A 60,948-nucleotide genomic window follows, 5' to 3' on the forward strand; every position below is an offset into this window, starting at 1 on the left:
TAGCTCCACTCCTGCAACTGACCTGGGCTCTGAGACTTGCACTGCAGTGGATTTTCTATGCAGCGTAGAGGTACCCGCTGACTCCATATTTACCATCCTCCTTCCCCGCTCCCTTCTCACTGTCTCCCCACAAGAGTGGCCTAAAAGACAGCACCCTCATGCCCACACCTGGGACCACAACCCCTGCCCACAAGCCAACTGTGGTCGCATCCTGGCAACAGAGCGACCCCCCTCGTCTCCAGTGACTGAGCTTAGCCACATGGCTGCTACCTTACTCATGTCCACCTCAGCTCCGGTAGGAGGAGAATGGGGGGCGAGGGGAATCCTGTAGGAAACGTCCCGCTAGACTTTCCTTTGAGCACTCAATACGACTGGCCTGGGGCTCCATGTTCCACGCTGTTGTGGAGGAGGGGGCAGCATGACTGATCAGTGAGCTTGTGCTTGACCCCAAGGGCCTGTCTTGACAGACCTCAGCAAGGGGAAGTAACAGATGGAGGAATCAGGGGTAAGGAAACATTGTCCAGGAAGTGTTCACAGGCCTCCGGAAAATACAGAACAAATGGCCTCTCCACAGGTCTCCAGCACATTGCACCCGACTCCTATTGTTCCCTTTAAAAGGCCCGCAGCTGGTGTTCTTTAAAGAGCCGCTGCTGTCTTACAGCAGGATTTCCAAGACGTGGGGTGCATGGGGGGCTAGCAGAGGCGGGGAGGGGCACAGATGGACCTCTTTACTGTTCCCCAGAGTCTCAGCTGGTACTTGAAATGCAAAGTCTCTAGCTGCTATGGTGGTGAAGACCACTCTTCCAACGGGAGCCAAGTGTAACCGCTGCAGTGATGTTTGCAGATAGCCCCACACACAGGCTCCCAGAGGTGTGAACTGCGCCCCATGCTAGTCATTTACATGTCAACATTGCTGACTATTTCACTGGTCATCAGGGCATGCGAGGAAGGGTGAGATGCTGAAGATCTACACCAATCCTTCCCGAAGTGGAGGAGTGTGGTGGCAGGGTTCGGGACTAAATGAATCCCTGTCTTAGAACGTGCCGTTCCAGTTTGGATCAAGCACCAGATTCGATAAACAGCAGACTAGATCTCTTTGCCATGGGTTCCAAACACGAGCATGTTGATTCTTCGCCAAGGTGAAGCAAAACATCCCCCATGGGATTATTGCTAAGTATGGCAGAATGCTTTTGAATATCAGCTGTCAGGTATCAGTGGCTCCTTTATTCACCCTCCCCTCTGGGAATTCATCCATCTCTTGACGTTTTTGTCTGTGATTTTGCTGTGACATGATCCACACAGCAAAGAAATCAAACTGAACAGATTAAACAGCTTGGGAAAACCAAGTATGCAGAGTCTATGCACAGAGTGGATCTAAGCAGATTCAGAAGAAGAGAGTTGACCCTTATATGGATATGGACAACAGCCGCAAGTTACATCAGGCAGAATGAAAAATTACAAGGCAGAGCTGACAGGTTTCAGAGCAGCAACCGTGTTAGTCTGTATCCGCAAAAAGAAAAGGAGGACTTGTGGCACCTTAGAGACTAACCAATTTATTTGAGCATAAGCTTTCGTGAGCTACAGCTCACTTCATCAGATGCATACTGTGGAAACATGGTCTCTGTGTATATAATGTCTTCTGCAGTTTCCACAGTATGCATCCGATGAAATGAGCTGTAGCTCACGAAAGCTTATGCTCAAATAAATTGGTTAGTCTCTAAGGTGCCACTAGTATTCCTTTTCCTTAAGGCAGAGCTATAAACCAGTTCCCTGCTTTACTCCAGATTCTTTTCCTCTCCCTGTGTCTCAGTACCCTACCTGAGAAATAGGTATAACAATTGCCCTACCTCACAGGGGGGCTGTGAAGCTAGGTGAAAAGCTAGATCCTGCAGCAATGGCGAGCTCAGTAAGTACCAAAGGTAGCCAGAATCCCACTGTGTTTATGCATGAGAAACAGGCAATGAAACTAACTGGAAATGAAATGTGAAACTGACCAGTTGGTAAACAGCAGCAATGGTGAAAAATAGGTTTTTAATAGATCTCCATTCTCATGATCCAAGGCGCTGTCAGCAACACAGATGAGGAAATTAGTTTGTAAACATAGCTGGGCTTTTGTTGATGGTGCCTCTTTAAGAGGAACCAGTGGTTTGAAGCAAGTTGAGCTGGCTTTCCCTGCGGTTGGAGGTACTTTGTCATTATCACCAGCCATGCACCCGGTCAGTGGCAGGGAAAGGAGGCTAAATGGGCATGCGTTTTGAGCAGAAGGCTAAAAGCGGTTCAGAGCAGATGCCACCCGCATGTAAACCCAGTCAAATATAACAAAGGCGTGAAAGGTGAAAATATGCTGGTGTTCCCCTAGTGCTTAAGATCCCTCGTCTTGCACTCAAGATCCTATTGTGACAGGCACTGTGCAGACCCAGAAGCATCCCTGCCCTCCATCACCAGGGCGGTGGGATAGGTCAGTCCATGCAACTCATTCAGTGCTTAGTCTCTCTACCAGCAAGGATGTTTAAATGACACCATAATTCCCGTTAGCTGCTGCCAAGGCAAGGAGGGCTCCCCACTGCTAAGCATGTTGACCCAACTGGCTTCCCCCTCCCAACCCTCCTACTTCATTTCAAACTCCCCGCTTTGGTTTGCAACTTTAACAAGAAGTGGAGAGCGGGGCTGATGTACGGGGAGTTTAGTGCCTGGGTGAGCCAGGGTGGCGGTTTCTTCACAGCATAATGGCGAGGCAAGATTTATCGACTCAGAGTCCCGGCTCTCTCAAAGCCACAGCAGGCTGTCTGTCCCCCCAAACGTGGCATATGAAAGAGAATCAGTCAGGATACAACAAAACCTGCCCTGAGCATTCCTTGGTACAGCAGGGAGGAATTTGGCCCGCTACATAAAAATCCACCCACGTTACTAGTAATACCTTAGATTTTTAAAGCGGAAAGGATATTGTACATTTTCCCCTGAGGGTTTCTTTTTAGTTTTCATATGCTAGCACAGGAACAAGGAGTTTGGACTGGAGGCCATTTGCTGGAATGTTTAATACTGATCATTAGCGCTTGGGCCCTTTTGGATCCAAATCCCAAGTTTCCCCAGAGATCAATGAAGGGGAGAAGTTTCAAATTCAGGTTTCTGGTTCCAGATCGCATCTGCTAATATACCAAACATACATAGCTGTTATCACAATGCACGTCAGAAACCTGGGGCCTTAAAACTCCACTCACATGCAGCTGCTTCTGGGGTGGAGAGCAGCAGCCAGACATCTTACAACAGGAGCATTTCTCTCAGGCAGCACATTTACATCCCAGGGATAGTACTTTGGAAGGGAGACTTCTCTGGATGCTGCAGGAAGCCGTGGTGACTATTTTCCCTTCTATGCGAGCGCTGAGGGGATGCTCTTGCAGGGCGGTGGGGGTCAGCACATTGTTGGAAGCTGCGTCTTTCCGATGAGAGACAAACCTGAGGTCCTAACCCCTTGTAATTGTTAAAGAGCTTCCACTAGAGTAAGGGGGTTGGAAATTGGCCAGTTCACGGCACCCAAAGTGGATCATTCACCCTCCCCCCTCTAAGCTCCCGCCGCCGGCTGTCTCCTAAGTCATCCAGCAGCTGAGCTGGGAGTCACTCGCCAGCTGTTTCCTTCCTGCCTTTTGCAGCGTTAGGGTTCTGTGCGCAGAACACAGCTGACGATGCGGGAGGTAGAACAGAGGCCAGCTGCCCCTTCCCAGAGGTAAGCAGGGCGAGAACATCTATCATCGACAGCGAAAAGAAGCGACTCAAAAAAGCAGCCGATACGTGGAAGGAGAAAGGTTATTCCCGCTAGCCCCCTTCTCTCTCCATCATGAGATTTCAAAGACGAGTCGGTCTTGACTGTTCTTTTGGGGAAGAAAAACCTGCGTACCAAGGTTTGGCTGGATAATAATATTTTGCTCTTCTGTGCCCTCTTGTCTTCGAGGATCTCAAAGCACTTTACACTCATGAGCCAAAAGTAGCCCCGGCCAAGCCCGCTATGCAGTAAGGGAATGTGACTACATCCACATTATAGCAGGGGAAACTGAGTTACAGGCCAGAGGAGAGACTTTTGCCTGAACAAGAAGCAAGTGGCAAAGCCGGCAACAGAGCCCACAAATCCTCTGCTTTAACATGAGCCACGGGTCGGAGTTGCAGGTGGGGAAACTGAGGCACGGAAAGAGCTGAAGTGACTTGTCCAAGAAATTCAGTGGACGAGCCAGGAAAGTAATCCAGCTCTCCTGAATCCCCGCCCTGTGGTTTAGCCACAAGACTTTGCTCCTTTCCGGAGGAGAAGTTTTGAAATGACAGGGAGAGCACTAATATATATCTAGAGGCCCCTTTAAAATTTTTTGCTTTTGCGGCCCCGCTCCCCAGTCAATTAAAGTGTTCAGTTACCAATGTACCGATCAAATCAAATGCCTCACAAGCCTTACGCAAAAGCAGGAGCTGGTGCTAGTGGACATGCAGGACCTCAGGGAGGGATAGCTCAGTGGTTTGAGCATTAGCCTGCTAAACCCATGGGTGTGAGTTCAATCCTTGAGGGGGCCATTTAGGGATTGGGCAAAAATTGGGGATTGGCTCTGCTTTAAGCAGGGGGGTGGACTAGATGATCTCCCTGAAATTCCAAGCTGCTGCTGTGTACTGATCCCCTTAGGAAAGGCAGCTCTTACCTGTGCTCTCATCATCAGTGGCTCAGCTAGTCACAGTAGTTGGTGTTTCCATCCAGAAACACCGGAAGGCACTAATCTAGCTTGGGAGGGGGAGCCTGATCCCGAGTGCCCGTAAGGCCAACGGAAAGTGAGCGCGCTGGTCATGTGTGAACAGCACAGGCTGGGTAACAACACCCGACCTCCTTCTGCCTCTCTGGGCCTGCAACTAAGCCAAGAGCTGAGAATTGCACCGGGGAGCTGGGAACTCCAGCCTGGGTCTGGCATCTCCTCGAACGTCCCCAGGCTCCGAGCTCAGAACCGGGTTATCTTCCACCCTAACCGACCTTCCCCCTGAGCCTCTAGGGTATAGAGAGGAGAAGGGCCTAAGCACCCTGGTGATGGGCACAGCAGAAGATCACACATACCCGTCAGGGGGCAGACAGTGGGATTATTGTCCCAAACGTCCCATGGGGCAGAGAAGAGGGGAGGATACTGCCCCAGAGGGCCAAGAGGCAGAAGGGGAGTGAGGGGGTTGTGGCCCCAGGGCGAAGAGGAGAGGAGATGGGGGGGGTAAAGGGAGCAGAATAAGGGGGAGGCCGTGACCCCAGGGGCAGAGCAGGGGGAAACAGGGTCTGTGGCCCCAGGGAGGGGGGGAGGGGCTGTGTCCCAAAGAGGAAGGGAAGAGAAGAGAAAAGGGGACACTGTAGCCCCAAGGGGCGGGGGGGGGGAGGGAGATGGGAAGGGACATTTAGACCCTGAGATGGGGGGGCTGTAGCCCCAGGAGGCAGGTGGTGGGGAATAGGGAGGGAGATTGGGTCCCCAGGGGATGGGGGACAGGTAGGGGGGAGGGGGATGGGAAGAGAGGTTGGCACCCCAGGGAGTGGGGAGAAGACATAGGGAGCAGGTGGGGGGGAGTTGGGGGCTGCCCCCCCCCCAGAGGTGGGGGGAAGACAGGGGGAAATGGGGAGGGAGATTGGGGTCCCAGGGGATGGGGGGGGGAGTTGGGGGCTGTGCCCCACCCCCGGAGGGGGGGGCAGGCCAGGCAGGACCGAGAAAGGGCCCGTCACACTCACCAGTTCCAGCTTCAGCGCCTTGATCTTCCCGGCCAGCCCCCGGCGCTGCCCCCGGGCCGGGCTCTCCCCGAGCAGCGCGGCGGCCGGGTCCTCCCGCAGCCAGCGCACCAGCCCCTCGGGGGCCCGCCGCCCCACCTTGCTCTCCAGCTCCTTCAGGTCGGGGGGCAGCGGCTCGCCGCAGCCCGGCCCCTCCATCCCGCAGGCGGCGGGGCCGGGCGAACCCCCCCGCGGGGAGCCCCCGGGCTCAGCAGGGGGGCAGCCCCCGCGACGCCGCCAGCTGCCCCCGGGCGCCCCGCATCGCGCCCCCGCCCCCGCCGCGGGGCTCCCCCCAGCTCCTGCCCCCTCCCCCGACGGCTGGGGCGTCCTTAATGCAGCATCAGCCCCACGCAGGATCCCCCCCCAACCAACCCACCCACCCACCCTGGGGGTGCAAAGGCAGGAGGGGGGCCCTGCAGCCGGGCTCCCCGCGACCCCCCCCTCCCCGCCCCGGCGGATCCAGCCCCGGCCTCGCCTCTTCCACCTGCCCGACTGCAACCCGCCCGGCCGCTGCGGAGACTCCGCTCGCCACCCGCCCGCGGCCGTAAGGCCCCGCGTGCAGGCGCAGCTGCCTTATTTCTCCGAGTGGAGAGCAAGCGAAAAGAGGGGGCGGGGCGGAGCCCGCTGCGGACCAATCCTTGGCGCCGCAGGCAACGGGGGGGAATGGGGGAGACGCTAAAGGAGGGGGGGGCACCTCAGAGCTGGCACCTCTTTTTTTGGCTCCCATCCCCGGGACTGGGAAGGCTTCGTAAAGATCAGGTCTGTTAGCCCCAGCGGGGGAGGGAAAGGTTAGCCGGCCCCTTGGGGGTATTTGCGTGCCTAGGGGCTGGAACTAGGGGGGCTGCCACGCCCCCTGGCTTGAAGTGGTTTCCATCATCGACAGAGGTTACAGTTGGGTTCAGTGGCCCGCGGCACCCCCACTATGCAAGTTGTCCCAGTTCCCCTGTTTGCCGGCCAGAGGAAGGCTGGGCCAATGGGCAGGGCATTAGCCTAGCGCTTGGCCGACCTGGGTTCAAGTCCCTGTTCTGTCACCAGTCTCCTGGGCGACCTAAGCAAGCTCTCTAGGCCCAGGTCCTCGCTGGTACTGGGCTGGCAGCTGTCAGTCTCAACAGGCAATGGTGTGAGCGCACCTGTAACTATCTCGTGCTGCAATGTCTCCAGTCGGACGGTCATTCCTGAACTTTCAGCACATACACCTAGGCGGGGGGCGGGGAAAGAGACAAAGAGGCTTGCCTTAGGACATAAGGCCCCCCCTTGGCAGTACCAAGGGTTCCAGTTGGAAGCCAGCACAACCTCAGGAGAGGGCAAAGCTTTCTCTGCAGCAGATCTGGGTCTGGGTTTTCTCCCCAGCCTTTGTTCAACCAAGAACTGGCTGGAGTTATGCCTTTGTGGGTGTTTGTTCATTCCAGTGGGGAGCTGGCGTGCCCCACACATGGGGAGCGGTGGGGTTTCTGGTTTAGTCACCCTGTGCCTGACCCATGGCAGATTGTGCTGGGTTACGTTTACCAGTAGCAGTCCTTACATGCCTGGCCTGACCTAAGGTCCAAGGTATGTAGGCTCCTAACTTCCATTGATTTGAAGAGCTGGGCCTTAGTCTTTCCTGGTTCCCCTGGTTCCCCCTGCACAGTGGGGATAATTGCACTTCCCTACGGCAGAGGGGTGTTGTAAGGATAAATCCATGGTGATTTAAGTGCCTTGCCCAAGGTTGCCCTGCAAAACAGTGTCGGAGCTGGGGTAGAGTGTAGAAATCCCTACCTTAGTGTTGGAACTCCAGGTTTGGAATGTCTCACCGTAGGCGATCAGATGGTGTCCAGATCCCACATTTTGGATGAGGCTTTTCCCAGACAATGTTGTTGCCGCTCACAGGATTCCAGGAGGAGACAGAAAATAAAACTCCAAACAGCATAGAAAAGACAAAAAATGGCCTGGCATGCATTGAACCCCCTGGGACATGCTTTGGTGCTAGGCAGTTGTGATAGATCCCTTCAAAAGGCAACATGGGGAAGAGATTTCTGAAAGGAGACACTCCCTCTATCTAGCAGAAAAAGGCATTAGACAATCCAATGGCTGGAAACTGAAGCTAGACAAATAATTGGCAATAATTATTAACAGGGAGGGTAATTAACCATTGGAACAACTCACCTAGAGGTGTACTGGATGCTTCATCCCTTCAGATCTTTAAATCAAGACCAGGTGTCTTGCTAAAATACATACTCTGGCTCAATCAAAAGTTTTGGTCTTGATGCTACAATCGCTGGATGAAGTTCTCTGGCCTGTTTTATACGGGAGGTCAAAGTAGATAGTCACAATGGTCCTTCTCGTCTTAAAGTCAATGAATGAATCTATGAAATAGTATAGACTGGACAGATAGAAGCTCTTTCCATCTGGCTGGTGATGCTTTTCCAAACAGTGAGGGGTGCTGGTAGCCTATGCCAAAGTCCAGACAGCTAATCCCATTCAAAAGCTCGAAGTGTATTTCTAAGGCACCCATCGCCATGCTACCTAAGCATCATATTGATTCTGCCCGGCTAATATTCCCCCTGCCATTTGTAGGTTCCTCACCTCTCCTGTCCTACACTGAGTTGGTACGCGCTGATAAGCATCCACAACAGAATAACACACTGAAATTCAGTGTCAAGGCGAACCCTGAGAAGCGTTGTCTATCTATTTGTAAAGGTGCTCTGGGATGCAGTAGTGAATATTTTAGCTGGGTTTTGAAGCTGTAAAGCTCTAGGGAAGTGCCAAGAATGGTTATTTGGACAAAAGGCCCCATACGGATGTAGGAAGGATTGTCTTGAGGTTACAGTACAGGACAGGGTGTGAAGAGATTGTGAGCTTTAGTCCTAAATCTGTTACAGATCTCCTGTGTGATGTTGGGCAAGTCATGCCCCTTTCTGTGACTCAGTTTCCCAATATGTCCAGTGGTGAGAACAGGACTGACCTCCCTCACAGATGTGTCATGAAAACTACCTACCTGCTATTTGCAAAGCCTGCTGAGATCCTCTGACAGACGGTGCTAAATAAGTGCCAAAACCATCAATGTGGTTTTAGTGTCAGGTGCAGGATTGGTCTCCAAGTGCATGAGATCAACTGATCCTTGGGCAAGAAGCCAGGAGGCCTTTATGGATATGCCGCTCGTCGATTCCTGTGACTAAATCCTTAGCCTTCTCTTGGTCTAAGGGGTTTAACAGTTTTCATTTTGAACCTCTCCTGCAATTTGTGTCTTGATTTATATGCATTAAAAAAACCCACTGGGTTGAGGAGGCATAGCTGCCTTTGTAATACTGCCCCTGCCCTCCATGTCAGCCTGGGACACTAACGAGTCTAAAATTAGCCTCCAAGAACACCATGTGTGCTTCAGAACTTGAAACAGCTCACTGAACCCAGAGGAGGCACACAGCAAGCGCTGCTGTGGAAGGATACGACAGAGCAGGGCTCTGTAATCCCCAGAAAATGATATTAAAATGAGGCTCTTTGGTAGGTAGGAATTGCCAGGCAGGAAGTGCACCAGGCCTCTGCACCATCTGGTACAGAAGCCCTGCCTGAGGCAGTGTGGGCTTGAACTTAGGAGACCTGAGGACTGCTCCCCATTCAGCCTCCAGACCCCTGTGTGACCTTGGGCACGTCTTTTCCCCACTCTGTGCCTCAGTTTCTCCTCCCACCTTCGTCTGTCTTATCTATTTGGAGCAGGGACTGCCTCCCGCTGTGTGTTTGTACAGCACCTAGCCCAACACCTTTATCTTGGTCAGAGCCTCCAGGTGCTACCTTAATACAAGTGATAAATAATAATAAACAATGCTGGGTACTTCAGGGGTAGGTGCAAAACCCCTACATGAGGTTGGAGTATGGACAGCCCTTTTTATTTTTATAGGAGCTAGTGTACCTGCAGATTCTATTTTTCTCCTTAATTTCCTCTGTAATATCATGTGGCAGTGAGTTCCACAGGTTAACTGTACGTTGTATATTAAAAAAGCATTCTTTATGCTTAGCAGAATGAAAAGCAAATCGGTCTGAGGCAGGTGACAAGTGATTAAAACTCTATACTACACAGGGCTGCAGTTGGAGTGAACTGCCAGGGCTTAGTGCTGGAAATTTGGCAGGGGGCTGCCGGTCGGTCAGTGAGGGGCCTGGCCTACAGGAGGAGGGAGCTTGCGTTGGCGCTCTGACGAGCCGCATGAAGGGTGACATCTGCTCTTGGCACAGGCAGTGCGAGGGGGTCCTGTGCTGCTGATCCTCAGGCTGGAGATGCCAAACGGCTTCCCCCCGAAGCGTTACAAAGCGCAGCCAGAGCAGCAAGTTGGCACGCATCACCCACTGCAGCACCGGACCGGCGTAGCACTAAAGTCCCCGGGGCCGGCCGCTTCCTGAAGCATTCAACTGCCGCCCTTGCCAAGGGTTCCCTTTCGATGCGGCAGAAGCTCTGATCAGCTCATTTGTCTCTAGTCTTCTTCGTTATTATTATTTTTATCACTCAGCCTTAGAAGAGCAAGGAGGCCAGCCTGGCAGGTGGTTGCTGATCTTGTGACTGTCTCCTTTCAAGAGGCAAAAATGCATTCCTACACAGGAACTGGCAGAGTAGATGCGCCCATGGTTCATCTGGCCCAGTATCTTGTCTCTTTGACAGCGACCAGCACTGGATGCTTCAGAGAAAGGTTTAAGAACCCTGCCATGGGTTCTCCCTCACCACACACATTAATTACCGTCCTAATCCCTTACAGTTAAAGATTGGATTAAACCCAGCCTGGGGCTTTATATCCCATCCAAAATTTTGTGAGCATTGACTGTTATAACTCTGGGTATTCTTGTTAGCCGTACAAATATCCAATCCCTTTTCCAGTCTTCCTAAATGTTTGGCCTCAACAACATCCTGTGGCAATGAGTTCCACAGTCTAATTCTACTTTGTGTAAGAATAATAACATTTGCATGATAATAATAATTCACTAATAATTTGCATTTGCACAGCACCTGGGGGATCTTAATATCTAACCCACTCTGGGCCTTCAGAGCATGAGCAGCTACTGCTTGAGCTAAAGGAAACTCTGGTAGCAGTGGTAGACTCTTATCCTTGTACATGGAACACTAGAGGGAGACTAATACCCACGCTCTCCAAGTGTGGGCTACATAAAGACTTTACAAGCATTAATTTTCACAAAAGTCCCGGGTGGCAGGGTCAGGATCATTATCCCCATTTTATGATGGGGAAACCGAGGCACGGATAGACTAAATGATTTAACCAAGACCACACTGCAGTTTAATGCCAGGACAGGGATTACGACGTAGGATTCCTGATTCCCAGTCCCTTCCTGTTAGCATTTCCTTCCTAGACGGAGGCCTCCACAAGGAAGGGGTGGGTCTCACTGATCTCTTGGTGTTATTGGTAATTCACAGGGAATGGCACTGGGTCATGGAGGGGGTGAACCTGAAGGACTGGAGTTCAACAACCACAGGAATGATGTGTGTTTGTCGGCTGGCAGCCAGGCGCTAGACAAGACGCCGATGTTTATTAGAACGCTGGTGGGTGGCTGCACGCCCTGTGTTTGTACATGTACGTGTGTTCTGTACCAAACACAGACCTCTTGTGTGGGCTCACGGGCGGCTGTCCTACAAGATAGCTCCCTTCCGCCCCCTCACTGAGCCGGCAGGAGCCCTGCCAAGCCTGTCTCAGCTGGGAGTCCTTCTTCACTGACTCATCTCTGGGCCTCCAGTGGAACAGCTTTGCCTCTAAACCTGGCCTCCCTCCCTGGCTGCACAGATGACCACAAGGACGTTAAGATGTCTCCGAGTTGTGAGGAATGCAGTACTTCTGATTATTCAGCTATCTTTCCCCTCTTGCTTAACACAGTTTAACTCCAGCCAAGGAGGAAGTTCTGGACAGCTACACAGCTTGCTTCCCATTAGCACTACCCCCCTTTTCTGGATCTGTCCAACAAAAGCAAGCTCTGCTTTCCCCAGCCGACCTACATAACCGCAACAGCTGATCAGTGTCAGGCAGGCCGGCCTGCTGTCACTTATGCCCCTGTAAAGAGATTCTGATCATCATATGTCGCACTTCTGTGGCTTCTGACATGCGCAGCTCTCCGAGTGCTGTACAACCTCACATGAATTTAGCCTTCCAACAGGGAGGGGAAATTCTGCCAGTCTTGCAGATGGGGAAACCGAGACATGGAGATTTGGGAGTGTTGAGCCTGATCCTCCAAGGCACAGAGCCGCTTCGATGCTCTTTGCTTCAGTGGAAGTTGAGGGGTCCACAGAATCAGCCTGTTTGGGAGCTGCCTGAGGTTGCGCTGAAAGTCACTGGCAGAGCTGTGAAGCAGGGTTTTCTGCAGGCCCTGAGCTTTAACCATTATCCCCTCCTTCCTCACTCCGTGTATGAAAGGCGGGTGGGAGGAAACGCAGAGATCTGACAGTAACACCGGCAAATGGGCTGCCCACCGATGACTGGTCTTTGCCCTGGTCTTTGCTCCTGCATGAGCTGTTGTATGACGACGCAATGTTCCTCTCTGCGTTCCCCAATACGAGGGGCCGGGCAGCCCACCACGGGGCACGGAGTAGACACCTTTGGGCGAGATCCACCGCTGGAGTGGCGCAGCACAGCTCCACTGACTTCAACGGGGAGCTTCAGACCAGCTCAGGATCTGGAAGGAGGGAAGTTGTCCTTAGAGGTGCCTCCATTTCTGAAACGACTCTACACTAACAAGCTCCCGCCAGGCAGGCAGAGATGTGTGTGGCCCAGGGATCTCTGGAGATGTTAACAGCAGTACCCACAGCAGTACCCATAATGCTAGTGCGGGTACCCCAGGGATTAGCCGGTCCGCCCCCTGCCAGGGTGTCGACCGCAGCTGGCAGCTCCAGGTCAAAAGAGAACCCTTCCTTCCTTTTCCCTTCCCCCAGAGCGCTGGAGATTTCACAGCCTGCCTGGCCACGAGCATCGTCTTTGGAGGTCAGGGACATACTTGTCCAACCTCGGGTCACTTTCTCAGCTGTTGATCTCCGAGGCACTGAGCACCCATGAAGCCAATGGGAGCTGGTGGTTGCTCTGCACTTTTGAAAACAGGGCCACTGATTTAGGAGCCTTGCTCCAACTCTGCATAGAATAAGCTAAACACTCTAGTAGGGGGTCCCGTCAGACTGCTGAGTCTGGGAAGAATCCGGAGATGCAGTTCTCAGGAGCTGTCTCTGTTTCAGTTACTCCAGAGTCCTGGTAAGGAATGTGGAGGGGACCGCTCCAAGGCATGACAGATATAACAAAGCCATCATAGTAGTTAATTAGGCCTAGCACTCATATAGCATGCTTTATATATCATTCTCGTTCCACGTCACTTTTTGGGAAACTGAGGCATGGGTACAACAGGAGTCAGATTTCTTGTTCAGTGACCGAAGTGCAGAGCTCTTCTGAATATCTGGTCACTTATTGTAGTGCCAACGTGGGAGCTGGGCTGTTTTGAAAATCTGGGCCTAAGTGACTCACCCAGGGCCACACAGTGAGTCAGTGGCAGAGGAAAGAATACTTTGCTGTTATGTGTATTATGGTAGCACCTGGAAGGCCCAGCCAAGGTTATTTATCCAAAGAGTTTACAAGTATCAGGGGGGTAGCCGTGTTAGTCTGTATCCACAAAACAACGAGGAGTCCGGTGGCACCTTAAAGACTAACAGATTTATTTGGGCATAAGCTTTTGTGGGTAAAAAACCCACTTCTTCAGATGCACGGAGTGAAAATTCAGTCAGGGTGGATGTGGTCCACTCCCAATAATTTATGAAGAGGTGTCAATACCAAGAGAGGGAAAATCCTCTGACATTATAATCAAAGGGGCTGACCAAGGAGGTGCTGTCGTCATCATGAACAGGTCGGATTACGAACAGGAGGCTGCCAGGCAGCTCTCCAACACCGCATTCTACAGGCCACTATCCTCCGATCCCACTGAGGAGTACCAAAAGAAACTACACCATCTGCTCAACAAAATCCCTGCTATAGCACGGGAACAAATCTACACGGACACATCCCTAGAGCCCCGAGCAGGGGTATTCTATCTGCTACCCAAGATCCATAAACCTGGAAATCCTGGATGCCCCATCATCTCAGGCATTGGCACCCTGACAGCAGGATTGTCTGGCTATTTGGACTCTCTCCTCAGACCCTACGCTACCAGCACTCCCAGCTATCTTTGAGACACCACCAACTTCCTGAGGAAACTACAATACACTGGTGATCTTCCAGAAAACACCATTCTGGCCACCATGGACGTAGAAACTCTTCACCCCAGTAGTCCACACGAGGATGGGCTACAAGCCGTCAGGAACAGTATCCCTGATGAGGCCACGGCACACCTGGTAGCTGAGCTTTGTGACTTTGTCCTCACCCACAACCGTTTCAGATTTGGGGACAACTTGCACCTTCAAGTCACGGGCCCTGCCTCTGGCTCCTAGACTGTATTTCATTCAGAGCACTTCACTCCAGCACAGGCTGGAGCCGCCGTTTGATCCCAGGTGCCTGCGAGAGCTCACAGCTGGACTTGCAGGGCTGAGTGGATAACGGCTGGGAACCCACAGCCGGCTTCCCCCTCGGTGTGACATTTACATCAATAGCCACGACACTTAATTAGCACAGCAGCCTAGACGCAGCAAGGCTCCCCCTGCGGCTGTTCGGTGGAGTCAGCCTGCTGCTAATCTAGCTAGAGTCCCCAACCGGCGCTGGTTCAGCTAGGCTGCTGAAGGGGGCCCAGCTTGACTTTGGGCCAGCTCTGAGCAGAGACGGGAATCGAAGGGGGACTCTGCCCTGCCACTCCTCTACTGCCTGACGCCGTGAAAAGGTGGGCTCAGCCGGACGGCTGCTGCCAAGGATCCTGTGTGTGGCCTATGTCTTGATATGGGTGAAGGCTGGGCTGCCCTGAGGGAAGGAGGATGAGAGATGGGGATGGGCAAAAAGAGAGGATGGGTCTCCCATTGACACCCACTCTCCAGCTCCTGGGGTGGCACACAAAGTGCTGTCGGTGTAACACTGGCTGAGCGTGCGCCCACTAGAGGATAACAGCCTACTACCACCAGCCGGGCTAATGGAGCTCTTCCTTTAGCTCAAGTGGGAGAAGCCCGTCCTGGGTGGAGGCCCTGCTGGTGGCTCTCTTAGAGAGGTTGTTATCAAGGCAGCTGTAAAAACCAAGGCAGGTGGTGTCCCAGGTGCTCCTGTCTCGCTATTTAATTGTGCAGAATCCTAGAAGTTATCAATGGGAGAAGGCCCCTTAGGGCCGATCTAATTCAGGCCCAGCTGGTGCAGGATCCTCCCTCGCTGCACGTTAGCTCCTGTAGCTTGCAGTGGCCCAACCGATGGGGTTGCCAGTGCAGTGGGCAGGGTGCTAGCATGGGACTGGGAGACTTTGATCCTGTTCCCTGCTCTGCCACAGACTTTCCTGGGTGACCCTGGGCAAGACCCTAAGTCTCTCTGTGCCTCAGTTTCCCCTCTCTAACATGGGGAGAACAGCTCCACCGTGCCTCGCTGGGGTGCTGTGTGAGAATAAATCTCTTATGAGCTGCTCAGATATGCAAGTTGGGTCGGGGGGGGTGTGTGACAGCTGAGTCCCTCAGGCAGACGGCTGTACCTGTACTGTTCACACAGGGCATAGAAGAGAAACAGGAGCCCACTGGGAACCCAAAGGTCACTCTGGGCCCATCCTGAAATCTTAGCATTGCTTTCGAACTCGCAGACCAGCCTATGCTGTCCCGAACTGAGCTCCCGCAAAGCCAAAATGCATTAGCCCCCTGCAGCGCGAAGGGCCCAGTGTCTCTCACTGAAATGGGAAAGCCTGTCCCCTCACCCCCACCCCAGCTCTGGGACAGGCAGAGCAAGCACCAGCCTCTCCAGGGGACAGCCCGTGAACGAGGGAGTAGTGGCTCCAGGACAAATGGGTTAGAGCAGAGACTGTCAGGATGGACGCGATGAAAGTCTAACGATGTCCTGTATTTAACTCCCCCATGTCCCAGGGCTGTGCCACTGTGATCCAAACCCCAGGCAAGCATGGGACCCAGGGCTGTGGGAAAGTCCTGGCAAACTTTAGAAGCCTGTAAACTGTGAGAAAGCCTGCACTGGCCCCTAGTGGTGCGGCGATACAATCAGTCTTTCCGGCCAAGCAGCCATCACTGCTGCTAGTGACAGGTCCCTGCTCTTCTTTCCCTGCAGTTCAGAGGTCTTGACCATCTTGATTCACCATGCAGCCTGGTGGAAGGGATCTGGGCCAGAGGAGAAAGACATCCCCCCTCCAGCAGCAGCCTTAGGCTCTCCAAGGTCCCAAGTAAGGGAAGCTGCTGGAAATGAGTGGCACTTCCCGTCTGGCCCCACTGGGGCAGGAGGAGATCAGGCAGAGCTTGGATGGCCCACGGGCAATGTTCCCTCTAATTTCTGACAGGCCGTGTGCACAAAAAATTTCTTCTGTGCAACTTTTTGACAGGCCATGTGCACAAAAAGTTTCTTCTGTGCAAATTGTCATCCCTCTGAGCACCGCAGGAGCTGAATGATTTAGAAACATCTGTGGGCCATAACTCTCCTGCTGCCAGATCTTCCAGCTGCTGCCACGTTGCGGATGCAAGGATCTGGCACACACAGCTGTGCTCTGCCTGGTCCATTCAGCAGCCCAGCGGGTCAGCTCTATGGGGGAGGTGCAAGCATACTCAGCAACCCTGCCTGTGCCAGGTTGTTCAGTAGCACTGGAGACATTTGATGGGCAATGGGGGATCATAAAAGTCTGTGGTCTAGATATTCGAGCCAATGGGCCGGTCGTGGGTTCAAGTCTCAACCCAGGCACTGAATGATTTGTGCCGATAAAGGGTTTAACATGCAGATTGTTGTCTAGATATACCATTCAGTGGCACCTCAGAGAGAATATCTAGCACTCTTCATCCACAGATCCCCAAGCACTTTGCAAACAAGGCCAGTATCATTATCCCCATTTTAAAGGTGGGGAAACTGAGGCACTGAAACGGGAAGTAGTCTGTGGTAGAATTCCACAGTCCCAGGGATAATCTACTAGGCTGCACTGCCTCCCTGGAACTATGCCATCCACCGTGACGTGGCTGCAGGGGATTGGAAACCAGTGATCTCCTGCCTTTTAGGCCAGGGTGATATCTCTGGTCAATGCCATTTCTATAGAGCCCTTCCATGGGAAGGATTTTCCTTGCTCCCTCCATAGCACACCCTCTCCTTTCAAGAAAAAAGAAAAGGAGGACTTGTGGCACCTTAGAGACTAACCAATTTATTTGAGCATAAGCTTTTGTGAGCTACAGCTCACTTCATCGGATGCATTTCAAGTATCTGCTACCTGGTGCTGATGAATAGCTGCAGCAATGTTGCAGTCATGATCAGGGCCCCAATCCTGCAAACTGCTCTCTGGGGGTCCACCGGGATCCCCCGTTCAGGAGCAGGGCTTGGGATGGCTGTGGCTTGGGAATAACAGCCCCTCACAAAGGCAGCGGGGTGGGGGGGATGTCAGCCCACAGAACGCTTTTGATGCCAGCAGAGCGAGTTTTCACGCACGTCTAATTTCATTTTCCTTCCTCCGCTCCTGTGCAAAGTTTGACACTTCAGAGTTCAGAGGAGAGCGAATTACCGGCAAGAAAAAAAAAGTGAGCCCGCAAGTTGTCCTGGGCGAGCGTGCCCACAGTAGGAGGATCTGGGCCTGAGTCAGTCCCTTGAATGGAAAAGAACATGGATCCCCTAATCCTCCCCGGCCCCAGTGCTGGTTTCATACATGCCAGTGCTACCCTCCCATTAAAGGGCTGAGGGCTGGGGGGAGGGGAGGCAGTCTTTATGTTGTGACCTTCACCTTCCCAACGTCTGGCTTCCCACATGAGACTGGATACCCCGTCCTGCAGTCGCCCAAAATAAAGGTAGCAATCACCCTCCTAAACATAGCAGCTGAGCGCACCACCCGATCTGGCATGGCTCACTGGTACAGACAGAGCACAGATCTCGGTGAGCTCCCAAAGCCTCCGAGCATCTGTTATTTAAAGTGCCTGCGTCCAGTTGGCAGCTCTCTCTTACCACCAGGTATCTGATGACAACATCGCTATGATCTATATCAAGGAGACATGGCCTCAGGGTATCTCTTAACCCCAGAGTAATCATCCACTCCTCAGGCAAGAACAGAGAAAGATCAGGCGTGTACCACTGCTAGCGAAGTACTCCTCCATAATCCAGCCTCTCTCTTAAACAGCCATTTTACCATAGCCACTTTGCTACGACAATTTTGTTTGACCTCTGGTTGCAGACTCTGCACTGTTCGGGGGGTAGTTCTTTTCCTGGTCTGTCAAGACTGGTTTAGCAAGGAAGGAAGGTTTGTGGTTAAGGATCCGATTTGGGATTCAGGGGATCTAGGTACAGTTCCTGGCTCTGCAACAGACTCCCTGTGTGACCGTCAGCAAATCACTGCATCGCTCTGTGCCTCAGTTTCCCCAGCTGTGCAATGGGGATAATAATTCTGTCTTATCCATTTAGACTGCAAGCTCTTTGGGGAAGAGACTGTCTCATAAGAACGGCCATACTGGGTCAGGCCAATGGTCCATCTAGCCCAGTGTCCTGTCTTCCGACAGCGGCCAGTGCCAGACACTTCAGAGGGAATGAACAGAACAGGGCAATTTTGGGTGAGCCATCCCATCATCCAGTCTCAGATTTTGGCAGTTGGAGGTTTAGGGACACCCAAAGTGTGGGGGTGGGGCCCTGACCATCTTGCTAATAGCTGTTGATGGACCTATCCTCCATGAACTTATCTAGTTCTTTTTTGAACCCAGTTAGACTTTTGGCCTTCACAACATCCCCTGGCGAGGAGTTCCACAGGTTGACTGTGCGTTGCGTGAAGAAGTACTGCCTTTTCTTTGCCTTTTAAACATGCTGCCTCATAATTTCATTGGATAACCCCTGGTTCTTGTGTTATGTGAAGGGGGTAAATAACGCTTCCCTATTTACTTTCGCCACACCACTCATCGTTTTACAGACCTCTGTCCTATCCCCCCCCAGTCATCTCTTTTCTAAAGGGAACAATCCCACTCTTTTTAATCTCTCCTCATATGGAAGCTGTTCCATACCCCTCATCTTTTTCATTGCTCTTCTCTGTACCTTTTCCAATATCTTTTTTGAGACGGGGTGACCAGAACAGCACACAGTATTCAAGGAGCGGGCGTGCCGTGGATTTGTATAGTGGTGTTATGATATTTTCTGTTTTATTCTCTATCCCTTTCCTCTTAGTTCCTAACCTATGTGAATATACAGCACCTAATGCAATGGGGCTCTGATCTCAGTTGGGGGCCTCTAGTGATACAAATAATTACTTGCAGTCAATCTCACTGTGCTTTGTTACCACATACGTGGGCACTGCAGAAAAATCTAAAATAGATTTGACTTTCCTGCTTGAGAGAGAAGACGGAAGAGGACGTGGGAACACTGCAAGCCGCAATCATTCAAAAATCGTGAGTCAAACCCTCCCCCCCCAAAAAAAATCCTAATATTTGCTTTAAAATCATGTTTATTTAAAAGGTTGGGTACTTTTTGCCTTGTGGTTTCCGAGCCCTTAGCATGCCCTCAGTTCACTTTTTCCAGCTTTATTCTGCAACCACAAGAGACAGAAACTTTATTTTCTTAAATGAAAACTGAGCTGGCTCACTAACTCACATGACTCCAGAGCTGGGGCTTGAAGAACCCCTCCTCCCAATATCTCCAGATTCATGGGGAAAAAAACCAACAACAACATCCCAAGACTTAGCAACACTGCTGAAGGCCTCCTCTGACTTGCTGGGTGAGCTTCGGGGGATCACTCGCTACCTCTGCCCTTCAGTTTGCCTCATCTGCTAATAAAACAATAAATAGGGTTATCATGCGACTTCCGTACCGGCAGGGCCTTGGACGATGGCTGTGGCCGGAACGCAAAGCATTCCCGACCTTCAGGGAAATCTCCGCGGGCAGTACAGGGCTCAGGACGCACCGCTCGATGAGGCCGACTGCCTCCCGGGGAGCAGCCCCAGCTGGCACCGTCCTTTTCCTCCTGGCTCGGGGGGGGGGGGTCCCGCTGGCCTCCGGGCTCAGCCACTGCGCAAGGAGAAAGAAAAGGAGTACTTGTGGCACCTTAGAGACTAACCAATTTATTTGAGCATGAGCTTTCGTGAGCTACAGCTCACTTCATCAGATGTTTACCGTGGAAACTGCAGCAGTACAAGTTTCTTCATGCAGTTGATAGATTTCCACTCCATACGGCTAAATGCAGTGCCTTGCATAATGACAGGTTTCAGAGGAACAGCCGTGTTAGTGAGCCGCCAGCCTCCTGGCCCCGCTCTGCGCCTCCTGGCCCCGCTCTGCGCCTCCTGGCCCCGCTCTGCGCCTCCTGGCCCGCCTGCCCTGCCCAGGGGCCCGAGCGGCGGCCTCCCAGCAGAGCACAGACCCCCCGTCCCCCCGGGGCGCTGCAAAGCCCTCCCCAGAGAGTGGGTGTGTGTGGACGGGGGGCACCTGACGCCACGTGGGAAGCTGCCGCCGGCTCCGGAGTGGACCCCCCGGCCCGGCTCCCCTCCCTTGTCCGCCAGCTTTTCCCCTTTAAGAGCAGGCTGCTGGCTGCGCGGCCCGCGCCGGAAGCAGGCGGGCGCGCCGAGTCCAGCCTCCCCCGAGCCGCCGCCGCTGCTGCTCCGCGACCGGGGGCGGCGGCTGCTGCTGCTGCTGCTCCGCGGAGCCCAGCGCCCGCCCCCGCCAGGAGGGGGCCCCGGCTGCAAGGGGCCGCCGGCGGGGCGCTTCCCCCGGGCGCTGCAGAGCCGGGAGAGCCCGTAACCCGCCGGCCCGGCCCCGGGGCCGCCCGGCCCGCCGGCAACACTGTTGCAAAGCCGGGTGCCGCTTCCGTCGGGACAGGTGCGCCGGCGGCTGAACCAAGGGGGCGGGGGAAGGCCCTCCCCAATTGCCCCCCCCGCCCCAGCCCTCCAGCATAGGGGGGCTCTGCTAGTGGATCCCCCCCCAGAGCTGGTCTCCTACCCCCCCCCACCCCCGGCCTAACTCGCTTAGCGTTTAAAACTCCCCTTCCCTCCACCTTCTCTGGGCCCAGGCCCCACAGAGATGCTTCAGCCTGCCTGCCAGGCGCCCTGCCCCGGGCCCCCCCTGCCCCCCCAATATTACAGCGCACGGCCGTGACCTTGCGGCTGGAGCACTCCCGTTGGGCGTGCGGGGCAAGTCGTGGGAAGGGGAGCTGGGATTTGGGGGTTTCTGTGCCCCCCTCCCCCCGATCCTGTCTAGTGTGCATGGCACCCCGGTGGGTTTACAGACTCCCCTGGCTTAGTGTGGCTGCTTCCCTGGCGTTCTCAGGGAGCCCCTGGAACAGCGCGGGGCGGGACGGCAGGAGAGTGCCCTCACCCCCTAGCTAATGAGCGGGGACCAGGGTCTGGGGCAGTGTGGGGTGAGAGCAGAGCTGGGTTTCCCGCTGCGCAGCATGCCAATGCTGCTGTCCCTGCTGCAGACACCTGTTCCATTAGGAACTGGACTGAAGCCACCAGCTCACTCCACGCAGGTCAGTAAATGGCTCTTGGTGGCTACCAGCCTCTGCCAGGTTGTAACCGGTGGCCCAGGGACAGAGCTCCTGGCAACCCCTTGAGCCAAGCGTCGCGGATCACGACACCTGCCTCTCAGCCCAGAAATAGTGGGTGGGGATGCTCACACTGCTAGCAAATTATCACTCCTGATTGTGCTAGGGGCTGATTTTTGCACTGACGTTGGCTCGGGGTGACATCTGTCTGCCCTGCAGCTAACTCCCTGCCCTAAGGGTCACTCTGATCCAGAGCACCTGCACGTCCTCTTCTTTTCCTTCCCTGCCCAGTGTCAGGCCGGGAGTGGGTGGAAGAGGTTATCCCTTCCTGGTTCAACCACAGGTCTTCTGCACCTGCTGATCCTGTCGCAGCAGGGACCCTCGAAGGAATGGGACCGGAGCCTACCAGATCCTGACAGCTGCCCCAGGCTGCTCCCCTCACCCATCCTCCTCGCCCCGTGATAATGGATGAGTGGAAACCCAACGCTCCAGCCAAACAGTTTGTCCCGCGGAAAAACCGGAGCTGGTACCTCGCCTGGAAGTACAAGCTGATGAATCAGAGAGCCATCAGGCGGCTATGCCAGGTGAGTTCTCTGGAGTAATGCGAATCCTGCCTATGGGATTAAAGAAGATAAACTTGCAAAGCCCATGGATTATGGAGTCTCTGTGTTGGTGGAAGCGGCTGCAGCCCCTGTGACCTAACATGGTGGAAGAGAATAACTTGTCCAGTCAGAAGCCACCTGAATTACATTGTACTCTTAAAATGCAGAATGGAATGAGTCTGACCCTCCTTTAGCTACAGCAAGTGCCTGCAGCCAGTTAAAGATTTTTCTTCCGCAGACAAAGGGTTTTTTTATGGACTTCACCAGTGGTTAGATGTTGTTTATTACTGGAACAAGCACAGCTCAACAACTGTTAAAGAGCATTTCCAGGAGAGGAGGGTGGGCTTGCTTGGGGCCTAGTTTTGAACTCTAGCTCTGGGTTTGGCATCCAGGGGGAAAGGGAAATCCTTGCGAGGCTTCGACTAATGGCTTCTCCACTGTGATCTTGGCCAGGGAAACTAGAGCCAGTCCATTTTTTGTTGTGTGATCCCTGTGCGCTACCAAGAGAGATGCTCTCGTTCTCCGTGCTGCAGGGGGAGTGGGTAGCTCTTTCTTCGCTCCTAGCGGAACATGGTTTTGATTTATTTGTCAGTCTATCTCAGGAGCTGCCCCATCGCCACAGTTTCTGAGCATCTTGCAATTACTGTATATGTCCTCACGACATCCTGGTAATGCACATTGCAGGGGGGAGGGGAATCCCAAGTGTACACACAAAATGATGGGATCTAAATTAGCTGCTACTGCTCAGGAAAGAGAGCTTGGAGTCACTGTGGATAGTGTCGGAAAACATCCACTCAATGTGCAGCGGCAGTCGAAAACGGTAACCATGTTAGGAACCATTAGGAAAGGGATCGGTAATAAAACAGTAAATATCATCATGCCGCTGTATAAATCCATGGTATGCCCACATCTTTAATACTGTGTGCAGTTCCAGATGGTCCCATGTCAAAAAAGATAAGTTAGAATTAGAAAAGGTACAGAGAGAGGCAACAAAAATGATTAAGGGATGGAACAACTTCCAGATGAGGAGAGATTAAAATGACTGGGACGTCTCAGCTTGGAAAAGAGACGACTATGCGGGAGGGGATATGATAGAGGTCTATAAAATCATGACTGGTGTGGGGAACGTGAATAGGGAAGTGTTACGTGAGGGAGTGAATAACACAAGAACCAGAGGTCAGCCAATGAAATTAATAGGCAGCAGGTTTACAACACACCAAAGGAAGTATTACTTCACATAACACATAAGCAACCTGTGGAACTCCTTGCCAGGGGATGTTGTGAAGGCCAAACCTCTAAATAAAAGAATTAGATACATTCATGGAGCATAGATCCATCAATGGCTATTAGTCAAGATGGTCAGAGATGCAACCCCATGATGTGGGTGCCCCCAGTCTATGACTGGCAGATGCTGGGAGTGGACCACAGAGGATGGATGACTTGATGACTGCCTGTTCTGTTCATTCCCTCTGAAGCACCTGGCATTGGCCACTGTCGGAAGACTGGATCCTGGGCTAGGTGGACCATTGCTCTGACCCAGTCTGGCCGTTCTCGCTTTCTAAGAAAGTGCTGTGACGCCGTCTGTACAATGGGGATGTTGAAAGGCTAAGCCCAGGGTCACACAGAGAATCTGTGGCAGAGCAGGGACTCCCAAGTCCTAGGCCAGGGCTGTAACCCCTAGACCGTCCTGCCTCTGCGTGTGCAGAAGCAAATAGTTTAGAGGCCCTGTAATAAAGCGCTGGCAAGTGCACGTGTGTGTGTGCACTCCAGAAAGCTGAAGGTCAGATTCTCAGCTGGTGTCAGCTGGTGTTGCTCTATTGAAGCCAGTTTGACCCCAGCTGAAGATCTGGTTGAGTCTCTTTGGAAGTGACCAGCTGATGGGGATGGACATGCCGGAGGCATTGGGCGGCTGCTTCAGAAGCAGCTGTGGAAAGCCGCACAGTTCCGCAGCTTGCTGGCCAGCCTGGTGTGCGTCCTACCGAGACTCGGGACCTAGCTGTGGGAGAGTGGTGGGCGAGGGGTGAAGGGAATGAGCCTGTGCCAGGGTGGGAAAATTTAAAGGGGGTATTAACCTGTTACTCAAGAATTAAGTCACTTGACTTGCCTGTCAGCTTCCATTTGAGGATCTCAAAGCAAAACTGTAACTCTGATGAACTAAAACTTGGTGAGAGGTGAAGAGAAGAATCTGTTATGATCTATGCTTTGTACATTGACGTGGCCTGATCGGGGCTTGAGTACTGCTGTGATGGGCGCTGCTGAAAAACCTCCATAGACAATTAAGCTTTGCCAGCCCTTAGTGCTGTTGGCGTGGCCCCATTTTTCAGATGGTGAAACAGGAAGAGAGAAAAGAAGTGACTTGTCTGAGATCACCCAGTGAGTCAGTGGTGGAGTGAGGGACAGAACCCAGATCTCCTGAGTCGATGCCTTAGCTGCTCCTACTGCCACCACCAGCTAAGGATATTTATAGCTTCTATTGATAAGCCCTGGCTAATAAACAACCCAAACAGGGGGCCTGGGAGTCTAATAGCTCCTCAGTATATGGGATGTGGCAAGCTTTACAGCTGCTTCAGTTTGTAGATAAAGCAAATGGCCAGGTGTGAACCAGTCGGGTTCTGATTTGTATTGGACAAGGGTGGGACCTTTTTAAGAAGCACTTTCGCAGTGGGGTGCGTGGAAACTGATGGTATTGCTCCCATGTCAGAGAGCCACGGAGCCTGTGCTGGCTGCTCGCTCTGCATCCCCTTCCCCATCCTGTTACCTGTGCATTGTTGACCTTGATTTGGTGGCACTGCTCTTCTGTTAAACAAGCCCTTTACCCCTGTGTCGGGCAGGATCTGCTCCTGTGTCTGTCCCTCCTGTCCAAAAGCAGCACACCTTTAGGCTGTCCTGATGAATGTAATCAGCAGCCCGTAGCCCTTGGGATTGATATTCTAGCTCGATGGGCATTGCAATGGAAATCCAGTCATTCAAACCCATGGATGCGCCTTCTATCTTGCTGCATGGCCGCTAGTCTAGGTAGCCTCGCAGCCGCTCCGCAGGAGAGTGGCATCCTCCCAGCCCATGTGGCCTATATCAGAGCCCGCTCTGTGCTCTGTGCTGTGTGTGCGTGTGAGCCTTCACAAGAAGGGAACGTGTTTCTGTGCAGAGCTGTATAAGACCCTGGTGCTATCTGAAGGCTCTTCAGTACCAATGTAACGACGCTGTTGGCGTCAGTAACAAAATCTGGGCTGGCACACTGTGCAGCGAGCTCCCTGGAACCAGCCTGCTCTTGCCTACTCTGGCTACCACCAGCGAGAGGAAAAACTCTGGGTGCTTCAATGACAAGCTGGAGCAGAAGGGGTAGCTGGGAGGGTGGCTTTCTCTTGCTGGATTGCTCCTCTCCAACAGGCTTAACCAACTAATCGGCTCTTGTTTTTTATCTGCTGTCTTTCCCCATAGCCTGGCTCCTAGACACAGCTCCACTGGTATAATGAGGCAGTTGCTAATAGAAGTCAAGTGGCGGTAGACAATAACAAAACTTCAGGCTGGTCTGAGGCCATGTGGCTCAGTGGACTTGCCCCCCCATCTGCTGAGTGTGTGATAGACGTATTCGGTGCCCAGTGAGCAAGTGGCATTCTCCATTGGTCAGTTTCCAACCTTGCAGTCATAAATAATCTGGTGCCGGCTGCTTTGGTGGAAGGCTCTCTGAGTATTAACTAGAGCTAAAGCCGGCAGGCCGGGCACCAGAGTATGTAGCAGAGTAAAGGAGCCTTGTCTCTTGTTTGTTGTTCTTTCCCATGGCTTTGAGGATGGGAGTATTGCTTCCAGTGGGAATGTGATCAGCTACTTTAGTGACTTCCAGCTTTTGTGACTCAAACTATGTGTATAGCCCCCCTGGCATCTAAACCCGTCCCTACCCCAAATGAGGGGTATCCGCCTCCTTTTACAGACGGGAGGGACACTAACATGGTGAGAGTCGTTCTACGACTTGTCCGAGGTCACGCAGGGAGCATGGCAACACCAGGATTTGAACTCGGATCGCCAGAGCCCCAGTCCCTGTGGTTAGGGGACTGGTCACCCTTTCTGTCTCAGTTTCAGCCCTGAAAGGTCATTTCTGTCTCCTGCTGTGTCCTCAGCCCAAAGGTCACTGGGGGAGGATTGCATTGGAGTAGGGAAGGCAATTGATACAGGAAGCTCACCCCTGAAGTTCCAGGAGAGACCTCTGTCTCCTCGTAGGTCTGCCTTACGATGGGCTCTTTCATTACGATAGCATCACAGGCAGCTGGGCCATGTGACGTTCTCTGCAGCGTTCAGTGTCATGGAGGTGACTGCATTGCTGTCTCCAGGCAGGCAGAGGAAATAAAATACTGCTCTTCTCTCTTTCCCCTAGACCTCTGACTGCGCTCATCTCTGCAGCGATTCATGCGCCCAGATCGTAATGCAGGGGGAGTTAAGGTTTCTGTCAGAGGTGTAATTCTGAATCTCCTGACGTTTGCACTATTCTAATGTGGTTGATTTTTCCCCTCCTCACGCACCCCTGTGAGGCAGGGGTGTTATCCCCATGGTACAGGTGGGGAAACTGAGACACGGCAAGGCTAAGTGACTAGCCCAAATCATACAGGAAGAGTGTGGCAGAACTGGGAATTGAACCTGGGTGTTTCAAGTTCTACACAAACACCCTAGCCACTGGACCACCCTTTCTTCTGTGTGCTAGGGAAAACTATGGCTATCTGAGATCCTCTGTGAGGATCATATTGTGGTTTATCCTAACACGTTGTTGTGCGGCGTGTAACTGACCCAGAACTTTTTGCCTTACAGATGGGTGCCATCCTCTTTCTGCTTGTGACTGTGATTGTGAATATTAAGCTGATCTTGGACACTAGAAGAGCTGCCAGCGAGGGGGAGGAGGAGTCTGCCCAAGACTATGGTGAGTCTGAGGGGCCTGGGTCAAGGCGGCAGCAGTTGACGCATTCCCATGCTACCTTGCCAATGCATGCGGCCGTACCGTAACCAGAGCTGGTTAGAAAACAGGCTTTGTCAAAACTTTCCATGGGGGGAAAAATGTCCACTTTGTTTGGCAAACAAAATCTAAACCAAAAATATTTTTAGTTGGAAATGCTGCCGTGGTGCCTTATGGGAGTTGTATTTCAGGTGCCATGTGCGCTTACTCTTCTACTGTATAGGCTAGGCTTCTTGTGGGACTACATCTCCCATGGTGCACCATGGTCGTACCTCATGGTGAAGGGCAGCGATTGCATCATGGGGAGTCCCCTGACCTGGTACATCCTGGGAGATGTAGTTTCATAGAATCAAAGAAGATTAGGGTTGGAAGAGACCTCAGAAGGTCATCTCGTCCAACCCCCTGCTCAAAGCAGGACCAATCCCCAACTAAATCATCCCAGCCAGGGCTTTGTCAGGCCAGGCCTTCAAAACCTCTAAGGATGGTGATTCCACCACCTCCCTAGGCAACCCATTCCAGTGCTTCACCACCCTCCTAGTGAAATAGTTTTTCCTAATATCCAACCTAGACCTCCCCCATTGCAACTTGAGACCCTTACTGCTTGATCTGGCATCTGCCACCACTGAGAACAGTCAAGCTCCATCCTCTTTGGAAACCCCCTCCAGGTAGTTGAAGGCTGCTATCAAATCCCCCCTCACTCTTCTCTTCTGCAGACTAAAGAATCTAGTTCCCTCAGCCTCTCCTCGTAAGTCCTGTGCCCCAGACCCCTAATTATTTTCAATGCCCTCTGCTGGACTCTCTCCAATTTGTCCACATCCTTTCTGTAGTAGGGGGCCCAGAACCGGATGCAACACTCCAGATGTGGCCTCACCAGTGCCGAATAGAGGGGAATAATCACTTCCCTCGATCTGATGGCACTGCTCCTACTAATGCAGCTAACTACTGTTAGCCTTATTGGGAACAAGGGCACACTGCTGACTCATATTCAGCTTCATCCATTGTAATCCCCAGGTCCTTTTCTGCAGAACTGCTGCCGAGCCATTCGGTCCCTAGTCTGTAGCGGTGCATGGGATTCTTCTGTCCTAAGTGCAGGACTCTGCACTTGTCTTTGTTGAACCTCATCAGATTTCTTTTGACCCAATCCGCCAGTTTGGGAATCCCTACCCTCCAGCCTATCTACCCCACCCACCCACCCCCTGCAGTTTAGTGTCATCCGTGAACTTGCTGAGGGTGTGATCCATCCCATCAGCCAGATCATTTAATGAAGATGCTGAACAAAACCAGCCCCAGGACTGACCCCTGGGGCACTCTGCTTGATACCGGCTGCCAACTAGACATCAAGTTTGTCTAGAGAGCCCAGCCCATAGAAGAGAATGGGGATGAGAGGAAACAGGACTACAACTCCCATGAGGTACTAGGGCAATATGTCAAAACTGAAATATTTCAGCTTTCAGGATTTTGGTGGTTTTGAGGGAAGCATTGAAATCTTTTCCAGAAAGCAACCCTTTTTGTGAGGGGAGGAGGAGGGAAATTGTGTAACCGAAACCCCCGTTTATCTGCTGGAAAGACAATTTTTGATGGAAAACTTTTGACCAGGCCCAGCCATGACGTTGAATGAACCCTCTGCATGCTGCTAGAGATAATAGGTCATTCTAGGTCTGCTCCATCCTTTGCTAGGCCGTTCATCCGGCTTTAGACCGGATAGCCCTCTCTTTTGGGTGGTTTGTCCCCCATCCAGTGTTGAAACTAAACCAGATAGAGGGTGGAGTGGCGTGCTGTTCCAAATTGCATTCTCTGTGCAGTGTGACATTGTACGCACCACGCAAGCAAGGTCATGCCAGCAGGGGTGGGCCCACGCTATTCCCAGAAGTACTGGAAAGTCTGGCATTCTGGGAATGCGTCCATGGCCACCTTATCCGGCCTTGACTGCTCTGTTCAGACTGCCAGCCACAGTGGTTCTGGAGACATGGACTTCTGTCCACCCAGGGCTGGACTGACACCCCAACTGGGAAAGGCCAGGTGGTAGGTGAGGCTGGCACTTCCTCCCCTTCTCCCTCATCAGGAGTAATTAAAGAGCTGGAGGTCCTCAAGCTTTGCCACCTGGTCCCTCAAGCACCAGGGGCCATGTCAGCTGGGCTTGGTGGAAGGATGTTTTGGAACATCCCACCAGATCTGTAAAGAGAGATGCTGCAGCCAGCTGGGAGTGGCAAGAAAGCACGTGTTGTGGTGATAGGTTGGGAATCTCCCCCATCCACTGAGGGGAACCCGCTGGTCCTCGTTGCACTGAGCCACAACTAGGCAGGTAGGACTGAGTCTTCGGGCACCCCTCTCTCCTTAGATGAAGGTGTGCAGCATCTGGAGAGCCTGCGCCGCCCCACCAGCACCAGGAAGGTCTTGGACATCGAGGTGTACTCCAGCCGGTCGAAGGTCTACGTGGCTGTGGACGGGACGACGGTGAGTGGCTGGTACAGGAGGCTGCAGGTTACCCACGTGAGCCGAGGGCGGGAGAACTGGCTTGGGTGGAACCAGAACAGACCTGATCTCCGTCACCCAGACCTTGAGCTCCAGGAAGAGCTTCAGTTCCTCGTCCGAGCAGAATGCAGCTCAGGCCTTTGCCATGCTCAACAATTGAATGGCTTGAGTGTAAGCCTACTTCTGCTGCCATTGAAGTCAACGGTAAAGCTCCTATTGACTCAATGAGCTAGGATCAGACTAAGGCTTAGCGTCTAATTCTCCACCCTCTCTTTCTTTCTTCTGAGGATGGCTTGTGCTGAGTACAGTGGTAGCAGGTGGCCCACTGCCGCGAATTGGAGAAACCAGCGAAGGGGCTAGAATTTGAAGTTTAGTGAATTCTCCCGCTGTAGGAGCAGCTGTGTGACAAACCCAGCTGCCACCACTGGGGTGGAGGAGTTCCTGGGAAAGAATTGGGGAGGCCTGGTGGATTGTAACAACGTTTCTCCCTCCCGCAGGTCTTGGAAGATGACGCTCGAGAGCAGGGCAGAGGGATCCACATCATTGTGTTAAATCAGGCTACGGTAAATCGCACCGATTGTCCCTGCATGTGTTCGGGCAGGGCTGTCTGGCATTCCTGCCCAGTGACACTGTTCCTCGATGAGGGCTAGCTACATGCGTAAGCCAGTCTTGCATTTCTCCAGGCCAAAGAGAAATCTCTGAACCCCTTCTCTTACAATGGTACAAAAGCACTGGGTGGGTTTCTCCCTTGCTAACCCAGCTCACAAAAGTGGAGCTGCCTTGGAATATCTGGCAACAGATGAACCCGTGTGTGAGCCGGATGCTTCAGCCCCGGGAGCTGGGTGCCTTGGCCTGGGGAAGTTGCAGCCTCAAAGGAAATGCCTTGGGAAAGCCCTGGTTGGAAGTAGTTGGAGGTGGGGCCACGGACTTCAGTGGGAGTCATTCCATTGGCGTTGATGGGCTTTGGCTCATGTAGTGCAGACTTAACTCTAATTTTGGCTTTCCAGAGTGCCAGGATGCAGGGGCAATGGAAGGTTCCTAAAAGGGGGGGGGGGGGCTACCTGCACCCAAACCATGGCCCCATCCCCCCTCTTCCCCTGAGGCTCCACCCCCAAACTCACTCCTCCCCCATCCCCTGTCGCTCACCCTTACAGCTGGTGAAAGGTTGGTGAATCGTAGGACAGAAAGGGACCTCGAGAGGTCATCTAGTCCGGTCCCCTGTGCTCAAAGCAGGACAAACATAATAACTAGCCCATCCCTGACAGGTGTTTGTCCAACCTGTTCTTAAAAATCTCCAATGATGGAGATTCCACAACCTCCCTAGGCAATTTGTTCTACTGCTTAACTACCCTGACAGGAAGTTTTTCCTAATGTCCAACCTGCACCGCCCTTGCTGCAATTTAAACCCACTGCTTCTTGTCCTAGCCTCAGAGGTTGATAAGAAATTTTTTTCTCTCCTCCTTGTAATAACCTTTTATGTACTTGAAAACTGTTATCATGTCCCCTCTCAGTCTTCTCTTCTCCAGACTAAACAAATCCAGTTTTATCAATCTTCCCTCATAGGTCGTTTTCTAGACCTTTTATCATTTTTGTTGCTCTTCTCTGGACGTTCTCCAGTTTGTCCACATCTTTCCTGAAATGTGGCCCCCAGAACTGGACACAATACTCCTGGTGAAGCCTAATCAGCATGGAGTAGAACGGAAGAATTACTTCTCTTGTCTTGCTTACAACAGTCCTGCTAATACATCCCAGAATGATGTTTGTGCTTTTTTTTTTTTTTTTTTTTGGCAATAGGGTTACACTGTTGACTCATATATTTAGCTTGTGATCCACTACAACCCCCAGATCCCTTTCTACAGTACTCTTTCCTAGGCAGTCATTTTCCCAGTTCGTACATGTGCAATTGATTGGGCCTTCCTAAGTGGAATACTTGGCATTTGTCCTTCCTGAATTTCCTCCAGTGAGGAGTTTTGGGTGGTGCTCGTGTCCGGGGGCCTGGTGTACGTGCATCATGCAGGGTGTGCCATGTGTTTGAACATCTGCAGGGTCACGTGATGGCCAAGAGGGTGTTTGACACCTACTCACCCCATGAAGACGAAGCCATGGTCCTCTTCCTCAACATGATCGCTCGTGGCCGCATCCTGATCTTCTCTATTAAGGTAGGTGGGTCTGACACCGAGGGAGACTGCAGATCACGTCACTGACGCGGATCAAGCTCTAGCAAGGCCCAGGCTGGTTCTGCTTCCCTGTTGTCTCATGAACGTTCTAACACACGTGTCAGACAGTGAGCCCCATTCTCCTCCAGCTCATTATTTATATGATGGGAATGCCAGGGAATCCGTACCTTATTTATTACAGTAACACCTAGGAGCCCCAATCACAGGCCAGGACCCCACTCTGCTGTGCGCGATACAAACGCAGAAAAAAATGAGTGCCTGCCCCCAAGGAGTTTACAATCTAAGTATAAGACGAGGCATCAAATGAATATAGACGGACAGGGAAGCCCAAGGAAACTGTGGCCGTATTGGTCAGCCTGACCGGCAGTGGTCTCAGCACACCAGCAGTCGAACCGTTGTCAAGTTTTTTTGTAGGCATCCTGGCAAAGGGGAATTTTGAAGGAGGATCGTGCACGAGTTTTCAGATAGCCCCGTCTTCCCCCCCCACACCCTTTGAAAAAGCAAAAGGGTGTTTGTTTGAAAACACTTAAATGTGACCGCAGGGTACCGCTGTTGAGCAGAATGGGGTTACTCCTGTCTCCCACCAGCATGAGTGGGAAGAGCATCTGGATGGGTGTCTTCCTCCCCCATTGTTTTCTGTCACTCTTGGGGGTTTGTGCATTTTCTGTCCTATAAAGCGTCCTTCAGCTACAGCTTCTCTGAAACGCTCTACGTCCAAAACTCCCTGTGCCTTTCTATTTAAACTGTTCCATTTCCTGATTTCTGACTGACACTTGCATGCGGCATTGCCTGTCTCTGGTGGGAAATAGCTTGGAAGATACGTTCCCCAGAGGAATTAAGATAAACTTTTTTTTAATCCTCATGCAACTTACTATCCGTTGTGACCAAGAGGCAACGTCTTTCTTTCTGTCTGATCTTTGCAAGGGCAGTGATCCTGAGTCGGAAACGCATGGCTGCTCTGACCTTCCCTGTGGGTCTGCTTAGCGCCCTCAATTCGCAGGGGGGTGAATCGCCCTGCAGCCGGTGCGCATCAGCGAGCTCTGCTGGGGGGAGTGAGTGGAAGAGGCCTTCCAACCGCCAGCTCCGAAACGTGGCTCTCTGGGGCTGAGCCTCCAGTGGGATTTAGAGGGGGGACGATGGGAAGACCACCCTGCTGGCTGCAGTGGGAGATGGATGCTGCCGATTCAGAGCAGGGGAAGATGCCACCTCACGATGTGTTTTGCTCCGTTCCAGGACGAAGGCTCCTTCCACCTTAAAGACTCGGCAAAGAGCCTCCTGAAGAGCTTGGGAAGCCAGGTCGCCTCGTCCCTCAGCTGGAGGGACACGTGGAGCTTTGTGGGGAAGAAAGGAGGTGAGAGCCCTGCTCCGGCCGGGGCCAGACGGGAGGGGAGACAGAAGGGATGGACTCTGGCTAACTGGATGGAAATGGCATCCCCTCAGTGAGTGGGGGCACGGGGGGTAATCCCACAAACCCCGTCCTTACCCTGCGGTGTCCGAGCAGAGTTGACGTCTTTTGGCCATGGGGGCCTGCGCCCTGGGTGCAGGTTGAGTGTTGGGGGGAGGGAGACACGTCTCCTTCTCAAGCACCTGTCATTGTTGGAGGGTAGGAGGTACCAGCTGGTCTCTCGGTGATGACGTGGGTTCTGGCTGGCTCTGTACAGCGGCCAGGGGGACGGGCATGGTTGGGTATCTGAGTGCCGTTCGGCAGCACCCTGGGTCTGACTGCACGTCCACCCCTCAGGCGAGGTGTATGGCGAGAAGCATTCCAAGTCTCCGGCGCTCTCCACATGGGGGGACCCCGTCTTGCTGAAGACCGAAGTCCAGCTGACCTCCGTGGAAGGTAGGTGAATTGGGGGGGGGGGGGGGGCTCCTCCAGACCGGGGCAGAGAGCCGCTGGGTGGGTGGGCGCCCCATCGCACGCCTCGCTTGGATAAGAGGTGAGGGCTGCAGGAGAGAGACGGACGCTGCGGGGAGACCCTGGCTCTGCCTCAGCACCTGCAGCTGGAGAACCCCTCTCAAGAAGAGATCAACCCCCATTCTCAGTGGGGGCGGGTGGGAGGGCGGGGTTGAGAGGGGTTGGCGGGGGGTGGGAAACCAGATTCTGCTGTAAATCTGGCCCCATGGAGATGAGAAATGATTGGGGAGGAGGGGCAGTGTGGCCTAGTGGATGGGGCTCTCGGCTCAGATCTCGATTCTGTTCCTGGCTCTGATACTGTGTACGTCCACTCGCCCTTCTGTGCCCCCCACTTTGTAAGCTCTGTGGGGCAGGTGCTGGCTCTCACGATGGCCGTACAGCGCCTAGCGCAATGGAGTTCTGAGCTCAGCTGTGGCCTGGAGGTGCTGCTGGCCTACAAGTAATCAGATGCCAGCACTGTGAGGCCTTGTGGAGGGCATGGGGAGGTTTGGGTTCTCTCTCTCAAACCTGTGCTGCCATATCTCAGGGATGGTATTCTTCTGGGAGGGTGAGGCAGAGCTGTGTGCAAGCCCCTCGGTGAGGAATTTGCACTGGGAGGTGATGGGAGCTGACTTCAGGCTGCATTGTTCTGACAGGGCCGTTTCTGGGGGCTAGGAAGTGGTGGTTTGTTTGGGGTTGGTTTTTTTTTTTCTTCCTTTTTAAAGCCGCCGACCTCATTAATACAGGACTGGGCGTTAAAACGGAATTGGTGCTTCTGTTGTAAATCCGTTGCTTGCTCTTTTATTTTCTTAGCAACCCTACAATAACAAACCAGCATGCTTCTGCCAGGAGGAGGGGAGGAGATAAAGGAGTGGGTTTCCTTTTCCTGCTTCCAAGGGATTGTTTGTGAATGCCTAGGGTGGGTCTTAAAATAGAAGTTGGAAGAAATCTCTCTGGACCATGCCGTTCAGAGCTCCCATTCCTTCTGCGCTCATCCAGCTGCCAGGGCTTTCTGTGCCCCTGTAGGGTTTGAGCCTGGGTGCCCACCCAGGGCAGCGGACAGAGGCTGGCTGCACTTCTGCGAAGGCATCCGCTCAGCCCAGGTGGCCACCAACGGCAGTAAGCCATGGCACGACAGCTGAGGCTGCAGGCGGGGGCAGTGATATGCCAGGGCAGCAGGGCTGTGCCCTGGCACAAAGGGGTGAGCTGCCGGCTTTCTCCCCTCCCGCCCCGAGCAGTGGTCTGAACTCGGCTAGTCTCCCGTTCCCCCGCAGATGCCGAGTGCCGCTGGCCCGACACGGAGCTGAACCGCCGCCGGTGGAGGTTCTGCACCAAGGTGGAAGGTTACGGCAGCGTCTGCAGCTGCAAAGACCCCACGCCCATCGAGTTCAACCCTGATCCCGTGAGTGCGCAACGGCCAGCGGTCGTCTTCCCCTCCAAGCGCGAGCGGAGGAAGGGGAGCGGGAAGCCCTTGCCGCCAGCTGAGCATGGAGCGGTGCGTGGCCCTCCCCTGGCATAACGTCTGCAGGAGGCTTCGGGATAGACGGAGCACAGAGGGCTCCCGCTGAAATCACGTCGGCCTGCTTCTGCGCGGCATGCCACCTCCAGCGGGCTCCCCGAATGCACCTGGCTGTGGGAAGGGAAGGGAAGGATGCTGCAGTGTCTCTCTGAAACGGCCAGGGACGACTGTGGTAGAGTAGCTAGGGCACGAGGGTTCGTACACACCAGGGTAGATCTCGCTACGTCCATTCCCTGCCGTGGCAGGGGCCTGGAGCATTCCTGACACTGCCGTCTCTTCTGTTCCCTGCCCGTGGCACACCTCAGTCCAGCCTCCTGAGGGCTGTAACTGTCGGGCTTGGTGTGGGGTGGCCAGGTGGTGGTCAGTGATGACCTCCTGGTCTGGCACTCCCTTCTGGACTAGGGCTCTGTTACGGTCTAGCAAAAAGTGCTCTTGGGTCCGAATGGCAGCAAGCGGGCAGGACCCCTGTGGCATCTCTTACCTGACAGCTGGCATCTCCAGTCACCTGGCATTCCTCTCAGGCCAGGCCGAGGCCTGGGATCAGTCCTGAAGAGAGAACCTTGCCGAAACAATCACCATGCGATTTTTTTTTTTTTCCTCCCCCCTGCAGCCCCAGGATTCTTTAGCTGTCCCGCAGCCAAGTACTGACCGGGCCCAGCCCTGCCCTGCCTGGATCCCAGCCTGCCGTGGTGGGGCAGGAGGGCATCTGAAGGTGTCTAAGATGGACTGAATGAGGCCATCATCCTTGCACCAGGGTTCTCCTTGTGGGCAAAGGGTCTCTGCTCTGTTTCAAGGCTGGATGAGAACAGTGCTGTCCCCTCTCTTGAAATAAAGCCCGGCCCCTAAGGGGAGGGAAGCTGGGTGGTGAATTGACTCCCATGAGATCCCCTCGCTGTGGGCAGGGCTCGTAAACCTTGCAGACGTCACTGGTTCCTCTCAGGGCTGTCGGGGCCCGGGGCTGGGCGGATGGCTCCTAGTGGCTTCCCAAAGCCCTTATCACAAACATTTTTCTCTTCCAGCTCAAGGACAATAAAGTCTTTAATGTGCCTGTGGCTGTCATTGCAGGGAACAGACCCAATTACCTGTACAGGTGAGTGCTTGGCGGGACGTTGCATGGGCTGTGGAGGGATGTCCCGGGGAAAGCATTGGATCTCTCTTGCAGGGTCCATAGAAAGCCAAGCTGGGGAAGCCCCATGAGATCACTCCATCTCCAGCCAGTGCAGATGGAGCACTGGGAACAGCCCTGCTTCTGTACCCAGTCCTGGCTCTGAATAACCCGGGCAATGCAGGCACTCCCGTTCTTCTTGGGGATCCCGCTCTCTGATGTCATTAGCCGGAGGAGTCGCCCGCTAGTCTCCTTTGCTTTCCCAGAATGCTTCAAGGGTGTCTTCCTAGAGGCCAACTCGTGAGTAGCCCAGCCACAAAATGCTGCGGGAGCAGGAATGCCCCACGGGTGGGTGGCTTTGCCCTGGGGGCAGGTTAGTGTGTTGTGTAGTCCTCAAGGGATTTTTCTCCATCCCTGCTGGCCAACTCTGAGTGATGATAGGCGTTACCCTCCCAGCTTCGCCATGGGAAGGGAGTATGGGGCAATGTCTGGGTTTGCAAGGACCTCACCACCCCCCACCCAAGGGATCTAGGCCTCACTTGAGTGTTGAACCGTCTCCTTCCTCTGTTGCACAAGTTTCAGCACTGGCTCAGCATGTCGCCAGGTGCCCGTCTCTCACCCGGTGCCCCTCTGCAGGAGGGCTGGACACTCCCAGGAAAGAGAGCAGGGGCCTGACCCTGGGGTCTGAGAGGGCCCGCTTCCCCCTCCATCTGAGCGAGAAGACACTTGTGCAAGGCTCTTGCATGGCACCCCCCCTCCCCGTTACCATGGCGTTCAGTCTGTTAAAGAGACTCCAGACTTTCAAGCAAACCCATTTTCACTCTCTCCTCTCCTGGCCCCCAGGATGCTGCGGTCCCTGCTGTCAGCTCAAGGGGTCAACCCCCAGATGATCACGGTCTTTATTGATGGATATTATGAGGTAAGATCTCCCCCTGCGGTGGGGAAGGGGGGCTTCTCACACCGTCTCTGAACATGCGGGAGGGGGCAGCTGCTGTTGTCCTTGTCCCCTCTCTGCCCACCCGCCAGGGCAGCTCCTGGGGCGGGCTCCTCACTAGGCTCTGAAATTCCCGCTCGGCTCACTGGGACAGAGCAATTTCGTTGGTCTGTTTCCCATTGGGAGTCTTCGTTTTGACGACGGTTAGGCTGCTGGCGTGTTGAGACGGCTGTGTGTCACGCTGGCCATCATCTCTTGTCTCAGGCTTAGATCAGAAGCTCTCTGGGGAATGGGCCACATATTTGTTCTGGGTTTTGTACAGCACCTAGCGCGGCAGGGTCCTAGTCAGTGATTGGGGCTCTTGATGCTCTTGAGTTATTTTCTGCATCTTTAAAATGCCCTGAGGCTGTGGGGCTAGACCAGAGGGGGCAAGAGGTGTCGGTACCCGCTGGAGTCCACATTCTGACCGACCCCTGTCTGCAGCCCCCCTCCCACTCCTGCTGAAATAAACCAACTGAATGGTGCTGTCTGGCGTCAAGTGTCCAGGGGGGAGAGGGGCTGTTCAGGGGTGGACTGATGTGGGGGCGCCCCATGATTGTCGCAGAGCTTCGGGGCGTGAAAGAGAACCCAGCGTGCCCTCTAACGTGCAGATCTTTCTCCCAGTTTCCGAGTTGGGAAAACAGCGAGAAATTCCACTAGGGACTTCACCATGGCCAGTCTGTTTTACGTGGACAGCGGCCATGAGATCTTGTCCTGGGGTAGAATTTCACAGTTCTCCCACTCTTAGACCAAGACCTGGGTACGACACCCCACCTTGTACGAAAGCAAAACCTTTTTGGATGAATCCTTTATTCACTGACGAACACAAGTGTCCTTGGATGTGGAACTGTTCGCGACTTTGGGTCGAATTTGACATGAACTCACTGAACAAGTTTCAGCCCCAAACCCTGGCTCACGGTAGATTTGCGAGGACCTTTCCGTGGAGAAGGAGGTGGCAGTGCGGCAGTCCTCCCCCAGTGGGTGGGCACTCGCCTGAGAAGTGGAAGCCTAGACTCAGGTCCTTGCTCCACTGTATAGTTTGATCAGAATTTAAGAGCCCCACCTCAGGGTAGCTGATGGCTTGGTGGTTTGAACGCTTACCTGGAAAAGGGAAGATCTGGATTCAAATCCCTGTTCCCGAGGGGGAATTTGTATCTGCTCACCTCCCCCATTAATCTAACCCTTTAAAAATGCCTGAAAACTGACTGTTTTGTTTGAATCAAATTTTTTGCCAACTCTTTTTGCTTCCCTGAAAACTCTGAAAAAGTTGAGACTCAGGTCGGCCCAAACTGCCTCTTTTTGTTTTGGGTTTTGACTGGTCAGTGACCCACAGAATCAGTTAGTCACCCAGCCCCACTGATTCCCAGGCCTGCCTGTTCCCTCGTGCTCCTTCCCTCTGAGATCCTGCGACCGGCGGTCACCTGCAGCCTTCTGAAATCAAGTGGGTTTATTTAGCAAATGGAGCGAAGCATTGGAGGCAGTGACTTTAAAACAGCAGTCAGCTGCCAGGCTCGTCTAGACCCATCTGACCTTAGGCTTCGCTACGAGTTCAGTTAGACAGGCTTCCCACCAGTTAGAGGAACCGAATGGACCCAGCATGTTCTCTTGGCAAGCCCAAAAGTTCTTGGGAGGCAGCCTGGTCTCCGTTTGCCTTCCAGAGAGTGATTCCCTCCCCAGGGAAACCCATTTCTCAAAATCCTCTCCTCCCTGCATAAGCCAGACCCCACTTACCATCTGTCCAGGTCCGTCTACGCTGCCCGCTGATCCTAGACTGACTCAGGTTTGAGCCCAAGCCCCACTTCTGTCCACGCACAGGACCCGGGGCCTAGCAACCTGCTGAGAGCGTGGGTCAGAGCCCCAGTCCCACAGAGACTTTGGTCCAAGCGCTGTCGTTTTGCAGCGTGATCACAGCTCCAGCCACTTACAGCTTGCAGCTTACACGGCCAGGGGTGCAATCTTCCATTTCTCTCCAACTGTTTTTTCCCACTTGACCGGCCAGGCCAGGTAAGGAGAAGCCCCCATGATGGCTGCTCCATTGTCTGGAAGTTAGACCTGTTTAGCCTTAATGGCTTTCAGTCACGGGCCTTGTGTTTGGAGTGCTGAAACTCTGCTCCCCCGGACCTCAGGATTCCTATACATAACCCATATTGTAGGATGCAGCTCCATGTTCCCCACCAAGCACCCCTATGTCCATCGGACCCCTTCCAGTCCAGGCTTGACCAGATGCGCCACAGCCAAAATAAACACCCCTGCCCCACAAATCTGTCTCAAGCTTGGAACCTGGGTTAAACTCTCTGACTTGCAGCTGGATGTGACTTTTGAAGCCGTCACACTGCATAGTCCTAGCATTAGTGGGGGGAGGAGGGGGGCAGTGGTCAGACCCCCCCCCCCCCCCCACAGCCGCTTAAAACAACCTGCCTTCGGTTGGCCTTTCCCTGTAAACCTCATCTTCTCCCCCTGTCTGTAAGCTGAGGCCTCGCTGTGGACAGAGCCAGATGACCCGAATGCTTGTGTGGAACTTTTCACCTCTTTCGGTCTCCAAGTGCTTTGCTGGTGACTCCGCTTTGCATTATATCCCCGTGGTTCAGCTGGGCGGGGGGTGCCCGAGGTGCAGAGGTTGCCCAAAGTCACACCATGACTGAGCCTGGAGCAGAACCCAGATCCCTCCCCCGCAATTCCCAGGCTGGCACCTGGCTAGTAGTCTAAGGGGCTTAGGACATGCTGTCTAGTGGGCGTTGATTGCAAGCACCGTTACTGGGTCTGGACTGTACTGCAGGGTAAGGGTGACTATCTTTTTTTTTTCCCCCCCTCCATCAGACCCAGCGTTTCTGTCTCTCCTGTCCATACAGCACCACTCCATTTAGTGTCGGCGTGAGGGAATGAGATGAGCAGAGCTCTTTCTTGGCGAGGAAGAACGTGAATTAAACCAGTTGTGGGGGGGGGGGGAGGAATCCTCTTCTTTTAGACACTTGCCACAGTGACTAATGCTCTGTAAGTGAGAGCAGATAATGCTGGATGCATCCCGTTGCCATGGCAACGGGAAGCCGGCTCCCTGGCCTATGAGGGCGCAGCATGAACGTTGGGCCTGTTTTCGTGAGTGGAACGGGAGATGCTGAGCCCCGTGCTGTCATTTTATTGGGGTGTCCGGGGGAGGATGAACCCTTGGTGCTTGATGCAATCCGAGTTCCCTTCCCCGGTTACAATAGGGAGCTGCGGGCGGGGGAGAGGGGGGGCCAGACTCTGGGTGCACAGAGCCTGGGATGACTAAGGGGCTCTCTAATGGGATTACTGGTCAGCTGGAGAGGTGACCTGGTTTCATGCCGGATCGTAAAGGAAGCCTCTCTCTGGTGTACGTGTATAAAACACAGCTGTTGCGTGTACCCATGGAACGTGCTACCCCCCCCCACCTCCCCATTCTTTACAGTATGCACATGAAGAAGGATTAGACACCTGCATGAGTGAGCATGGCTAATGTGCCACTTATCACAGAATATCAGGGTTGGAAGGGACCTCAGGAGGTCATCTAGTCCAACCCCCTGCTCAAAGCAGGACTTCAGTTAAACAAGCTGGGTTAACCATTACAGGGGTTATCTATGCTCATGCTTCAGGGCACAAGCTGATTATCCACTGAGGTCAGGCAGCCCTGCTGTTTCCTTAGGTCACCATGGCGCAGTACTGCACAGTTAAGCCCACTGTGGGGTGTTTCCCACACTTGCCTGAAGCATCAGATGCCATCAGAGACTTTGCCCCATCTCTAGGCTTGCCAACCCTGCACGCTAGAGAAGGGGCTGAGCGTAGAGGTGTAGACAGATCTGGGGCCTGTGCGGTGAGTGAGTTTCGTGTCTTTCTCTTCCAGGAGCCAATGGACGTGGTGGAGTTGTTTGGCCTGAAAGGGATCCAGCACACTCCGATCAGCATTAAAAATGCCCGAGTGTCCCAGGTGAGGGACCCTTCCTACTTTTCCCTCTGGCCCCACTTGGGGAAAGTCTCCCCCCTCTTCCTGGTGCACCGTGCCTCCCACACAGACCGGTAGTGGGGCTTGAATCTAGGAGCTAGGGCGGGGAGGGGGGGGGGCAAATTTACTGATCCTTTGAGCCGCATACGACAACCTTCAGAAGTTTGAGAGCCAGGACGCACCTGCCAGGGCTCGGGGCTTCAGCCCTGCTCCTGCTGAAGCACCGAGACCCCCCCCCCCCCCGCCCCACTGGGCAGAAGCCCCTACCCTACCACTCTGCTGCAAGACAGGGGTCCCAAGCTCCTCCCAAGTCTGGTAGGTGGAGAATGGGCGGGAGGGGGGAACGTGGGGGCTCCGCGAGCCACACTTCAATGGTAACCGTGGGTTTGTGAGCCACAGTTTGGCCACCCCTGACCTAGAGCAATAAAAGCAGGAGTTTCCACTGCTTGAATGAAAGGGTGGGTCATGGACCTGGCAGCAGTAGTAGACTCTTACATGGACTGGATCCATGCTTCCCCCAGGGGCGCCCTCCGATAGCGACCGTTAATCGATGTCTGGAGGGGATAGACGCCTCGGTGGTGGTGTTTGCTAACGCCCGTGTCTCTTCCCACAGCACTACAAGGCCAGTCTGACTGCAACCTTCAACCTGCACCCGGTGAGCAAGTCCCTGCTCCTCTTGACCGTCTCCGCTCTCAGTGCCGGGCACTTCCGCTCCCCATAATGAGCGCTGGGAACCCACTCGGGGACGAGCTGGGCACTTGCGCATCAGGAGAGCGACGCCCGCAGTGCCTGCTGACAGGAGCAGAAATTCTCGTCATGGCGCAGCATCCAGGAGCGTGGCGGGGGAGAAGGAGGGAAACCCACTCAGGGCAGCAGCTTGGGTGCCTTCCTGCTGGCGCTGGGAACGCCGCAGTTCCCTGGTGTCACTGAACCCACTTCCCTTATGCCCGTCTCACGGGAGCGATGGCTGCGAAATAAAGTCCTCTGAGAAGCAAAATGGCTGCCTGTGAGATAGCATCCATGGCCAAGCACCACCACTTTGGGTTTGAGTCGAGACGGGCCTGGTGCAAATCACGTCCGCGAGGCTTGTTGGGGCCGAGCGCGGAGAGTAGCGTAGACAAGGGGATGCTGTGAGATGTCTCTAGTCTGTCCTTAGTCCCCTTCATCCTGCTGATGTCTCTCGTTTCTCTCCCAGGATGCCAAGTTTGCTGTAGTGCTGGAAGAAGACTTGGACATCTCCATCGACTTCTTCAGGTGAGGCTTGTAACATGCTGACATCAGGCCCTCTGCTTGGCCCTGCAGCTCCCTTGTCGTCTCGGAGGCCCAACCACATCCGTCTGTCTTGCCAGACCAGAAACGAGTGGCTCTTCGCTCTACTGGTGCACCACGGTCTGCAGGATGGTCCCGGGAGACGTGGGAGCATCCTGCTGATGCTGGGATGGGGGTGACCCTATTATCCACAACCAAACTCTGATTACAAAGAGGGCATGTGTCAGAATCTCCATCCGTCCTAGGGTTTTAGCTGCTCGACAGCTTCCTCGATGGTGAGAGGTCAGTGCTGCTAGAACTCCTGGCTCTTCTGTTGACTTACTGGGAGTTCACGGGGGGACATCACTGGAATTTGTCATGCCTCTGTTTTGCCCGTCTGTAAAATGGGCTCGCTACTTGCAGTACCTACCTAACAGCGGGGCCCGGAAGCTTAATTAATATATGAGCATTTGAGGCTGGTTCTGGGAGCTGTCGAGGGCCGGTGCCGGCAGAGGAATTACTACAGGGACTAGAAACAACTTGGGCCAGATCCTCCGCTGATGTAAGCACGTGTAGTTCCATTGCAGTCAGCAAGGCTACACTGATTTTACAATCAGTGGAGGATCTGGCCCACTGTCGTTTTGATCTCCTTTGCTGAACCCTGATCGCTGGGTCAAAGGCTGCTTTAAGTGACTTCCCGCAGGTAGTAAAATGCTTTGAGCATCCTCTGGCCCCAGCTGACCCACATTTTGCCCTGCGCTGAGGCTGGCAACTGTCCCTCTCCTCTGGCCCCTGCCTTAACTTCTCCCCACCATCCTCTCTGGCTGTGAGGGTGGGAGCTGCCTGCCTAGTGGGTCTGAGCAAAGAGCCTCCATGACGGATGGGTGCACTGGGGGTTCCTAGGCGTCTGTTACCTCCTCTGCCCAGCTGGAGGACGGAGGGGCTTATTTAGGATCGAGGTGTTGTGTCTCATAGCAGTGGGTGGGAGAGAATCCTTTTCCAGGGTGAGCTGGGCACCCAGGAGTGCGGCCAGTCCTGTCTGTAATCTGTCTTGTTTCTAGCTTCCTGAGCCAGTCGATCTATTTACTGGAGGAGGACGACAGCCTGTACTGCATCTCGGCTTGGAACGATCAGGTAGGCTCATGGATACTCACTTCTCCTGCCTCTGTAACCCCACAGCAAGACCCGCTCCGATGCAGTCCAGCGTCTCTGTGCTCCGTCTCCTCCAGGCGCTGGTTCCTGCCGCCCGTCTGGCAGGGATTGTTGCCTCCGGCTCCGTTTGCAGCACGCTCTTCCCTCTGCAAAGGCAGCTGGGGGGGGCCCCAGAAATGCTTCACGCGGTACAGAGACGTACCATGTGAGCTGAGGAGATCCCAGATGGCCCCCGCTGCAGCTGCTGGCCCCAGCGCCGAGTCTGCGCCACGCTCCACCCCCGCTGGGTGGGAGAGCGAGACCGTCCTGTGCCCACCCTAGGCGTTACGACCTGGCCCCTGGGGGTTTGGTTCATCCGTCCCGCCACAGATGGAGACGGAAGAGCAGACGGGCCAAACTTGAGTGGGGCTGCGACATCCCCCTCCCCCCCGCCCCCTTCACCCAGGCACCAGGCCACAACGCCGCTCGGTTTGGGGGCCAATGTGCACTGGCTGCATGCACCGCTAGAGAAGACCCTCTCAGCTCGCCCAGTCGGCCCCCTGATATTGAGGGGCCCGGAACTGACCCTGGGGAGCTCAGGGCAGGGGTGGGAGATGTATGTGAAGGTGGGAGGGGAAGTGAAGGGCTTCAGGGCGGGTGGGGCAGGCAGGTGCTAATCCCTTCCAGAGGCTGGTGAGGAAACCCCCACCCAAAGGAAGGGGCGAGGCACTGGCCTTCCTGTGCTGGGAATAACGCCTCCTCCTGGCGTACCTGCTCTCCCGGGGTCCCCGTGGCCCCCTTTCGGCATCCTGGCGAGGGCGCGCTGAACGCTGCCCTCTGGCCCCGCAGGGCTACGAACACACAGCCGAGGACCCCTCGCTCCTGTACCGCGTCGAGACCATGCCCGGCCTGGGCTGGGTGCTGAGCAAAAGCCTCTACAAGGACGAACTAGAGCCGAAATGGCCAACCCCAGAGAAGGTCAGTGCCCTCCACTCTGCCTGGTAGGAGCCCTGGCACCCCTATTGCTGCGGGTATGGGGGGAGCAGGGGCTGTGAATCTTGGTGGGCAGCCAGCAGAGGAGCTGCCGTGAAGCATCCGGGCTGTGGGCACCCGCAAGCGACGCATGTTGCTCTTAGGTTTTTAGATACAGGGACGGCGTCCACGTTCCGAGCCCCCAGCTCCGAGGGGTTACCGACCCCGCTGTCTGCAGAGCCTGGGTAAAGCCAGTGCTCTGTCTAAAAACACGTCCATCTCTGCCAGAAATCTGTCTGAGAAGCCCTACAATAACCAACACCAGGGGGTGCCGTGTGGGCTCTGGCCATAACCAATGGCTGCCTGCGTACAGCATCCAGTGTCCACGAGCAACCTGCAATAACATGCCCGGAGGCATGGAGGTCCAGGGAGGGAGTCTTTGGCACAGAAGTATTTCCATCTCCAGGGGCTAAGGGGCTTTTTTAAGGAACAGCGTGATCAGCGACAAGCACCCAGTGCAGCAGCCAGATTCCCACTCTAAAGCAGCATCCTCTCCCCTCTCCAGCTGTGGGACTGGGACATGTGGATGCGGATGCCGGAGCAGCGGAAAGGCCGGGAATGCATCATCCCCGACGTCTCGCGCTCCTACCACTTCGGCATCGTGGGGCTCAACATGAACGGCTACTTCCACGTGAGTGATGCCGAGTGCTGTCTCCCGCGGGGGTGGGGAGGGGGCGGGCAGGTAGACAGGCTCCCCTCCCTGCTCCGAGATGCAGAGGCTGCCCGTTGGGCATTGCCTTGGGCTGTTATCTGACCTCTGCGCTGGGCTCGCGAGGCGCATCAGTCGGGGAAGGGGCGTGAGCCAGAGCGTTGCCTTGGCTCTGAAGGATGGAGCCGGGTGAGCTGGATGAGCGGTGATCCTCTGACGAGTCCCTTTTTGCGCTTGGTTCCCAGGAAGCCTATTTCAAGAAGCACAAATTCAACACCATCCCGAATGTGCAGCTCAAAAACGTGGAGAGGTGAGTGCCAGCCCACTGCGAAGGAACGACTGGAGGTCACCCAGAGCCTGCTGCACCATAAAGGGCTTGGTCTCTTGTACCTCTTAATTCTATCCCACCCCACCGCAGCTTCCCTATTCCAGCTCCGAGCTCCCCCTTCCCCACTGCGCGTAGCTCTGCCAGGGCCCTTCCGTTCTGAACGGACGTGCCCCACAGCTGCTCCAGTAGCTTTCCATCCTGCCGAGCAGAGAGTGACACAAGGTGCATTGGATCAGATGCCCACTGGCATATGTCACTTAAGCCAAAGCACCAGGGGGCTGAACGCTTGGTGCAGGAACCACGTCACCGGCACCCGCTGTTCTCCCCTGTTGCGACGCTGGGGACGTTGGACCTGGCTGGGAGAGGAAGTGTGTGGCCGTCCATCCGTGGCATGTGGCCCATCTCACAGAACCTCCCTCCTCATTCGCTGGCCCTTTACGCTCTGTCTTTCCCATGCAGCTTAAAGAAGGACGCCTACGAGATTGAAATTCACCGGCTCCTGGGGTAAGTGTGTTCTGCGTCCCATGCCCTGAAAGATCAGGGCTGTAACAGGGCCTGCCAGTGCTTTGGGATTCACAGGGATATATCTAATGCCTCCTATTGGAGGGACAGATGGGTCCTAATGTGGTCCTAGCCTTTCCTCTCCGGCATTGGCTGGGACCCTATGTGTATCGCATGCCAGGGGGTGGGTGGGCGCCCTTGGTTGCCCACTCACCAGCCCTGCGCCCCATTTCAGCGAGGCTGCGGTTCTGGATCACAGCAAGAACCCGTGCGAGGACTCCTTCCTGCCCGACACTGAGGGCAAGACCTACGTGATGTACATCAGGATGGAGCAGGAAGCCGACTTCACCACCTGGACTCAACTCGCCAAGGTGATTCCCTGCCTGGTCCCCGTGTGACTGCAGCCCCCTCCCCAACATTCTTAGCTGTGGCTTCCATGGCGGCGGAGATTCAAGCTACGATGCCCAACTTTTGTCTGGCGCTCAGCTGGCCCCTAGCACCAACTCCCATTGGCCGATTCACTTGCCCCCGAGCCTTAAACGGGGGCTCCAGCCTGCACGGTGACTCCGGGGTTGACTGTGCACCAAAGGTACCAGAGCACGTGTGGTCAGGTCCCCGGGAGAAGGAGGCAGCTTTCTGCTCCCCGGCCCTGCAGTCTCCCCTCGACCTGTGAATCGGGCTGGCTAGCGCATCAGGAGCCAAGAGCCTGCCCTGCCGTGGGGTTACTGGCTGGCTGCTGAGGCGAAGGGAAGGGAGCATAGGGCTCTCCCCAAGCAGCCGTGGGAGAAGGAGTGGGATTTGCAGCGCTTTGAGCCCAGGGCGTGGTCAGTGTTTCCATCGCTCCGCCGAGCAAATCTGCAGCCCAGACCGGCCCAGAGCCGCAGGCGGAGCGTGGCAGGGTGGGCCGTGGTACATGTCCTCAGCTCTCTGTCCACTGCTCCCCCTCCTAGTGCCTTCACGTCTGGGACCTGGACGTCCGCGGGAACCACAGAGGCTTGTGGCGTCTCTTCCGCAAGAAGAACCACATCCTGGTGGTGGGCGTGCCCGCCTCCCCTTACTCGTGAGTATGGCCACGCCCCCCGGGGAGGGGCCCGGAGGAGGAGGTGCAAGATCCCTGCAGCGCCCCATGAAATCGCAGGGCTAGCGGGCTCCCCTCCTGCACCCGGCACGAGTCGGGGCTCGTGCCCGCGGCTGGGTCCTCTTGCAAAGGAAACTCTGGTGGGCCCCTGCCTGGGGAGAGGGGAAAACCCCCTCCAACCTCTTAGAGCCGAAGGCTCCGTATTAACCCAGTAAATACCACTCTTGAGCAGAATCCCAGCTGCTCCCTGTGGTTACAGGGATCTGCCCCTTTCGCCCGGGCCTGTACAGCACCCAGCGCGGGAGTTGCAGCCCCTCAAGTGCTCCCGCGTCTGACCAGCTGCTCCTGGCTGGTCCCTGCAGGTCGAAGAAGCCCGCTGCGGTGACCCCGATCTTCATGGAGCCCCCCGCCAAGGAGGAGGTGGCCGGGCAGGTGGCAGCAGCAGAGCAGACGTGAGCCGGAGAGATCTCCACGGCACCACCACACGCAGAGAGGAGAGGGGGCAGCGCTTGGTAGAGGCTGGGTACTCCCAGTGGGGATGGGGTAGGGACTTCAGCTGTGCCCCATGTGCTCCCCGGACGGAAACCGGGGCACAGGACCCCGCCCCTGCCTGGGGACTGGCTGCTGTTGCTGTGGGACCTCGCAGCATTGCCCTGTAGGATGTGACGCCCGCCCGTGCACACGGGCTCTCTTTTTAACACTGACTCTTTACTAACTTTGCCCCCCTCCTTAGGAGGAGGCATTTTAAATGCACCGGCTCCTTTAAGGCTCTCTCTGCCCCACGGTGGGGTGGGAGGGGATTTTGTAGCCCAGTAAGTGCCCATGCCCTCAGGCCAGACTTTATTTATTAACTCTTGTGTGGCTGGCTCGCCCTGTGCCTGGCTTTTCCATCGGGGCCTGTGCCCCTCTTGACGGCTCTGCCCTGGGCCGGTGGTACCCTGGGCGTCTGATCCAAGGTGGGTGAAATGCCCTGTCCTCTGCCTGGTTTGTGGGGCAGAGAAGGGACCTGGTACATCCCAGCTTGAGAGAGGTTTGGGGATGTCACTGGTGGAAGACGGCAGCAAGGGGGTTGGGAGCCCAGCAACTCCATCACAGGCAGCTGCTGCGGCAGGCCCCGTGTGCCGGAGGGGGCCATGTCCTGCTGTGATCACTACTGGTTCCCGGTGGTACTCGCCCACCCTGCCGGGCACTCTCAGCCCCCCTTGCGCTGAGCGAGGTTGGGCTGGCTCTGAAGAGCGGCCATGGGATGCTGCTCTCGGGCTGGGGGTGGCTGTCCCCTCTGACCCTGAGCCCTGCCAGCCTGACTGAAGCTACGGAAAGGGAAGACATTCAGGGACGAGGCAGGTTTGGGTTTCCACTCCCCTCTGCGTGTGCCTTAGTGGAGGTCGCACAGGGCGGGGTGGGATGAGTGAACCCGGCCTGTAGATTTCCCCCCTAGCTGTAGCCAGCGGGAGCTGGGAGTGGCCCAGCAAGTGATGCCACCGCGTTCCAGTTTGATCTGAGTCCAATAAGTCTCCGTCCTGTGGTCGATGCCTATATAGAGATGATTCTCTTTTTTCCCCACCCACCACCACCTTCCTGCCAATCAGATTTGCAGGAGCAGCTCTTCGAGCTGCCTCCTCTTTGAGGCGGAGGAGCAGGGGAAGGCCCCCACCCCGGGAGCTCTCCTTTGAATTGGTTCGAGCTCTGGCTCTGAGTGTGGGAGAGACGGCGCCTGGATCAGGCACTCCCCCGCACCTCTGCTCCATGGAATCAGACTCTCAGCACTTCAGTTCCCCGGGCTGGCTTCCAGCCCCAAAGCTAACCAGACAGTGCATTTACTGGCAGCAGACCTGGAGGCAGATGGCAGTGAGCAGAGCACCAATGCACTATAATTTGGGATGAGGAGAGCTGGGGGCTCAGGAACGAGACCTGTAGGATTATGGTTTGATTGCAGCCCAGGCATGCAGGGATAAGGGTCAAGACCAAGTGCCTAACTTCCATTGGTTTCAATGGGAGTTAGGCATCTAAATAATCTTGAGGTCTGGACCACAGTCCTTGCCAGCTGCTGGCTGTTTTGGCCCATGCTATGCAAGCTGGCTGGCTGGCAGATCTGGCGTCCACATCACTCACAACTGGCCATCTTGGCTGCAAGGTCAAGGGTCAAATGGGGCAAACCCGTGGGGCATTTGGACTGCCGCTGCCCATGGTGTTTGTAGAAGATTCTGCTCTCTTCGCTGGCCTGATGATCACCGCGCATCCCCCTCTCTGCTGCCATGGTTTCCAGGTACGTTGGGACGGTCCCTGGCTGAGTGGCTGGGGCCATCCGCATTTTGTGGCAACGGGGAAGGGGGAGGAGCGTCAAAGGGGCCTGATGATTTTAAAGGCGCGTGTGATGAAAACCAAGTGATCATTAGAAGCAGCTTGGCTGTACTGCGGATCGAAACCCACCTCAGATGAGCCTCCGATCCCCAGGGAGTCTCCTGCATATAACGCTACATTAACTTATTTATTTATTCGACCGTAGGGATGAGGTTTTGAACCAGGAAGGCACCTGGGGTTCTCTTTTGGGATTGCTGTCAGAGTGGGGTTTCCCACTTAGCAGATGTTGGGGTGTTGCATTGTTCCATTCCGTTCTCCCTTGGCCAGTTGACTTTGGCAGGGTTATGATGGCCTCTGGTGCTTTTTTTTCTCTTCTCACCCCCAAAATGTACAGCAGTACCTCACTGGGTTAAACTGGGAAGCCCAAGCACAGGTGATGGGGGATTTTTGCAAACGCTTAAGGAAACGCGCACACAAAATCGACCCAGCGTATGTACCGTGAGTGCTAACTGTGCTCTGCCACAGCGAAGGCTCTGTAGCGTACTTTGCCGAGACCCGGAAAGTCCCCCTAGTGCTGTGTCCGCCGCTGCGTCTCCAAGAAGTGGAGAGAGACCTGTGTCTGGGGGGCAGGTTGCTGGGGATGAAGTGTGGGCTGCTGCAGATCTCCTGTACTGGTGGTGTGCAGTGACCGTTCTGAACCCCGGAGTGATGCTCGAAGGCTGGAGGTATCCTACTCCTTTTCTCTCGAAGAACCCCATTTCCCCCCACCCCCCGCCCCGGCTGCCTTTTGCAGACAAACTTTGAAATAAAGCCCCTCCCTTGTTTTACAATCGCTTGTGGGTTTTGGCCCTGAACTGCTGCTATTTCCACTCTTGTTCTGTAATCGGTTTAAACTTGTGGAGCAGAGAAGCTGGAAGAAGGCAACCCAAGCTGGTTCTTTGCACACTGAAATAGTGTGATTTGATTGCTGGTGTCTCCTGGCTTTTTTTCTTACTACCTGGCCTCGTCCTGCAAAGGCCACAGCTGCGGGAATCCTCCTCTAATCAATCTTTCTCAAGCCGGCTCCCCCTCTGCTCTAACCAATGGCATTGCAATGCACAGAAAAAAATGGAAGGGCCCGATTGACTTCACTTGATAGTGTCTGGGTCCTGCCCCATAGAAGCCAATGTCCTGTTGCCTTCAGTTGTAACAGGATTTGACTCTGGAAAGGGGTCACACTGTGTCTGGCTCTGCAGCGCCTCGATGGGTCAAACTTTTCTTACCCTCCTTCCTTGAAAACTACCAGCTTCGTGCTGTCAGCCTCTTTTGTTGTGTGCCTCTCTCTCTCCCCTGACTGCCCCAGTCCATCCGGCTTGGTCCGCGGGGCTGGCCAGCCCTGGCTTGCCCAGCTGCAGGGTCCTGTGTGTAATGGGGTGGCAGGACAGGGGCTGTGTGAGGGACGGGCTGGCTTGCCCAGCTGCAGGGTCCTGTGTGCGATGGGGCGGCGGGATGGGGGCTGTGTGAGGGATTGGTGCTTTCTGAATCCGGTTTATCTTTTTGTCAAAATAAACATTGCAGTCCTGTTTACCCTTGTGTCTTTCGCCTCCATCTCCGTGTGGGTGCTTTTCGGGTTCTCTGTATGACACCGGTCCCAACCTATCACTGATCTGGAGGCCACCGGGAGAGAAAAGTGGATGGGGGTAGCTGCGGGCGCGTGCCCTTGGTGGTCAGGGCCTTCCTAGGCTCTGAGCCCCTTCCTAGGCAGCGGGAGGGAAGAGAAGTGGATCCAGACTAGCAAAGAAGATAGCTCTTTTGGATGAACGGATGGATCAAGCCCACCAGGGTTGGTCCGGGGGGGAAGAGTGAATAGACATTCCAGCCTAACTTCTGGTTTTTGTTGTTTGGGGGCGGGGGGTGTTTTGTTTTCTAAGATGCTACCCTTATTGTTACTGGTCCAGGATGTGGGTGCATTGAAAGAGGACGATGGGACACTCTGGTGGGCCTGGGGAAAGGGCTGAGAGGATTCCTTATAAGAGAAGAGCCTCACTCCCCTTTTAGGTAGTCTCTTCTGTAATCACCGCACACACACACTTGCAAGGGGGGGTGTCCTTATACCCTTCCTTTCACTTCTCCTCCTAGCATCTCTGTGAAGTAGGGCAGCGTTGTCTCCATTTTATGGCTGTGGAGCGGAGATGCAGCGAGAGCCAGTGACTTGCCTGAGGTTCACATGCAGCAGGGCTCAGACGTGGATCGTCGAAGTCCTAGTTGAGGCACTGAACCCAAAGGCCATCTTTCCTCCTTCAGAAACATCTTATATCAGTAATTCCTAGGTGTGTGACAAAATGAATCCCGTGTATAGCTGACTGCCATAGGAGGAGATCCTGAATGGATCTCCAAGGCATGCCATACTAATCTGAAGGGGTCAGCGAACAGTCTATACAAACAGTCTACATCCATACAGCTTCAGTAAACGGCATGTGATCCACATAGGTGGAACACGTCGGGGGCAGGAGAGGAAGGATTGGGGCCTGGTCATGGCAGCTCTTGCATGGGGGTGGGGGAAGGGAGGGGTACACCTTCTCCTCTGTCCCAAGGGGGTGTCTTCACCTGAAGAGGTCCTGCTGCCGGTAGTTGTTAGCGTCTCATCTGTTGGCTTGGCTTTTCTCTTTCGGCTCTCTGCAGGCCGGACAGCCCGGCTCTGAGACTTTACAGCGGCAGAATTGCTTAAGGAAGAACTTGAAGGAGAGCTTCCCCCCGGGGAATTTCTGGGCAGCTCTGAGGAACGTCTACTGCAGGGCTTCCCAGGAACCGCCACGCACAGCAGCGCCAAGCCAGAAAGTGCTGCAGTGTCCGGATATCCGCTTCCCCACGCACATGGGCACATGGAAGGGAGCTCAGCGGGGCAGTGAGTTTCAACAGACTCTTGAAAACAATGCGATTCTTCTTGAGAGCCTCAGACCGCCTTCCTGGTTAATCCCCTTGAAATCTAGTGAGGGAGGGATGGCGTGTAGATTCTGCTCTTTTAAAGGCAGGAGAGTAACTGAGCTCTCAGGATCTTTGCCTCATTGTGGGTCTTGGCCACTGCTGGGGGCCTCTGGACTTTGGCTGTGAACCAAGAGATGCCCTAGAAATGTCTGTCTGTCCTAACCAGAGGAAGCCACCAGAGGTCCTCAGAGCCCTGTCGAGTCTAGGTGGGGCCCTCAGCGTGATTTTTGTGTGGGGGGGGTTTTGCTCTGTTGGTCCTGGAGGCTGGTTCTTCTTTTCTCCCCCTACGTGGTTTGTTTTCCCTCATGGTGAAATGGACCACTCAGCCCCACGGTCACAGGTTTGTCACAGGGCTACGGAGTGAGGTCATCTCTCCCGCTGCCCCCGCACCAGCTGAGGCAAATCCGTGTCCCCAAGAGCTGGAAACCACAAAGTACATATGCAGGAGGCCGCCTCTGAGGCAGGGCCCTGCTCCGGCTGCTGCTGAATGCTGAGTTTCTCCATTGTGCAGGTCTCTGGTTGTAATGTGCCGAAGGTGTGGCCTCCCCGGCAGCTACGTTACACAAAGTGGGGAGGAGGATTGTGGATCCTGCTACTACAAATACACAGACCGTGCTGCTTGGTGTGACGAGGATTCTCCATGAGCTGCTAGGGTCTAGGCCTAGGGCACAGTCAAAACAGTCCTGAGCCCTTCCAGCAGGGGGCAGGCGTCCACCAACCAGCCCCCTGCTGGTGCTCGGGAACCCAGCGCAGTAAGAGGCAGGTGCAGGCTTCTAATCTAACCCTTTCGTCGCAAGTCTCCGGGGTGGTTTTCGGTGACTGATTTTCTTCCACCTGCAGCTCCTCCATGAGAATCCTAGCGCTCTTCTCTCTGTTGCTGTTTTTCTTTTTAAAGTGTCCAGCCCTAGCCTCGGTGCTTGCAGCAGGAGAGGGAGGCCTTGTCTACACTGAAGCCTTGACCAAGCCGTGGGCAGGAGACCAAGTTACAAGAGACTTGTCCCTGACGTATTACAATACAGCTACCCTGGGGGGGGGGTGAGGGTGAACCCCTGCAGCCAGGCACTGATTGGGCCGGGCCAAAGCTTTAGCCTGGGTTTGGAAACAACTTAGCTCCTGACTTGGTGTGTACGCGTTTAAATGTATTGTAACCACGTCCCCTGGTGCGCAGAGGAGACCTTAGCCCATGAGCTCCGCTTTGCCCCATTGCGTGCGGCAGTAGCTGGGGGGCCTGGTTGGCTGTGCCATGGGTGTGTACGCAGCAGGGTTAGCAGGTGGTTAGCCTCTGCCGTTACCCCAAAATTCAGCTGCTCAGAAGCTGCCAGTCCTGGTCTGGGGGAAGTGCCAACATTTCAGGGGAAAGTTAGTTCCCGGCGGCCCGCCAGGCAGGCTGCCCAAGAGCCGAGCAGGCGTGGGGGCGCCAGGCAGGTTTCCATCAGAAACGGGCCGGGCCCCCAGAGCTCCGTCCGAAACGTGTCCGATTCCGTGGGCTGGTTGTTGCAGGCGGCCCGCTCCCGCTCCAGGCTTTGATTGCAGGGAACCCTCATTTTCCGGCAAGGAAAACCATTCCCCTGGGGACCTTCCAGTCGAGTCTGCTTCTCCGGCCTGGCCCAGGGCCCGCAGCCTCTGCTGCCATTGTGTTAGCTGCCATCCAGCTACCAGCTCTTATTTTGCTGTTTGGACCCAACTCCCTGATGGAGCCCGGGTCGCTCCTCGCCCAATTCCCGTTGTGGTGGGACAAACTGGGGCACCGCCCTCAGCCCCGCGCTTCGGGGGGATGCGGGGGAAAACCAGAGCGGCTATCGCCCCGCACGTCTGCAGAAGGACACCGTGGGGCCCAGGGCAGCCTGGGAGGCGAATGGGGGGGCTGGCGACAGCCCCAGCAAGTGCCCCCGCTCTAGCCCTCCCCGCTCCGCTCTGCCCCGCCACCTCCCAGCAGCGCTCGGGGGAGAGGGGCGGAAGCCAGAAAGCGGCGGGGTGGGGGCTTGGAAGGGGTGGAATCGGGGTGGGAGCTTGGGGGAAGGGGTGGGGCCTGAGGCGGAAAGCGGGGCTGTCCCGGGCCCCGCACTCCCCCCAAGGACGGCCCTGGCGGTAGGTCGTCCCAGGATAAGCTGCCCTCCATGCAGCAGCTGCCCCGTGGGTTGTGTGCGCTGGGAGTGCAGTATCCTTCCGCCCCCGGGCTCTGCGACAGCCCCTCTGGTTTTCCCCCACCCTGCACGACTGCCCGCACAGCTGCCCAGCGGAGTCGGGGGGGTGACGCACGTTTGCCTTCTGAAAAAGCTGCATCAGGGAGGCCTGAAGCCAGCTGTGTTTGTAACCCGAGGTGTGAGCGGCCCTTTTAGGATGGGGGCTGGGGGGGAGGGGCTGGCTGTTTCCTTGTCCTCCACCCCCGCACCCCTCTTCACATCCTGTTCTCCCTGTGTGGTGACTTACCACACAGCAAAGGTGTGAATCTTGGGGGGAAAATGTCTCCGGCTGAGCACCAGCCCCTGCTGAGGTGTGAACTCACTTTCCCAGGTGACCCCCGCCTCCCCTCCACGCCAGGGGTGAGCGCTGCTTCCTGCATCCTGCTCCTTTCTGGGGAGCTCCGAGCCAAGCAGGGCCCCTGTTAAATGCTGACCTTAGGGAGAGACAGGACATTAAATGCAACCCCCCTCCACCCCCCCCCCCCAAATCGTTGTGACGCATACCACCGTGCAGGCTGACGCCTCGCCTGGCAAAACCCAGTGGCATTTGCCCTTGATTTCAGTGGGAGGCCTTGACTTTGCATCATCAAAGCACCAATTAAACTGATTTAGCAGTGGCCTTTAAACCCCTTTACAACCCATTTCATTCTGCTTCGTCCCTCCTGGCCGTCAGATGTGGTTCTATGTAACCCATTGCTTCACCCAGTGGTGACATGCAGCCAGCTCTGGGGAGGAGAGTGGTGGCTGCATGGCAGCTTCATGCAGCATGATAAAGAAGCGCATCAAGAGCTGAAGTGTAGATGCCTGGATCCCGGGAGCCCCCACAGGGCTTGTTGCCTCTTTTGCTTCCTGTGCCTCCGATGAGATAGTGTTGAGTGCACCAGGTCTCGTCTACTCAAGGACTTTAGCCAGTGGTAACTGCAAGCAGTGCTGAAAATGCCTGTAGAGCCAGGTCCTCCCAGGCAGCATCTGCCTCCTGGTGGAGTCTCCACAAAACATCTGGGCCGGGGATCAGCATGGACGTGGTATAATCTGGCCAGTCTGAGGAGGGTTGGGTTTAAGGACTTGCTATCTGGTCTTTACCATCTCCTAGAAGCTGCTCTGGCAGCTGCTGCTGCTTCCCCGGCAGCTCCTGGCCCCATCCGCACAGTGCAGCGGGAAAGATGGTGGCTTTGTCTCTGGGGAGGGCTGGCAAATGTATGTTTTGGTTTTGGCCATGTTTAAAACGGCAGCCAAAGCTTTTTGGGTGCTCTCCAACCAGTTCTTCTCTCTCAGCCCCTGGCTTCCCCTTGGGACCACACGGCTCTCTGCTGGGCCAGCCCTTTGGGGCAGAAGCTGTGGAGAACAATCGGACCTGGGAATCCATGCAAGGTACAAACCAGACGTGCTTTTGCAAGCAAATCCAAGGACAGTTGCGGGGGCCAGAGCTCATTGCCTCTGAGAGGAGGCGAGTCCAGGAAACCTGTCCTGCTTTTGGCCCCTTTCTCCATGGAACAGTTTTGGCCCTTGTGTAAGACCCACAATAGCCCAAGAGCAATCCTGCCCGGCCCTCGGGCAATACACACGCAGCTTAACGGCTCTTCGTCAGGGCTAGCTTCTGCGGGGTCTAGCAAAAGCGTTTGTAGGGCCACCATCCCTGCAGCATCTGGTCATTCCTCTGCCGGTGCAAGCAGCATGGGTTCTGTCTGTCCGGGCACTTGGAGTTTGGAGTTTGACTTGCCCCGTCCCACACGGCTTGGAGCACAGCAGGAGCGTGGCCCGGGCAGCGTGGGGGGCAGGGTCCTAGAGTTCTCCAGACGACGCATCGCCTAGGGCTGGCCTCTCTAACGCTGGCGCAAGAGAGCTGTGCAGGGCCAGGCAGGGGCGGGAGAATGGGCAGCCGTAGCTCTTGGCCATCCATCTCTGCTAGGAAAAGGGACTCAGCTCTGCGTCAGTGCCCAGGGCCAGTCGCTCTGCTTGTAGCTTTGTCGCTGCTTGTTTCAGGTGCTTGCACGGGAGAGCCTCACAGTCGAGGCTGGGAGCAGACGATAGGCTCTCGGGGGACTGCGGGTGTCTGCCATCGCTCCCTGGGGACTTCAGAAAGTAACGGGTCCGGCCCCACTGTGAGAGCATTTCCCTCAGTCACAGAGGATTTCCCCATGTCTTTAAATGTTTCCAGCACGCTCTCTCCCCCTGCTTTAAATTTTAAATCCCTTGGTCAGATCATGGGAACCGGGGGCAGCCCTGAACCCTGTTCTTAGACCTTCAGCTGGGCCTGTCTTTCAGTACGAGGCAGGAAATATTGGTTAACAACTCCCTAACCTTGCAGCCTTTCAAAAACCACCCACCAGCTGGGCCACCTTCCTGTCTGAGACATGCTTTCTGCTCCCAGCCCCTCAAGCTGCTGCTGAGCGTTCTGGCCCTAGCCCCTGGGAATGCACCAGCCCTGGCCTGGGGTACAATTCTCCCGCTAGCCTCCGGCCTTGGTCCCGGCTGCCCCGCCGTTGCACTGATTCCGGCGTGCTGTTGTGCGAGTCAGCCGCTCAAGCGGGGCGGGGAGGTGGGGCGGCCCCGGCAATGAAAGGGCTAAAGGCACCACCCAGCTGGCCGCGTAACCAGCACTGGAGCCTGGTCTCTGCTGTGAGATTGTGACTGATTTATCTGCAGGACAGTAGCACCCAGGAACCCCAATCAGGGCCCCAGTGTGGAAGGCGCTGTACGGGCAACTAACGGAGGGGATGCTCCCTGCTCCCGAGAGCTCACCAGCTCGCTGACTGGAGAGAGGAGAATGCCCCAGCCTACCAGCACCTGTGACAATTTGTAGCTACAAAAACAGTGCCCTTCCTGCTCTCTGCATGGAGGACTGGCAACACACAACGGGGCTGGGAGTGGATCCTGGTGGATGGGAGTGGTTTCTGGATGCCTTGAGGACCACTGTCCTCGTCCCTTTGGGAGTCACAAAATCCCCTTTTCTCCTTGCCCTCCATGGCAGCTCGTGGGTATGGCCAGGGTTGGGATGCACTGGTCGGACCTCTGGGGCACTGCCCGGTGCAAGGTTCTGCATAGGGGATTTCCCACCATCCATCCTTCAACAAGGAAATAAGACTCCCTTGGCTGGATTTGCTGGGTTGCTTTCATGTGGGAATGAAGACGCTGAGGGCGAGCTGGTGGTTTTTTTTCCCCACACTCAGATATTTTTTCCCTTTGGAAGCGAGCGCTTATCATGCACGCATTAACCAGTAACTACTGCAAACAGCCATTAGGGCGAAGAGAGAGATAAGGGCAGAAATCCAGTGACATATAAAGGGCTGCAGCGCAAGAGTCAGGGACTCCGCACCATTTCCCACCCAAGCTGCGATAAGATTGTGGGCAGGGGCGGCGGGTGAAGGACACAGCAGCTGCGTTGGGTCGCGTTCTGCACCGCGCAAATATTACGCTGCGGTTCTGGCCGCAGAGGGAATGCTTGTCATGGGCTGAGCCGCCGTCTGCGCCCACCGGGGGGCGGTGTAATGAGAATCCGTGCCCCCATGCAGACAGGCCTCTCCCCAGTGGGACGTCCACGCCTGTTGCAGGCATCTCCCACTAGAGGGCGACAGTCACACACCCCTTGATGCTGATGTTCTATCCAGCAGGGGGCAGCGGTGCCCATTTGTCCCAGCATGGGGCACTGGATGGATGCTTGTCCCACCCTGCGCTGTTGAAGGAGTATAGCCAAAACGGGGTACATTTGAGAGCTGACCGCGACACTGTTGGAATGGCTGGAGCCCAGAGACCCCAGGCAGGTCCCATGCATCCATTCGGCCATGCAAAGAAAGGGGAGGAAAACTGCTGAAAAAGGGAAAACTGCCCTCCTCCCAAAAACTGCCATCGTTCCTGGATGCTCCTGTCACCGGCATCCAGGGTTGGGTCAGCCATAGGGACTGAACTCCCCATTTATGGCCTCGCTAGAAGAGGAGCAGGTTGCACTGGAGGGGGAAGGATGCAGCCCACATTATACTTGTTCTTGGAATAAATAGGGCTTGCGGATCATAGAACAGTAGGGCTGGAAGAGACCTTCGGAGGTCGTCAAGTCCAGCACTCTGCACTGAAATGTTGGTCCTGCTTTGAGCAGGGGGTTGGACTAGATGACCTCCTGAGGTCTCTTCCAACGCTGATATTCTATGACCAAATAAACCTAAACCATCCCTGGCAGGTGTTTGTCCAACCTGTTCCTAAATCCGCCAATGACGAGGATTCCACAATCTCCACCAATGACGAGGATTCCACAACCTCCCCAGTGACCCATTCCAGCGCTTAACTAGCCTGGAATCAGAAAGTTTTTTCTATTATCTGAGGCTAAATCTCCCTTGCCACAAACTAAGGTGCCTCCTTCTTGTCTGACTCGTGGTGGACATGGCAATCAATGTCTCACCATCCTCTTTATAACACTTGTCAGCCTGGCCCTAAATTCACTGAGAGAGAAAACGCTAATGGAGAAGGTGCTGGAAAAGTTCCGCTACCTGGAGGACATTAGTTCTGATGGCTCGGAGCAAAAGGCACCAAGTACTTGCGTTTTGCAAGACACGCTTTGTAACAAGGACGCATGACCTGCCTCTGTGGCACCTTGTTAATTACCTGGCATGATGTCAAGACTATGTGTCTAGATCATTGACCGAGGGCTCCTTCAACCCAAAGCAAATGTATCTTTCTGCGCCTCGTATAATTGAAGCTTCCCGCAAGCCAGGCAGTGTTCCTGGTTCTGGTTTCCACAAAAGGGGTGTGGTTTTCCATTGTCTAATGTAATAGAGGAGACTCTGCTCCTGCTAAACAACTGATCATGCCAAATTCCTGTCTTCAGCCAAACTGGAAAACATTGATTTCTTTCTCTTCCTATAAGGCTGTTTGTGGGAGAAATGTTTCAGAGTAGCAGCCGTGTTCGTCTGTATTCGCAAAAAGAAAAGGAGGACTTGTGGCACCTTAGAGACTAACCAGTTTATTTGAGCATAAGCTTTCGTGAGCTACAGCTCACTTCATCGGATGCTCACGAAAGCACTCTCCCATCAACGCCACCTCTGTGGCTGTGGGTACCGGCTACCAGAGCACCAGGAAATGTCCGGCAAGGCGCCGCGACAGATAAAGATTGTGGAAAATACCACTCCATCGTGCCACAAAGGTCTAGAACACCCGCCTCGTCACCCACTAAAATCAAGAAAACCCCACCGGTCTCAAGCCACAGCCCGCCTTGCGGACGGTAAGGACGTTCGCCGCAGATGGGCTGAAGCCCGGGCAGCTGCCAGCCCACCAAACAAAAATCTCATCGACGTCCCAACTGTGCAAGTGCCGGGTTTCTGCTCTCCACGGCGCATGTGGACCTGTATCTGCCCCCAACGGGGGAGAGGAATGTACTTACTTGTATAAGTAGGGGCATTGCAAGCAGATCGAGGGACGTGATCGTCCCCCTCTATTCAACATTGGTGAGGCCTCATCTGGACTACTGTGTCCAGTTTTGGGCCCCACACTACAAGAAGGATGTGGATAAATTGGAGAGAGTCCAGCGAAGGGCAACAAAAATGATTGGGGTCTGGAACACATGACTTATGAGGAGAGGCTGAGGGAACTGGGATTGTTTAGTCTGTGGAAGAGAAGAATGAGGGGGGATTTGATAGCTGCTTTCAACTACCTGAGAGGTGGTTCCAGAGAGGATGGTTCTAGACTATTCTCAGTGGTAGAAGAGGACAGGACAAGGAGTAATGGTCTCAAGTTGCAGTGGGGGAGGTTTAGGTTGGATATTAGGAAAAACTTTTTCACTAGGAGGGTGGTGAAACACTGGAATGCGTTACCTAGGGAGGTGGTGGAATCTCCTTCCTTAGAAGTTTTTAAGATCAGGCTTGACAAAGCCCTGGCTGGGATGATTTAATTGGGGATTGGTCCTGCTTTGAGCAGGGGGTTGGACTAGATGACCTCCTGAGGTTCCTTCCAACCCTGATATTCTGTGATTCTATGATTCTATGATTACTGCACAGAGGAAATTGCCGAACTGCGACTGTGGTGTGGTGCAAACTGTCGGACGCATCACGGCCGATTGCCCACTCTATGCTCCTCCTGGAGGTATTGCGGCCATTCACATGGCTACCCCTCTGCTCGGGACTGGATAAGAGGCCTTAAAATCCTTAAAATCCAACTGTAGTCACACCGTTGTTTTCACTGTTCCACTGTCTCCCCATGAAAGAAGATTATACTGGTACAACCCCTAGAGTGGATGCAGTTATATGAGTATAAAGATGCTTTATACTGGTATAATTTATTTGTCTTTCCATCAAGAAATAAACTGTACTGGATTAATCCTCTTTATACCAGTACAACTGCCTCCACGTGGGGGTGGTGACTTGCACCGCTTTATATAGTCTGGTGCAGTTAAAGTTGTACCGCTTGGGTGTGTAGACAAGCTCTGAGTCACTTTGAGTAGGACATGGGTGCCTAAATCTGTTCGGCACTGTTGACGTAGCTCAGTGGCTCTCAACCTTTCCAGACTACCCCCTTCTGGACTCTGATTTGTCTTGTGTACCCCCAAGTTTCACCTCACTTAAAAACGACTTGTTTACAAAATCAGACATCATCAAACTACAGAAGTGTCCCAGCACCCTGTT

General features: G+C 54.7%; 2 protein-coding genes and 1 long non-coding RNA gene across 6 annotated transcripts in view; 1 reads left to right on the forward strand and 2 right to left on the reverse strand.

The window, feature by feature from the left end:
* LURAP1 (leucine rich adaptor protein 1) overlaps positions 1 to 6,013 on the reverse strand; it is a 14,455-nt gene extending 8,442 nt beyond the window's left edge. The window contains exon 1 of the mRNA XM_073357834.1: positions 5,726 to 6,013. Within this exon, the coding sequence (XP_073213935.1) occupies positions 5,726 to 5,920 (195 nt within the window). The 5' untranslated portion in view covers positions 5,921 to 6,013. The remainder of the gene's footprint in view (positions 1 to 5,725) is intronic.
* Positions 6,014 to 19,261: 13,248 nt separating this feature from the next.
* Positions 19,262 to 20,613, reverse strand: LOC140916335 (uncharacterized). Of its 3 annotated transcripts, none has more exons than XR_012160505.1 (3): positions 19,930 to 20,613; positions 19,628 to 19,824; positions 19,262 to 19,345 (listed from the first exon to the last, which is right to left on the reverse strand). It is a non-coding gene; the product is annotated as an uncharacterized lncRNA (long non-coding RNA). The 3 variants fall into 3 exon arrangements; XR_012160506.1 differs by having other exon boundaries at positions 19,268 to 19,583; positions 19,721 to 19,824; XR_012160504.1 differs by lacking the exon at positions 19,262 to 19,345 and having other exon boundaries at positions 19,930 to 20,053; positions 20,094 to 20,613.
* POMGNT1 (protein O-linked mannose N-acetylglucosaminyltransferase 1 (beta 1,2-)) lies at positions 20,136 to 50,931 on the forward strand. 2 transcript variants are annotated; one of them, XM_073357835.1, is made up of 22 exons: positions 20,136 to 20,628; positions 21,636 to 21,876; positions 26,692 to 26,800; positions 29,172 to 29,287; positions 29,803 to 29,868; positions 31,351 to 31,464; positions 32,716 to 32,833; positions 33,224 to 33,322; positions 34,633 to 34,778; positions 35,915 to 35,985; positions 36,844 to 36,919; positions 40,830 to 40,913; positions 41,542 to 41,583; positions 42,124 to 42,182; positions 43,238 to 43,310; positions 44,157 to 44,285; positions 44,845 to 44,970; positions 45,234 to 45,298; positions 45,776 to 45,820; positions 46,053 to 46,188; positions 46,768 to 46,877; positions 47,258 to 50,931. In XM_073357835.1, exons 2-22 carry the CDS (start codon positions 21,757 to 21,759, stop codon positions 47,349 to 47,351), a joined length of 1,998 nt encoding a protein of 665 aa, XP_073213936.1. In that variant the 5' UTR covers positions 20,136 to 20,628; positions 21,636 to 21,756; the 3' UTR covers positions 47,352 to 50,931. The 2 variants fall into 2 exon arrangements, with proteins under 2 accessions (XP_073213936.1, XP_073213937.1); XM_073357836.1 differs by having other exon boundaries at positions 20,137 to 20,628; positions 34,651 to 34,778; positions 47,258 to 50,930.
* The last annotated feature ends 10,017 nt before the right edge of the window (positions 50,932 to 60,948 follow it).

The sequence above is a fragment of the Lepidochelys kempii genome, chromosome 8 (genome assembly GCF_965140265.1).
Source record: "Lepidochelys kempii isolate rLepKem1 chromosome 8, rLepKem1.hap2, whole genome shotgun sequence".
NCBI classification, from domain to species: Eukaryota; Metazoa; Chordata; order Testudines; family Cheloniidae; genus Lepidochelys; species Lepidochelys kempii.

Bases quoted from the DNA above. Each gene is read 5' to 3' on its own strand.
- POMGNT1 (XM_073357835.1), top strand. From the start codon at position 21,757: ATGGATGAGTGGAAACCCAACGCTCCAGCCAAACAGTTTGTCCCGCGG. The intron at 40,914-41,541 runs GTGAGGGACCCT...CTCTTCCCACAG, and splicing joins AAAATGCCCGAGTGTCCCAG to CACTACAAGGCCAGTCTGAC. The intron at 45,821-46,052 runs GTAAGTGTGTTC...GCCCCATTTCAG, and splicing joins GAAATTCACCGGCTCCTGGG to CGAGGCTGCGGTTCTGGATC.